Raw genomic sequence first — 72,089 nt, forward strand, 5'->3', positions numbered from 1 at the left:
CATAATATCTGTGATATCCAGAGATCCGCAGTGACAATGTGCGCGCGTTATCTGCAGTCACACGAGGTCATTACGTCCGTCAATTACTGAAATCATGATTACAGTACGGGACAGTTGTCCTGCAGAGAGGCAGGGACTCCTAGCGTCGTACATAACTATGATGCCCGGCCCCCTGCAGTGTGTTCGGTCCGGGACTTGCGGCCGAAATACGTTCCGTGCTTTACGGACCGAACACGCTCGTGTGAATCCAGCCTTAGGCAAAAACACAGAGTTTCGAAATTAACGATCGCTGGTTGAAGTCCCCTAGGGGGACTAATAAAAAATGTAAAAATGAGTTCAATAAAGTTTTTTTTGTGTAAAAAAAAAATTAAAAATTAAAAGTTCAAAAAACCCCCCTTTTCCCCCTAGAGCATAGTAAAAAATGAAATAAATAAACATAATTGGTATCGCCGCGTCCGTAAAAGTCTGAACTATCACAATATATCATTATTTAACCCGCATGGTGAACGCCGTAAAAAAATAAATATTGTAAACGCCAGAATCTCTATTTTTTGTTCACCTCATCTCCCACAAAAAATAAGCCCTTATACCACTTAATCGACGGAAAAATAAAGAAGTCACGGCTCTCGGAATTTGGCGAAACAAAATACATTTTATTTTTTACACTTAGGTTTTTACTTGTAAAATATAGAAAAACCTACACATATTTGGTATCGCCGTAATCGTATTGACCCACAGAATAAAATGAATATGTTGTTTTAATTGTACAGTGAATTCCGTACAAATGGCGCGCAAAAAACCATGGCGGAATCGCTGTTTTTTTTCATTTTCTACCCCACAAATAAATTTTTTCCCGTTTCCTAGTACATTATACGGCAAAATAAATGGTGCTACGAAAAACGACAACTCGTTCCGCAAAAATCAAGCCCTCATAGGACTATATCGACGGAAAAATAAAGACGTTATGGCCTTTGGAAGGTGGGAGGGAAAAACGAAAATGAAAATCTGAAAAAGGGCTGCGGCGTGAAAGGGTTAAAGGTTGGGAGGTTTGGCATTTAGGTTTCATTTCCTGAAATAAATTTGAAATGATGTCCGTTGCTCTTTAAGGGGCGGGGCTGCTTACTGACGTCATCGCTGGCTCCGTAGTCTCGGTTTCTGGCAGTGTGTAGTTGCGGCTGCCGAGTGTTTGGTGAGTTTTTTGGGCTTTCTGTGTGTTATTGTGTGGAGGCCGCGGCTCCTCGGGCTGGTAGTGCGGGGCTCCCCGGGAAGCTGAGGAGACGGGCGGGTGCGCTGCTGGCTCCTTCCCAAGCCGTAGTGTACAGCTGTCATATTTATATACCAACTACAACTCACTGACCAGCTAGGCGCTCACTTTGTCATCCTACACACTGTTTTGGGACTACAATTCCCATCATTGCCCCAAAAACGTAAGTGCTTTTTCACTGTAAATCAATAATCCTCTTTTTCTGGGACTACAACTCCCAGCACGGACAGCCAGACGGTTTCATTGTAAAGCATCATTTCTGTTTCCCCCACAAACTGTTTTGGGACTACTATTCCCAACATCTTTTATTCTTTCTGTTTAGCGCTTCAGCTGTTTGGACTACAACTCCCACCATGACTTGACAACTGGGAAGTGAGGGGGGACGACACCACTTTATATAGCAAAATGCAGCATATGTTGTAAAAATGGTTGTCAGGGCATGCTGGGAGTTGTAGTTCCACAGCAGGTTATGAGGGAGTTTGCAATTATTAACGATGTGATAAATAGAAGATTATATGCTGATATTGGTGTCTAGATTATGGTAGGAGCAGCGTTGCCTTGTCACCGCTTATCTCGGACTCTTTGGACCTTGTCATGACCTGTGATAAATGCTGGTGTAACAAGAGACCGAGGACTGTGCTTTTTGCTTGAACTTTTTGGGGTGTTACTGGTGTTAGATTGTTCTTTTCTGTCTGATACGTTGTCTCCGGCCGGGTCGGCGTCTGATACATTGTATCTTGTGTGTGTTTTCTATAGAGACACGTCAGTCCGGTAATTCACGTGTCACTTCATAGACGTTCACGCTAATCTGCTTGCAGGGGACCGGTAATACAACGCGAGTCCCATGACTGTCTGATAATCCAGCACTGACAGAATATATAACGTGGACGTCCGAAGACCGAGCGCAGAAGTGAAACCCAATGAGGAAACGCCACCTGGTAGCACATCCCGTCAGCGGTCTATTTCGGGCTCGTCCTCTTTGATGCGCTCTTACAAGTCAGGTCTATAGACTTTTCTATGATCCAGATTATCTAATAATCCGGCACCTATCCGGTCCTATTGATGCCGGATGATCGGAATTGCTCAGTGTATGTCAAGGATCTGTTTATAGATCTGCTCTCTTAGGCCTCATGCACACGACCGTGGTGTTTTTCTGGTCCGCAAATTCCAGGACCGTGTTCCGTGGAATGTCATCCGCAGTTCATCCGTATGTAATCCGCAAAATGCGGATGAAAAAAAAAAGCCTAGGTAAAACAGGATGACGACAGAACTCATTCACGGTCGTCGCCTAGCAACATTTCCGCAAATCCGCAAACTGCGGATGACACACGGAGTTTCTGCGGCACGGATGTGCGGACATGCGGAGAGCCGTGAAAACACGGATAGTGGGTATGGCCACATAGAAATGAATGGGTCCGCAATTAACCCGTGGATTTGCGGTGGAATTGCGGACGCAAAAACACGGTCGTGTGCATGAGGCCTAATCCTAGTCAGTAACCGTAGCGTCTCATGTGCCCCGGCACCCAACGTCCGCACGCCCGTCCACCCGTCCACCCGATAGATGACGTCCCTGGCACTTTAAACATTAGTCAGGCCCGCTACTTAAAGGGGATCCTGTCATTTGCGAGTCTTCTGGGAGACACGTGGCGGTTCCCACCTGCGCTGCACTCATCAGCCTTCCGGTTATAATGTCTCTTGTTACCGTTGAGAATATCCCCCCCTCCCCCTCTATTCCTGTGGGTGTTATAGAGCAGGTGTCACGTTGTGTCCTCTACTCTGTTATAGAGCAGGTGTCACGTTGTGTCCTCTACTCTGTTATAGAGCAGGTGTCACGTTGTGTCCGCCTGTAGGCAAATGAGGCGTTTGTTTGGTGCTTTCCTCCATATCTGTAGCAAAAGTCCCTCCGTCTAAGTGCACGAACCCAAGAGCGCGCGCAACGAAGGCACGAATTTCATGATGTGGTGCGCTTATTTTTCTGTGGGGTGATAGTAAGACCCTATTCTGAGATCTGGCCTGTTGGTCCCCCCCCCCCCCCCTTTACGTCTGACCTGGGCAGGATCAGGGTAGCTCCATAGCTGTGCCACGAATGCAGAGTTGTTGGGAATACTGCCAGAGTGGTTTTCTGCCAAGCAAGAACACCGCCGAGCTAGGAAAGGGCAGCCGCAAAGTACCCTCAGATTCTGACGCGCGTGCACCCCTCCGGTAACGTTGGCCGACCGCTTTACGTTTCCGTATATGTCGTCTTCAAGGGCTTGTCCAGTCTCGTGTAAAGGAAACGTCATCATTGTACAGTATGATGGAAAGTTCTGTATACTTTGAGTTTCAGTTTCTCACCAATTTTAAGATCACTGCTTGCAGTCGGTGAATAGGGAACATTGATAGAGCTGCTGACTGACTTGGAGATATCATGTGACACGCCATGTGACCCCACAGAACTAGGAAATACCCCCCCACACCCCGTTTCTGACTGTTTTACATTCTGGCTGCAGTTGTACTCCCCACTTCTGACTTTATTTGGGTCCTAGTCGCACCTTTAGTTTAATAGGTCTTTTATAGTGACCGACTCTTTTTAAATTCATAGCTACAAGAAAATCCAAACTTGACAAGGCGCTGTGTGGTCCTCCGTTGGCGTGATTATGGGTCACTCCTCACAATAACTTGTATAAGACCTTGCCCTTATAGTGAACCCTTACCCTTGGTCCGCTTCTGTCCGTATTTAATTACCTATATTGTCAGGATGCCTAGGGTGGCAGCGGAAAACACCCGCTGACCCAGGTGGAAAGCCCAAAACACTGGGTGGAAACCATCAGCAAGTGCCTCTCTCTGAGTATATCACACGTAGCTCAGAGTCTATGCCAATCAGCAGTATTGGTGACATGGATCGCCCAAATGTTCTCAAGCCCTAGAATGTTTTGGGGGTGGTCCCGCCTCTCTAATACTCAAAATTTCCACGCTCTGATTGGCCGATGGTATATTTTGCATTGAAACTCCCTGTGTAGGAGTAAGTGACCGATTAGCTGTCCATGAATTATTTTAAGAAGGATTAACCTCAATCAGTAGTTTATAATAGTCCCGGAGTGTGATAAGAGGAGCGGCTGTTATCAGAGATATATATATATATATATATATATATGTGTGTGTTCCATAAGGAGCAGCTCCGCTTATCTTTATAATATTTGCAGCAGTTTGGTCCGTTGCAGGAAAGAGGAACTTGAGGGGAAGCGGTCCTGATTTACTGCTGATCTGTCATTCTAGTGCAATAACCCATGATACAGACTGAAGATTAATACTATTGTGGGCATAAAATCTGCAGTGGATGAGATGTAAAAAATCTTATCTACATTTTGCTGAACACTTTCCGTCCAGAGATCGGAGCGTGCTGTGGATTTTCGTGTTCTGTTCTGGATTCTCACTGCGGATTTCCTTTCATCCTTTTCAGGCTCCAGCGGTGCAGGAAATCTGCATCAAAACTGTAATCAACGCATGTGAAATCCGCACTTAAAGGGGTTTTCCCACAAGGGACATTTCACAGGATATGTCAGATAGATGCGGGTCCCACCTCTGGGACCAGCACTTATCTCTAGAACGGGGCCCCCTAAACCCCATTCTAGCTCTGTGTTCCGGCTGACTTCCGACCATGAATTCGGAAGCAACGTATCTCGCTGAGCTACGCTGTTTCCGTAAGCCCCCATAGAACTGAACGGTAGGTGTGGAAATAGCGTAGCTCGCGTGCTACGCTGCTTCTGGAACGGCCATTCACTACTATGGGAGTTTCTGAAAACTGCGTAGTTCAGCGAGTTATGCTGTTTCCGTAACTCCCGACCATGTAATCACGAAGTGGCCGCGAGTCAGCGGGAGCACAAAAAGCTAGAACTGGGTTTAGGGGCCCCGTTCTAGAGATAGGTGGGACACGCATCTATCTGACATTTATGACATGTCCTGTGGATATGTCTAAAATGTGCCTCGTGGAAAACCCTTTTAAGGCCCTGTTCACACAGTTTTTTTTTTAGAGGTAGAAAAGATTTTGATCAGCCTGCGCGCCATTTGCCGCGTTTTTCACTCGCGTCCATTAAGCGCCAGGGACAAAAACATAGCGAATTACACTTTCTCTGCCTCCCAATGGGAGGCATTTTCATTAGTTTTTTGGCGCGTTTTCCGATGCGGTTTCCATGTCAAAAAATGTGTAAAAAAAACAAACTGTGTGAACAGGGCCTTATATTGCTTTTGTTCTTTATGCAGATTATACATTTTGTAGACACAGGTTCCGGATTTTATGCTGTGGATTTTGGTTCCCCTTTTTTTTTTTTTATGAACCTGCCAGATAAATTGACTTGCAGTGGATTTTCATAATTATTATGCATTGTGTGCATTGTGTCTAGAAGGAATGAAATCCATAGCAAAAGCTAAAATCTGCTACATGTTCAGGGGCCCTAAAGGCACCTCACCTGGTTAGTCAAGTCTTCTCTTCTGACAGCGCCGCCGCTTACGTCCATAAAGTGACCGCAGCTGGATGGTCATTTGACGCGACTCATCCGCCAGTGATCCCATAGAATCACTATAGCATGCGCAAGTTTCCATGATGCTTATGAACGTCCAGAAACTAGCACATGCGCGTTGTGTGAGATTACCGACGGTCGGGCCGCATCTCGTGACCCCGCAGCTGCGGCCGTCTTAGACGTAAGCAGTCGCAGTCAGAAGACTTGACTAACCAGGGACGTGGCTTTACAATGTGAAGAAATGCTTATGACCGTATATTAGTAAATTGGGCGTATCCCTCTTGTCCCACACATTAGTCCGGATTATATATACAGTCCTTGTATCTAAGCAAACAATGTTTCCATTCTACAGTGTACGAAGTTTCATTATACATTATTTCATGTTGTTGCAACTGGACAATGCTTTGCAATCAGTCCGGGGAGGAAGTGGCGGGCGGACGGACCGACCTCATTTCCTTTGTACACATGTATGATTACACATATCCAGTCCAGCAGAAGAAGAGCTGCTTTTTCAGGACCTCTTTGATCTGCTGTGTGGGGGTCCTGGGGCCGCACCTCTGTGATGCAGAAGTCTGGTCGACCCCCATGTGCAGGATTACATTGTTTTTTTTTTTGTCATCATGACAATGCAGCGTCTATGATGCTCTGGGCTGGTGGGTGCACTGAGGGAATAAGGGGAATGATAAAGGTTCGCCAGACCCCATTGAAAAGGCTCGGCCTGCATCTGCAAGAGATGATGTGCGGGCTCCGTATAGAGCGGTAACTGCTCGGGCGGCCGGATTTACCCACGGTGACTTCTATGCTTGGACACTAGGTGTGCCCCAGGTAAGGGGACACTAGGGCATGGGTAAGGCTTCTAGACCCACATCCCGTTTCAATTCCTCACAAGAATAAGGCTCTGTTCACATCTTGTCAGAACATTCAGTCAGATATATGTTGGCAGTACTGGCTGACATATAACTCCGAGGTATGCCCCGGTATACCAATACAAGGGCTTACGTTGGCAATTGCCCCCTATGTTTAAATAAAATCTGTAGACTGCGCATTATACTTTTTTGCAGTGGTCCACCGTATAGGACAGCTGTGCCTCAGTTGGGGGATACCTTCAGCATGTGCCGACAGCTTTACCGCAGAATGTAATCACGTAACCAAATGTCAACCGGGCCTGAGGCGGAGTTCACACGAAGCAGTCCAATGGGTTTGTTTTTTTTTCCCCACAAATTTCACAAGATTACGAAAGATAACTTGACTACGACTCGTGAACAAATCCTAACACTGAATGACGCCTTCAGGCGGGTGGAGCAGCTTTTTTTTTTTATCTCCCACAAACTGTCTGTATGGAGCGGACTGAGCCCATACGCTGCGGGTACGCTATATCAGCGACAAAATAAAAATAAGTTATGGCTTTTGGAAGGTGTGGAGGGAAAAGCGAATATGAAAACCGTCGTAAACGAATTGACCCACATATAAAAGTTGAGGTTTTATTTTTACTCCAGGGGTAACGCAGTTAGGCCTCCTGCTAACGGCTGTAGCTGTGTACGGTCTGTGACTACGGCACGGACGGGCCACGGAGTGTCATCCGGGGACGTCTGCAATCACTGACTGTACACACAGAACATGTACACTCAGTCCAATGAGCCCTGACCGCAAATTCTAACCGTATAATGACCTGTCCTATTTTTTTTTTTATTTTTTTTTCATAATGTTTTTATTGAAAATGTAAAACTTTTTCGGTCTGGGGTATGACCTATTTTTTTTTTTTTTTTGCAGTCCGGGCTTCGGACAATGCACAGACTGAGGAAACCATGGTTGTTTCCACGGCCAATAGGGAAATGTGTTCTATACCATCCGCAATTGCAGATAGTATACGGCCGCAAAACTAGTGTGCATGACGCCTAAAAACAAAATAAAATAAACTATGGAGAAATAGTTTTTTTTATTTTTCATTCCACCTTAGAAGTTTCCCAGGACATAATATGGTACATTAAATGGTGCCAATAAAACAGTACAACTCGTCGTCCCCCCAAAAAAAGCCCTTGTACAGCTGTGTCAATGGAAAATTCTGGCCTGAAGAAAAGAAAAAACCACGGTGCCACATGATGCAGATCACAGGATGGTATTGAAAGGTAAAAGGGGGTAGTAATTTGTGCTCACCTATTGAGGTTGTGCAAAGGTAGGCACCGCTCTACTGTAGACAGAATAATAAGTTATGATAAAGCTGCAGCTCGGTCCAAACCAGTAACACACTCCGCGCCGCTCGATTAGGCATGTATAAAAATTGAAAAACTGAACCATATACAGCGCAACTAACATCCAGGGCAAATCCATGAGAAAGATGTAAATAATAACTGGTTTATTAGAAAGGCATAAGGCTACGCGTTTCGACACTGTACCAGAGTTTTCCTCAGGCCATTAGACATACAGAACTAAAAACACACATTATATACTCACAGATCATATACAAGTAGGTTCAAAAACAGAAAAAAAGCTGCCAGAAAAGACTAAGGCCCTGTTCACATGGAGTTTATGTGCCATAGTCATAGCGGGGCAAGTGCAGAGGGAAAACTACGGCAAGCAGAGCAGGTCAAAAATAAGCTAAATGAATGGGGCTGGTTGTGCTGAGAGCAACCGCACAAGGAAGACACAGCAGGGATCTGAACAGAACAGCCGTAATGGGTTTGTAATATTACAATAAAGTAATTATCCATTGGTAGACTTATTAAAATAAGTGGGAGACAGAATATATGTACAATATAATGACTACCTGTTTGTTCGGTATAAGGGAATTAGAATATAAAAATGATTCAGTGGCTAATATACCCCATGCATACGACAGTATTTTTTCCCTCCCGTAAATACGGGTCCTTTGTCACCCGTATTCCACACGTATTTACAAACCCATTTTCTCTGCTTCTCTTTACACGTAGAGAGCGATATTGCACTGCACTAATCGGCAGCCCATTCTCTCTATCCAGCTCTGATCGGCAGCCCATTCTCCCTATCCAGCTCTGATCGGCAGCCTCTTCTCCCTATCCAGCTCTGATCGGCAGCCTCTTCTCCCTATCCAGCTCTGATCGGCAGCTGCTTCTCTCGATCAGCGCTGGATAGAGAGAAGGGGCAGCCCTTTTGGGCAGAGTTTCCGCAGCGGAATGCAGTAATAGAAAGAAAAAGTTCATACGTACCCCGGCCGTTGTCTTGGTGACGCGTCCCTCTTTTGACATCCTGTCCGACCTCCCTGTATTATGCGGCAGTCCATGTGACCGCTGCAGCCAGTGATTGGCTGCAGCAGTCACATGGGATGAAACTTTATCCCAGGAGGCCGGACTGGAGGAAGAAGCAGGGAGTTCTGGGTAAGTATGAACTTTTTTTTTTTGTTGAGGGTTTTTGAAGGAAACATTAGAAATGTATATTGTGAGCGCCGCGCATGGTACTCACTGTCCAGCGGTAGTCACTGTCCAGGGTGCTGAAAGAGTTACTGCCAATCAGTGCAGCCCCTATGCTCTATCCAGCACTGATCGTTTAACTCTTTCAGCACCCTGGACAGTGAGCACCATGCGTAGCAACGCTCCCGTAATTACGGGAGCCCCATAGACTTCTATGGGCTGCCCGTGCCGTAATTACAGCCTGAAATAGGACATGTTCTATATTTTTCAACGGCCCGGGCACCTTCCCGTAAGCAAACAGGAAGGTACCCGTGGCCAATAGAAGTCTATGGGCCCGTAATTACGGGCGTTTTTACGTTCGTGTGCATGTAGCCAACATCTGCAGTTCAACTCAATGGAGAAAAATTATTGTAGTTAAAATTACGCAAATCCCTTATCAGCTGTGTTGTGTCTTTGAGATATGATGGTAACGACAAAACAAAGGGTTGCAAGTGGAGGTCAATGTGCGGAGATAGATTACTAGTCAAGGATCCAATATCTGATATAATTGGGCGGCCGGGAAAGAAGAGATTTTTTTTTTATTATTGATTAGGCCTTCAAAAAAGGCTGTTCCAATCAGTGTTTTATATTCTGTAGTGTGTGCGGTTAAAGGGTTACAGTCAAGTTTGTTAGAAAAGGCTTTTATCCGATAATACTTTTTATGTTTTATTCCTCTTATATTGTCCGTATGTCCCTATTTTCGGCCGTTGTCCCGGCTGCACGGCTCCCGTAGAAGTCTATGGGGCCGTGTAAAGCATGGCTGTCACTTGGATGTGATCCGAGTGACGGTCAAGCTTTCTGCCGCTCGCTCCCTTCCCCTCCTCACAGTGCGAAGTGCATGTTAGGAGGAGGGTATTTTTTTTGCTCCCTGTCGGAATCCCCAAACATCCCTGTTGCCGAAGCTGTGGCCCGGGATTCCGCTCCAGGAGAAGTCCCTAACTTCATTGAAGTCAGACTTCTGGAACAGTCTATCTACAGAAAGGTAGGGGTGTGCCATCTATGGGGGGGATGCTATGTAAAAGGGGGCTGTGTGGCACCACCTACAAGGGGGGCTGCGGCAGTATCTCCAGAGGGAACTGTGTAACAAAAAATGTACAAATGAAATTCATCCATTTTTAAAACGGATAGGGAAAAAAACGGATGTAAAACGGGTCAAAATTGGCCGTTAAAAACTAAAACATGGAACGGATTCAAAACGGCCGTTTTTATCGGCTTACACTCTATTCACAAGACCGGGTCCGAGTGTCGGCCGATAAAAGTGGCCGTTTTGAATAGGGCCTTAGTCTTTTCTGGCGTTTTTTTTTCAGTTTTTGAACCTACTTGTATATGATCTGTGAGTATATAAGGTGTGTTTTTAGTTCTGTATGTCCAATGAGGAAGACGCTGGTACAGTGTCGAAACGCGTAGCCTTATGCATTTCTAATAAACAAGTTATGGCCTGGTCATTAAAGGGTAAATATTTGTTTTTGTTTTTTTCCTCCCTCCCATGACCCTGAGTTTCTATGTTGTGTACTCCGCGCATGATGTCTGTGTGACTTATCATGCTGATGACTTTACACAGAGTGAACTGATATCATAGGGACTGAGAGAGCCGCATTTTATTCATCAAAACAACCACCTCTCCATAAGCGCTCTTAGGACGTCACAGATGGGGATTCTCCACTCAGGACCCCCCTCTCTATGAACCCAGCCACTTTAATAGGACCATTGGTGGGATGGATCTCTGCTTGTTTTCAATGAATGAGAACATTCTTGTTAAAAACTTGTACACACTAAATACTTATCACAGCTGAGTGTTTGTTGCAGTTGTTTCCACTCCTCTGTGAGCTAAATAATTCTGATGTGATACTTTGTTACATTTTCCCTGCGCTGATACATTGTTTTAGTTTAGTGTCCAGGCTGTTTAGCTCACAAAGGATTTTCTAGATTGGATATAATTTTGGCAAACGCTCAGCTGTGAGACCTATTAGGGTCAGTTCACACTGAGTTTTTTTTACGCGGAAACCACACCGGAAAACGTCCGAAAATGCATCCTACAAAAAAAACTCAGTGTGAACAAGGCCTTAGATCTGTACTAGAGTGTATTCCCTAATACGAATTCCTGTATTAGGCTCTGTTCACATGTGTGCTCATCATTTCCGGTGCTCTGTTCTGTCATTGGCGCAGCACAATGAAAATGATGGCAGTGACGGTCGCATGATGGACACCAACAGTGCCCGATAGACCCCCATGGACTATAATGGGGTCTGTTGGTTTTCTATCATGGTGTCTGTCATTTTACCGGACAAAATAGCGCTGCATTCTCTGTTATTTTGTTTAGGATTTTTTGCAGAATTTGCAACGAAGCCTCCAACACAAATGTGAACACAGCCTTAGGGTCTATTTTGACCGTGTGGCACATTACCTGTCCATGTGGCTATACCCTTAAAGGGATTATCCCACCACAGAATAGGTCATAAGTGTTTAATCGCTGGGGTACCACTACTGGGACCCCCACCGATTAAGTGAACGGTGGTTCCGAGTTCCCTGAAAGAACGGAGCGGCGGTCGCACATGTGCACTGCTGCTCTTTATCCATCGGACTGCCGGAGATAGCCCATCACTGTGCTTGGCTATATCCGGCAGTCCCAAAGAGAATGTAAATTGTACAAACTTTATTGATGTTTGGTGCTAGTGTTTGTTGCGACTTATTTGACGCCACGACCCAAATTCTCGTAACCATCCCGGTTGGCCTAATAAGCAGCAGAGGGGTGATTAGTGATCTTCCCACTTTTTGTTTCTAGAAAATAGACCCGTCCCGTATGTGGCTGAGAGCAAGTATGCTTGATGAACTAAAGGGGGGGGGGGTGGAGATATCATGAAGAAAAGGTTATGTTACCCCTCCGCCTAGGGTCATCTAGAGCCATACAGGGACAAGAGGATAATCAGATACCCCTTCTCTCCCTGCAGGCTGCCAGTACGTCCTGGATCCCCCTCTCCTTCACACAGGCTGAAGTGAGCGCTGTAAATATATGCAACTCTCACTTTGACCTGCTCGAGCTCTGGCTAGATCGCAGCCACGATCTTGGTCTGGTTTTAAAGCGATCTAGCCGAAGCGCCTTTTTAGTAGCAAGTATTTCGCAAATAAGTGCTTGGCTGCGAAAGGGTTAAGCCTGTGATATGTCACAGGAGCCATTTGTAGAATTATGGGTGTTATCATTTAGTCACACAGTCACCCAGGCTTCATAAAAATGCATAGCCCCTGCTCTTTTCCCCTCTTGTTAGAGGTTTTACATGGAGTAGGACATTGAGGAATCGGATACAACGTTCATATAGTTTACGCTAACACCATCGCCTTTTTTATACCGTATCCTTAGGCACATCTCTACATAACTGGAGATCTACTTTTATTGTATTTATTCTTCTGTTTTATTTTATAATTATTATTTTTTTTCTATTTCAGCTTCACTGTTTATGCAAAGGGATGCAACGCGCTCCACGGAAACGTGGAAGCATTCTCAAAGCACATGGAGCGTATTATATACATGGAAAATAAAAGTTGGATATCACAACTCCAGTCTCTAGACTCTTATCCGTACGTAGAAGGTCCGTACTCTAAGAAGAAGGAACGTACGTTCACTAATCATACCTTCGGCTGAAGACAAGTTGGGCCTTTTGCTGGACCAGAACCTTACAGGTAATTCTGGGCGACGTGAAGTATTATAGGCAAAATTATTCATAGTGTTAAGAGTTTCCCCACCACAGGCGTTGGTGACATTTTGCTAAAATACGCTCCCAATGTCTAATCCGAGGCGGCCCGTCATCGCTGTGCCACTTAGGCCCCATGCACACGAACGTGCTTTTGCGGCCGCAATTCCCCCGAAAATCCACGGGAGAATTGTGGCCCCATTCATTTCTATGGGCACATGCACACGACCGTGGTTTCCACGTTTGCCGCGTTTTTCGCCCGCGGGTAAAAACGCAGAGGAAAACTCTTTCTCTTCCTCCCATTTGATGTCAGTGGGAGGTCAGAGACGTAAACGCCTGAAGATAGGGCATGTCGCTTCTTTTTCCCGCGAGACGGTTTTTCCAGGGGGGGGGGGCACTTCTGTCACTCCATCGGACCACCCATGACGCGATTACAGGTTCACAAAACCTTCTAATACATAAGTATTGCAATGTATGGTACCAGCGATCAACTCTAAAAAAAAAATCAAAAAAAAAAAATCACTGTGTCTGTAAAAGGCCAAACGATTACAATGGAAAGAATAAAATAAAAAAAAAATGCTGCAATTGCTGTTTGGTTACCGTAGCGCCCCAAAAAATGTAATCAAAAATATATATTTTTACAAGTACTTTAGAAAGAAAATTTATATAATTTCTGTTCTCGCCAGATTAGAATCGAACCACAGAATAACATTAACGTGTTTTCGTTTTTACCGCATTGTCAACGCCGTGACAAAAACTGTGAAGGAATCTTTTTAATTCAACTCGACAAATAATTTTTTCCCCGTTTCCCAATACATTTTATGTGAGACGCTAAACGGTGGCGTTAAAACTACAACTCGTCCCGCAAAAAAAAGCCTCATACGGCTATATCGACGGAAAAATTAAAAAGATGGGTTTTTAAAGACTGGGAAAAAGAAAATAAGAAAAAAAAAAACGTAACATCGCTAAAGCGGCAAGATGTTATTTTATGGAAATATATTTTCAAAGGAAAGTGATAAGGCTTTATTAAGTCTCTCACTGCGGAGCGCGCCGTCTCATCAAACACAACGTCCGTTATCGGGCTGCAGGTACTAGGACCGGGCCCTAAGCCAGTTCATTTAGGCGGATTGGGCAGAAAGGCGTTGAAGGGACATGAGGGGTGCACAGAGGGGTTACACGGATACTTGACATTCCTGATGTTATACTTCACTAGTTGACACTCTTGGTTCTACACCCACCTCCCCTCCCTTGTGAAATATGTAGCTGGCTTGGTTTGGTTTCAGGTTTTTTCTTTGGAAATGATACAATTGTAGTTTCAGAGACTCTTTGTTCAGTAACAATGTATCCATTGCATGACCGACACAATCATCGCCCGAGGAAAGCTATTGACGTTAATGGGGTGTCTGGTTTTACCATAAGAAATAGCTCCGCGTGCTGCGGTATTGTTCCCAGTATTTTCGCACGGATCTGCGACGCAGGTGTGAACAGACCTCAACGTGTCATTGCATCATGTCTGTTTATAATATTTACTTTTGAAAAGACCATGAAATACTCTCTCCTGTCAGCCCATATATCGACATTTCTCTGAGCCAACGCAGTCTAAAGGGCCTTTTACACCCGCCGAGACATCGTTGATCGGCGCTCGTTTGCTCCGGTCACACGGAGCTATGGATTGGGACGAGTGGTCGTTACTCCGATCGCTCGTCCCCATACATTATTATCATGTCGGCAGCGCATCTCCCTGTTTACTCTCCCGACAACGATAATATCTTCGCCTGCTTAAACTATACAATCAGCCAATGAATGAGCGTTTGCTCGTTCATAGGCTGATCGTCGCCCGTTCCGTGGACGCTCGTTTGCCCGATAATTGGCCCATGTGAAAGGGCCTTTAATTGATATTGCGCTCTCGGAGGTCAGAAGACTTGTAGTGAAGCCGGACTTCCCAAGGGTCTCTGGGGAGAAAAGTGTGAAGGAACAGACGGGCTAGGCAATAAACCTGAGACCAAAATCGCAGTACGCTGGGACGAGTCCACCGCGCATGCAGCATATCACCAATGGAGGCGCAGCAGCTAAAGAAGATGACAGGATAGCCATGAAATATGTGGACTATCCGGGCAGGGACCAAGTACCAGCGCATGAGATCCTTCTATTAATAGAGCAGGAGGAGACCGCGTCTCATGTTACCCAATGGGAGTCCGATTTAGATGGAACAAGTGTGAGAACTATCCTGGTAACCACATTATGTGAATGAACGTGGGCTCCCAGGCGCAGGAGGCAGGGGGTCTCACAGAACAGTAGCAGATTTTGCATGTTCCCTCTCGTTAGTATCTACGTAGTCCGTCCTCCTTCCCATCAATAAGCTAACAAATGTTTCATCATCGACTAAGAATGTTGGAAATGTCAAAATGTAGTCATTTGCTCTTGGGAAAGCATGAAACTAATGCAATCAGTCCAAAATTACCAAATCCTCCTTCTCAATAGCTTTTTGCCCTTGAAAACAAAGTTTTACGTTGTAGTCAAACCTCGGAGATTATAATGTGTATACTCCCGAGTCCCGAACATTCCATCTCCAGCTGTGGGCTAAGAATGTTGCTGCAATGAAGGTCGGGTAGAGTAGGGTTGGGTGGTCTGGGCTGACCGGAGGCAACTCCATGCCTTTCTGTCCTGAGCATTAAAGAGGATCTGTCACTAGTTTATTGATTCCCCATCTCCTGACTAATCTAATAGGCGCTCTGATGTCATTTATTTTTGTTCAAAAACGTTTATTTGCAGAGTTATGAGGATTTTTCTGAATGGTATCATTGGGCTATACTTGCCAAATGGGAGGTGACTCTTTTCACTCTGGGCGGTGTAATGTTTTCTGTATGACGCTGTCCAATCAGTATACAGCTTCTCACCCTTCCCTGCCCAGGAACACAGAGTGTTTCCATTTCCGACTGTTTTCAACTGGCGATATCTCCGGTTGTTTCACAGCTGCGATCGTCATGTCATGAAATTCCTCTTTCATATGCCACCAGAGCCGCTGTTCTAGGTGGTCCACAGCCGGAGATATGGCTATTTGAAGTGATCCCCCTTCCCTCCAGCCTCAGTCTCTCACACTGTGTGAAGCAGCTTCATGCTGATAGGACAGCGGCAGCGGCTGGGAGATAGCGCCACCTCAGGAGAATCGCTGCTGTTACCTCCCACTTGTCTTGTATAGCCTCATTTACATATTTAGAAATAAGCTCATAACTTTTAAAATCTCTTTGACCCAATTTTCACTAGTATCAGTGTGACGGCGCCTATTGGATTAACTAGGGGATCGGGCATTACTAAACTAGTGACAGATCCGCTTTAAGGCCTTCTAATATTTTGTTGGAAACGCGGATCCAGCAATAATCGGCTTCATGTGATTTCACCGTATAATTTGATGTATTAATGATTGCTGGTAAACCATAAGATGCTCCCGCCCATAGCTTGTGCATTCCGCAGACATTTTTTTTTCTAGAAGAGGAGTTTCCTGGACCAGTGTTCGGTCCCACATTTTTAAGTGTCTAAGGATTTTCATACGCTTATGTGGAAACCTTAGTCCTAGTAGAAAGCAGCAGAATTTTTAATCACTTTTTAGATCTGACGAGAGTAAGACAACACGCAAAATAAGTGTTTGAAAAGCTAGTCCAACTTTTCTACACTTGTGTCTCCATAGTAACAGACTACGGACAAACCCTGTGTAGTCAGTCATGTCTTGCGCCACTCGCTCTACCGAGAGTAAAAGAAGAGGCAGGTGGAGCAGAATAACTTTGGACTTGCTTGTAGTCTGTTACACATAAGTCCGCATTGGAGCTGCAGACTCGAAACGGTAGCAGATTTTTAGCCAAGACTATCCTGCAGTTTTTATTTTAAATGCAGTTAAGCAATAGAATTTTTTTCGGGGGAAATGAACAGTGACTGCATCAATTCCAGTGAAATACGTTTATTAAGAAACTATTCTTAAGAAATGTCTAGATCGGGGAGATTAGCGCTCTGCTGATTTTATCATACTAGTTCCCGGAAAATCTATAAATGTCTAGATAGGGGACATAGGGCGCTCTCTCACCTTCTCTCCGTCTCCTGTGAGGGGTATGAAAATCCCCTCTACTAAAAATTTATACTATTTATAGCTCAACACTAGGTATATACACTAGGCCTCTGTGATATTGGGCTGCTGAGGGACTCGGGGCATGTCGCAGGCAGGGGCATCTAAAGGGGTTGTATGAGATTAGAATTAAGGGTCTGCTTTATTTGCTGAAAACTGCTCCCCCCCCCCCCCCAGTCTGTATCTGGTATTGCAGCTCAGCCCCATTCAAGTGACTGTGGCCATAGTTACGTTAACTTGTTTGCCCAACGTTGTGTGGTGTTAGTGGGCAATGACCTTGACGCTCTACTAATTAGCTGCCATTCGTTAAGTGAACAATAAACAATGGCTGCGGCAGGCAGAGACAAGTCCTCCTGGTGACACAATACATCTTCTGATATGTTTTATATTTGGTATCCTCCGCAGAGTGTATGGGTGCGTTCACACGGCCGATTTTGTGTGACTGGTAGATTCCTCCTTCTATTGACATCATTGGGAGGTTAGGGAGGAATCTGCCGGAAGATTGGGCAGGAAGCTTCTTATTCCGCCTAGTGGGAAAAAGGAGCGTCCGACTCCCAATAAAATGAATGAGAGGCAGACTTTTGCGGCGGAACCTGCGGCGGCATCTGCTGCATAAATTCCGCCGTGTGGACAGTGCCTAACGCTCAGATCAGGGGGTGTAGCTGCAAGAGGTTAAGGAAAGTTCAGTTGGTCACTTTGTTGCCCATTCACATTCATCTTCTATGGCAGACTGGTTTTACCGATGTGCCGAAGAAGATTCAGGCTTAAATATTCCGGGTATATAATATTGGTGGTCTATACTTAGGATAACCCATCAATATCCGATCGTAGGGGGTCAGTCTCCTGGCACCCCCACCAATCACCTGATTGAAGTGTTTGGGAAGCTCCAGCGCTTCTTCCCCTTCATTGTTTACTTTCCACAGCGCCGCACGTTTGGTAGTGGCTATTCTTGGTACTGCAGGTCAGTTGCATGCAAGTGAACGCGCTACAATACCAGACACCGTAACCACTAAATATACGGCGTTGCGCCTGGTAAACCTTGAAGGCGAAGCAGCGCTCGCTGGAGCGTCGCAACCACTTCAGTCAGCTAATCGTTAGGGGTAGGAAATCGAACCCCCCCCCACCGATCTTAAATTGATTGTGGATAGGCCATCAATATTAGTGCCCCAGAAAACCCCTTAATCTTACAGCCATGGGACCTGGTGATGGATTCTGAGGTTCTGGATTATTAAGTGGTCATAGAAAAGTTTTTATATACTGGACTCTCCACAATGCACTGCAGTTCTGGGCTGGAAACAAGTACCAGGTTGTTTGACTGTAGATTATTGGATGACGGATTTAAGGAATTTCACCGACCTGTTTGCCAATATTTTTCTATGTCTTCTATTTTCTGCTGGAGCCCAAACATCTGCGCAGTTTTGGTCCCCCCCCCCCCCCCACCCCCATCTCACGTGTTCCTTGTCCTCTGAGGGGCCATATCTAAGTCTGCAACGTACTACCCTCCATGTCTGCCGGTCATAAATGCTCCGCTGGTACAGACTCTTTACATCTCTATGGCATAGTAACATATGAGGTTCAAACAAAAATACAAATATCCACCTCTAATACTGCAGCGCTGATCCAGAAGAAGGCAAAATAACCCCGATGAGTAGTTGCCAGTTTTGATTCTCTGGGGGGGGTTTGAATCCAAATAAGGCAATCGGGATAAATCCCTGGATCCAATATCCATCTGCAGCATCTACAAGAGATGCCCTGTAATAATATTCCTTACAGTAAAGTCATCCAGAATCTCACGGGGTAACAGTTCCATTGTGTGACTGCTCTTACAGTAAAAAACCCCTTCAATGCTGATGGTGGAACCTTCTTTCCTCTATATGTTGTGACTGCCTCTATATAGTCCTTTAATATATTTATACATGGTACATAGGCCTAGGGCACCATTAAATTTATATTTATACCCTGAGCCTGCTGAATACTACTGTATATAATATACCCCCTGACACTGCCCCCACACAGTATATTGCCCTATAGCCGCCCTCGACACTGTGTAATGTCCCAATAGTGCCTAATAAAAATAATAAAATACCTACCTAACCCCGTTCCAATGCTGAGTGGGGGAGATCCCTCTGTTTCTTCGGTCTGTGTGGCTTCGTGAACTTCTGCCATATATCGGCGTTTCAGGCATCCTATTGGTCCACGGTGTCCTCAATGCCCGTCTCATTTACTTCTAGCTTAGCCTCCAATGCCCACGTGTCACGGCGAGCAGACAGTGCCTGCCCCGATAGTATATACACGGATAATGGGGGTTATATACAGGGATGATGGCAGTCTGGTATATACAGGGATGTATCATCCCTGTATATAACCCCCATCATCCCTGTGTATATAACCCCCATCATCCCTGTGTATATAACCCCCATCATCCCTGTGTATATAACCCCCATCATCCCTGTATATTACCTTCATCATCCCTTTATATATAACCCCCATCATCCGTGCATATACAATTGCGGCAGGCACTGAGGCTAGACACCGTGGACCAATAAGATGACTGAAGTGACTCTGTGTGGGAGAAGAATGGTGGACTCTTTAACTATACGGCTCAGCGCAGACCGGCAGTCAGTCAGTGACGTCATCGCGCCTCCCTGCACTGAGCCATGAGCGGCCAGCTTTATACAGTGACTAGTAGAGCAGGGAACTGATGGCCCATGCTCTACTATGGGATTCAACTGTATCTGCGTCCTGAGGATGCAGATACAGTTGAAACCAGAACGAAAAGAGAACCAAATATCTCAAAAAGTAGCCTGTTATCCGCGCTGAATTTTTAGGTTTTTTTTCTGATTAATTGCCCAGCCCTATGTAGTCTCGTTTTCCATACTAAATAACCCAAGCAGCAGTATTATAAGAGGAGCTGCTATGTCTGGCTCTTCCCAGATAAAAATGGCTGATAACAGAGAGCAATATTCACCTTGTCAGCTTCTCCCCACCTTTTAAATGGCTGATAATAGGGAGCAATAGATCAATCAGCTGCTCAGCGAGCTGCCAAGCATGATACCCAAACCCTATTTGCATTGTGATACAGTGGATCGGTCTGGACTTTCCCGGCAATGTGCGCTGTATCTTTTTAGATTTGTATATCTTCTTGTACATCTTTTGCATGTCTTATTTGCTCAAACGGTGTTCCCCATTATTTTAAGAATTTGCATTTGGGATGAATTAGCTGCTTATCTGAGAAGGATTTTGCATGATTGGATGGTGGGGGAAGTAGTCTGAGGCAACTTGACATTCTGGTCCTCTGTCCATTTTCATCCCAAAACGGAGGTGTAGGTGGCGGCAGCTACTTCTATTGTGTCACAGGAGACAACTCTTATATACAGTGCGTAGTGTCTACCATTTATATATAATCCCTTTCTATTCGGTTTTTCAGAAGGAAATGACAAAGGTTTGGCCAATCTTTTAGGATCCAAAAACAATATCTTGGTGCTGTTATTGTGTGATATAAAGGCATAAAATTCTCATAAACACAGCCTGACCGTTTCTTAATGGGATTGTCCAGGATTTAAATAATATGGCTGCTGACTTCCACAAACAGCACCACACCTGTCCACTGGTTATGTCTGGTATTGCAGCTTAACCCGATTAAAAGGAATAAGGCTGAGCTGCAATACCACACACAACCTGCGGATAGGTGTGGCACTGTTTTTGGGAGAAAGCAGTCATTCAGTTTCCGAAACCTATTCACAGAGAGAGAGAGAGTTCTCCAATGTCTGGGTGTTACCAACCTATCTGCTATTTTATCTCCACCCACCATTTCTGGGTCCTATTGTGAAACCGGTCCATTAGACGAAACGAAATCATAGCCTCGCGATATAGTCTGAAATCGGGTGAGCCTGCACCACCCAGCGGTCTTGGTTTGGTCAGCACCACCCTACCCAATCTTGGTCTGCTCATATTCCAAACTAATCTAGTAAGCACATCTTTCTAATATACTTTTATTACAATTTCACCTGTTTTAAGATCTCTGCTTGCTGTCAGTGAGTGGAAACCTTCATTGTTTCTTTTCAGAGGCTGCAAACCTGGCTTTAAAATGTCCTGCTCCTGCAGTTTCACGGCTCATTCTCCATTATGTATCTCGTGACGTAGCTGTGCACCGTGCAAGTGAACGGGGTACTATACGACTCCCCTCCCCCCAAGCCGATAGTGCATGAGCCGATGATTAAGATATAGTGAGTCTCGTATGTATCTATACGTACGTACGTTTTGGTGTAAAGTGTTACGAATTCCTTTGAAAGCAGCGATCTGATTAATATGGGCAGCTCTAGTCTTAATGCGTGAGGTCCTGAGCGTGACGATGAAGGGCTATAAGGAAGGTGTGGGTGCAGCTAGCAGACATGATGAGGGTCCCTATGAAGAGATGAGGGCACTGATGTGAACCATAGAAGTTTGATTGTCAGAGGTGGAGGTTTCCAGAGCTCAGGTGCAGCACGAGAGAAGTCTTAGAGATGGAAATGAGAAGTTGGGGCAAATAAATCAAAGGGAAGCAACAGCGTTTCTTTTAGTATTTATTAATTGATTGATCTTCCATTATAATTGTGATTCTCCTCATTTCAGGGTGTAGTAGGGAGTTTGGGGGGGGGGGGGATTTTTTTTCTCTTTTTACTTTCATACATAAGTGTCTAATTTCATGTATAGGCAGTGAATTTGGGAAAGAATTCAATAACCCGTTTCTTGATGACATCACGACATTAAAGAGTCTCTGTCACCACATTATAAGTGCCCTGTCTCCTACATAATGTGATCGGCGCTATAATGTGGGTGACAGTGATGCTTTTTATTTAGAAAAACGATCAATTTTTACCACGTTAGGAGCGATTTTAGCTTTATGCTAATTCGTTTCTTAATTCCCAAGTGGGCGTGTTTTTTTTACTTTAGACCAACTGGGCGTTGTACAGAGAAGTGTATGACGCTGACCAATCAGTGACCAATCCGCGTCATACACTCCTCTCCATTCATTTACTCAGCATTGCGTTGTTCACTATGTGCGGTCTTATACTGACACATTAACGTTACTGAAGTGTCCTGACAGTGAATAGATATTCCTTCCAGCCAGGACGCGATGTCTATTCACAATCCCGACACTTCGGTAACGTTTGTGTGGGACTTATACAGAGCAAGCGTAATCTCGCTGTAACCTGTCCTTTACAGCGTGATCTCGCGAGATTACGCTTTGCTCTGCTGTAAGTACCACAGAAACGTTACGGAAGTGTCGGGATTGTGAATAGACATCGCGTCCTGGCTGGAGGTGATGTGTATTCACTGTCTAAACACTTCAGTAACGTTAATGTGAAAGTATAAGACAGCACATAGTGATCTAGCAGGATCCCTATGCGCTGACTAAATGAATGGAGAGAAGTGCATGACGCTGATTGGTCACTGATTGGTCAGTGTCCTACAGTAATTAGCATAAAGCTAAAATCGCTAATAACATGGTAAAAATTGTTTTTCTAAATAAAAAGCATTACTGTCACCTACGTTACAGCGCGGATCACATTATGTAGGAGACAGGGCACTTATAATGTGGTGACAGAGACTCTTTATTACTAGGACCACTGTTCTCTACATTACAGCGCCGATCACATTATGTAGGAGATAGGGCACTTCTAATGTGGTGACAGAGACTCTTTATTACTAGGACCACTGTTCTCTACATTACAGCGCCGATCACATTATGTAGGAGATAGGGCACTTCTAATGTGGTGACAGAGCCTCTTTATTACTAGGACCACTGTTTTCTACATTACAGCGCCGATCACATTATGTAGGAGACAGGGCACTTATAATGTGGTGACAGAGACTCTTTATTACTAGGACCACTGTTCTCTACATTACAGCGCCGATCACATTATGTAGGAGATAGGGCACTTCTAATGTGGTGACAGAGACTCTTTATTACTAGGACCACTGTTCTCTACATTACAGCGCGGATCACATTATGTAGGAGACCGGGCACTTATAATGTGGTGACAGCCTCTTTAAATTCAATCCTTGAAAGTTTTCCTTTCTATATTACATCTCATCCTGTCTGTGATTTTTATTCTTTCTCTTTCGTTTTTCTACAAGGGACAAAGGATCTCCTCTCCTGTATGTGAGTAAGTCATCTTTAAGTTGCATGATTCTTGTATGATTGTATGACTGGATCTCATCCGGACATAGCTGTGTGAATAAGAGGATCAGAACAGACGCTTTAGCCTTGGGTGAGTGGAGGTGACAATGCAGCTGCGGTGGAGTCGCTGATCATATGAAGCAGAGCTGTAAGAGCAGCCGACCGCAGGGAAGCATCACCCAGACATGGCAATTTATATAGAGACTAACCCAAACTACAAAGCTTTCCTAAAGAGCATAAAACAGGTTCGTTGGGGTGTGTTTATGGTTGGGGGGAGGTATTTTTGTGTAATAAATATTTTTAACCCCTTGGCACTGCAGGCATTTTTCGTGTTTTCCTTCTTGCATTTATTTTATTTTTTTTGTGTTTATGTTTTTTTGCAGGACTCGTTTGTTTTTAATGGTACCCTATAATGTACTCGTAAAATGAAAATAAAAAAATCTTTGGTGTGAAATGGAAAAAAACTGAGACTCCTCTGTGTCTTTCGGGTTTCGTTTTTACTGCGTACATTATTCTGCAGGTCAAGCGACTACCGAGATACCATATTTATATAGTTATTTTGTATTTTTTGTATGATGTACTATTTGTACAAAGAAAAACTTTTTTGAAATTTGCTTAGTATCGCCGTATTCTCAGACCCATGACTTATTTTTTTTTTTCTGTCAATGGAGCGAAGTGAGGGATTGTTTTTTCCGGGGCGAGCTGTAGGTTTTATGGGTACCTCGTTGTGGTACGTTTTGCTTTTTATTCCATCTTATTTGGAAGGTGCAATTCTGCATTTTGTTTTGTTTTTTTTTTGGTTTGTTTTACTTTTATGACCTTCACCGAGGGGATTAGGATTAAACGTTTATATTAGAATAGTTCAAGCGTTTATGGGTTTACAGATCGCTGATACTAAATGTTTCATTTGTTTCAGAAGAAAAAAAGCGCTTTTCATTTCGTTTTGTTTTTTAACTTCTTTTTTTTTTTGTTATATTTTGTATTAAAAAAAACGTAACTGCTTTTTATTTATTTTTTAGTCCCTCCCCCCCCCCCCCCCCAGGGGTCTTGAACTAAGCGATTGATCGCTGGTACAATACACTGCGATACTTATGTATTGTGTTTTTACCTGCTCAAAACTGGCAGAGCTGGGGGTCTTCATTAGGCTCCCAGGCTGCCATGTCAACCCTCGCGGTCGCGTCACAGGGGGCTTAGATGCAGCAGAGTTATCACCGACACCGGCCGTTGCAGTGAAGTGGAACCTGCTCCGCGCTACCTCCTTCGCGAGCGTACTTGACCACTTGGTCCCTGAGGTCGGTGGACATTGCCCCCATTTCTGGGCATCTCTAGGGTTAGATTTTTAAGGCATATCTAGTCAATGCGCCATTCATTTTTGGCAGGATGAATACGTGGCAGTAAAGCAGATTGGCGTTTGTGTCTACAGCCTCATACACAGAAGGTCATTGGCCTTTATGACTAGTCCTAATGCTTAGGGGTTCCCCGCCGAAAGGGAGTAACAGACACATGACTCTTGTTATTCGGTGATGAGAATTTCAACAATTCCAGGCATCTGGTGGGGAGGGAGAATCGCTGTGCAGGTTTTGTAACATCATATTCATTGTTATATATCAGTCGGCTGTCCCGCAACGCCTCAGATCACTGTAATAAGGGTCACTTCTATCTAACGTGGAACTGATGTCTGGTTTTCTGTTCTATCCTATAATCTAATCTTAAGGGTATATTCACACAGGGCGGATACGCTGCGTATCTGCCCTCCAGCCCGCAGGGAACTCAAGACTAAATACCGCACCGAACTGTGGTGCAGTTTTTTAACCGGAATGTTCGCTGCGAAAACCTCTATACTTACCCGTGGCCATGGCGGACGCGTTCCTCTGACGTTCTGCAGCCCGGCCGCCTGGGATGACGTTTCATCCCATGTGATTGGCTGCAGTAGTCACATGGGATGAAACGTCATTCCTGGACGGTGGCTGGACGCAGGAGGGAGCGCAGTGTTTTGGGTATAGGCTTTTTTTTTTTTTTGTGTTTTTTTTAATTTTGCGGAATCCATTTTTTTTCTGTACAAAAATCGCAACATCTGCTATATGTTTATCTCCCCATTGGATTCAATAGGGAAAACCAGCGATTACGCAGCATAAATACTGCGGATTATAAAACCGCAGCGCAGGTCAATTTATGAGTGTTTTTTCGGCGGGTTCTTTACGCAGCGTGTGGATGACGTTTGTTCAAATCTCATCCTCTGCTGCTACTGTATTATGCTGCCGATTTTCGTCACTAAAATCCGTTGCGACAAAATCTACGCTACGGGTGAACACGGCCTGATACTGATTTGGTAACTGTCATGGTTTGATGGATAAACCAAGTTGAAGTTTATTGAGTTAAACTTTAACTCACGCAAAGATATTTTCTAGAACTTGGTCATATTTAAATGTGCCAAACTCCTATGAGACGGCATATCAATCCAGTGCCCGTGATGGATTATCAGGCATTTCATGCCATCAGGTTGTGGATTATTGGAGTATTCCCTTACCCAAGCATGGACCTATAGTGCTATCCCCCACCGCTTACTAGTGTAGAATAACTGGACCCTTAAGGTAAATCTACATGATGATAATTATTCCATTCAGCCCAAAGCTGCAGGGGGCGCCACATTTTTTTTCAGGGTCCATCCGTCTGTAGTATAGCAGGGCTCTATTGTGCCGGCAGCGTTGCTATTGCGGCTGTTTGGGGCACCAGACTAATATACCAATGCTTTGTCCTGGGGCTGTGTCTGGGTACAGTCTTGCCATGTGATTTTTTTATATTGCATCCCATCGCGTGATAAATGTTGACATGCTATCCTAGCCTAAGGCTATGTTCACACGGGGTATTTTGCAGAGTTTTTTGACGCGGAAACCGCGTCGCAAAACTCGGCAGAAACGGCCCGAGAACGCCTCCCATTGATTTCAATGGGAGGCGTCGGCGTCTTTTTACCCCGAGCAGTAAAACTGCCTCGCGGGAAAAAGAAGCGACATGCCCTATCTTCGGGCGCTTCCGCCTCCGACCTCCCATTGACTTCAATGGGAGGCAGGAGAAAGCGTATATCTCGCTGTTTTATGCCCGCGGCGCTCAATGGCCGCGGGCGAAAAACGGCGCGATAATTGCCGCGAAAATCGGCGTGCAGGGAGAGGAATATCTGCCTCAAAGTTCCAAACGGAATTTTGAGGCAGATATTCCTCCCCCAATATACTCCGTGTGAACATAGCCTAAAATATCTCCCGGAGAATCTGTTCAGTTTTATTGACTTCTCGTAGCTGAGCGTTTGCTACAATTGTATTCAATCTAGGTAAACCACTGTTCAACTGTCTTGATAGTTCTGCAACAATGTATCAGTTCAGGTCAAATGTATCAGGCTGGACTTCTAGCTACTAAACTCAGAGAATTGTAAGGGGGGTTTTCAGCCCCTGGATGTAAACAAGAATGTTTCTATTCACTGACCATAAGCAGAGATCTTGAAAATGGTGTAGATTGTAACACACAGCATGTGAGAAAGTCGCAGAGCTTTTCATTACGCAATGATTAGGGTTTGTTTACCCACGCAGTAACATAGGACATGTCCTATTTTTCAACGGACCCTTCACACGCTCCGTTGAACAGTCGCGTGGACGGCGCCATTGAAATACATGGGTCCGTGTGATCGTCGTTGTTTTAACGACCGTCACACGAGCGAGATTTACGCTCATGTGAATGAACCCTAAATGATGCCGAATGCAGAAGTACTGGTTCCAGCTAGTAAAAATGACAGCCCGGCCCAAGTCTTGTCTTGTCTTGTTGGCGTCTTAATCTTGTTATGGCATAAATATTATTGCTTTGAGTTAATATTCCTCCTTTCTCACCGTCTCCCAAGTGCAATTTTCACATGGCCTCTGCAGCCGTCTTAATCTCTTCACTTCCCGGCTCGTTGGACACAAACCAGGCTGGATTCAAGAAAGAAATCCTCGGGGCAAAGTTGGAAGTGAAATATCTCTGCTCCGACTGCAAGAATATCCTTCGGAGGCCGTTTCAGGCCCAGTGCGGCCATCGGTACTGCTCGTTCTGCCTAAAAAAGATTATAAGGTAAATAGGGAAAAGTGCATCTGGGGTCAAGTAGGAACCTGCCATACGTAAAGTGTTCCAGACCAGTGGCCTCCCAGCATGCCCTATCGCTGGTGGTTTTGCAATAGCTGGGGGGCTGCTGGTTGGAGGCCACTGGTCCAGACAAAGGGAAGGTTTTATTGAGGAGGACCAGAAATGTTTGTCTCTCTATTTCATATGGGGTCTGTACAGCATCAGAATGGGTCCACCTGCTATTGTTTCAATCAAGGGGCAGAGAATTGGGAGTTGGTGCCCATAAACCACTCAGCACTGATTAGACCGTGCCAGTCTGTGTAGAGACCCCCCTAACTGGTAACACCGGGCTGTCTATTTATAAACTTCTAAGACCCCATGCACACTGTAGGACCGCGGACCATAATACGGACCGTGGGTTTTACGGACCCATTCAGTTCTATTGGCCACAGACCCCTTTCTCTATCGCTACGGATGGGTGTCCGTGCCTGGAATTATGGAGCAGATTTGTTTTTTCGTGTTTTTTTTATTTTTTTTTACGAGACGCGCTCCCATACTTTCTATAGGAGCATGGCCCAAAAATGCGGCCGGCCGTCAGGAGACTGCCGTACCCACAATCGCGGGCTATGATTGCAGGCACGGTGGTGTGCATGGAGCCTAAGAGGATTAACAGAGGAACGGCACAGCGTAGAGTTCTACGAAAAGATGCTCCAAAACAGCTGCCTGAAAATGGATAAACCAATTGATGTAACTTTTAATGTAAAGAACTCTTTGGACCCTTTGGCCTCTGTATGGTTAAACGTTCCCTTTTTGACTGTCTCTCAGCTCAGGACCTCAGAAGTGTTCAGCCTGTATCCAAGAAGGTATATTCGAAGACGGCATCTCCGTTTTGGAAAGCACCACAGTAAGTTGCAGCTTCAACTGAATTATCCTGAAATGCAAACAAGTAATAATCTGAAGGTTACGGTTAAAATATGTCTACAATGTGACGTGTGTGTATATCTCCATTAATAACGTCTCTCATACATAGGGGGCAGTATTATAGTAGTTATATTCTTGTATATAGGACAGTATTATAGTAGTTATATTGTATATAGAGGGCTGTATTATAGTAGTTATATTCTTGTATATAGGGGGCAGTATTATAGTAGTTATATTCTTGTATATAGGGGCAGTATTATAGTAGTTATATTCTTGTATATAGGGGGCAGTATTATAGTAGTTATATTCTTGTATATAGGGGGCAGTATTATAGTAGTTATATTCTTGTATATAGGAGGCAGTATTATAGTAGTTATATTCTTGTATATAGGGGCAGTATTATAGTAGTTCTATTCTTGTATATAGGGGCAGTATTATAGTAGTTATATTCTTGTATATAGGGGCAGTATTATAGTAGTTATATTCTTGTATATAGGGGCAGTATTATAGTAGTTATATTCTTGTATATAGAGGCAGTATTATAGTAGTTATATTCTTGTATATAGGGGGCAGTATTATAGTAGTTATATTCTTGTATATAGGAGCAGCATTATAGTAGTTATATTCTTGTATATAGGGGGCAGTATTATGGTAGTTATATTCTTGTATATAGGAGCAGTATTATAGTAGTTATATTCTTGTATATAGGGGCAGTATTATAGTAGTTATATCCTTGTATATAGGAGCAGTATTATAGTAGTTATATTCTTGTATATAGGGGGCAGTATTATGGTAGTTATATTCTTGTATATAGGAGCAGTATTATAGTAGTTATATTCTTGTATATAGGGGCAGTATTATAGTAGTTATATTCTTGTAAATAGGGGGCAGTATTATAGTAGTTATATTCTTGTATATAGGAGCAGTATTATAGTAGTTATATTCTTGTATATAGGAGGCAGTATTATAGTTGTATTCTTGTATATACGGGGCAGTATTATAGTAGTTATATTCTTGTATATAGGGGGCAGTATTATAGTAGTTATATTCTTGTATATAGTAGCAGTATTATAGTAGTTATATTCTTGTATATAGGAGGCAGAATTATAGTAGTTATATTCTTGTATATAGGGGCAGTATTATAGTAGTTATATTCTTGTATATAGGAGCAGTATTATAGTAGTTATATTCTTGTATATAGGTGGCTGTATTATAGTAGTTATATTCTTGTATATAGGGGCAGTATTATAGTAGTTATATTCTTGTATATAGGTGCAGTATTATAGTAGTTATATTCTTGTATATAGGAGCAGTATTAGGGTATGTTCACACGGCCAAATTTCAGACGTATACGAGGCGTATTATGCCTCGTTTTACGTCTGAAAATAGGGCTACAATACGTCGGCAAACATCTGCCCATTCATTTGAATGGGTTTGCCGACGTACTGTGCAGACGACCTGTTATTTACGCGTCGTCGTTTGACAGCTGTCAAACGACGACGCGTAAAAATACAGCCTCGTCAAAAGAAGTGCAGGACACTTCTTTTGACGTTTTTGGAGCTGTTTTCTCATAGACTCCAATGAAAACAGCTCCAAAAACGGACGTAAAAAACGCCGCGAAAACGCAGCGAAAAATGCGAGTTGGTAAAAAAACGTCTGAAAAGCAGGGTCTGTTTTCCATTGAAAACAGCTCTGGATTTTCAGACGTTTTTGTTGACTACGTGTGAACATACCCTTATAGTAGTTATATTCTTGTATATAGGAGGCAGTATTATAGTAGTTATATTCTTGTATATAGGAGGCGGTATTATAGTAGTTATATTCTTGTATATAGGGGCAGTATTATAGTAGTTATATTCTTGTATATAGGAGCAGTATTATAGTAGTTATATTCTTACATATAGGAGCAGTATTATAGTAGTTATATTCTTGTATATAGGAGTAGTATTATAGTAGTTATATTCTTGTATATAGGGGGCAGTATTATAGTAGTTATATTCTTGTATATAGGAGCAGTATTATAGTAGTTATATTCTTGTATATAGGAGCAGTATTATAGTAGTTATATTCTTGTATATAGGAGTAGTATTATAGTAGTTATATTCTTGTATATAGGGGGCAGTATTATAGTAGTTATATTCTTGTATATAGGAGCAGTATTAGGCTATGTTCACACGGAGTCTTTTGCCGAGTTTTTTGACGCGGAAACCGCGTCGCAAAACTCGGCAGAAACGGCCCGAGAACGCCTCCCATTGATTTCAATGGGAGGCGTCGGCGTCTTTTTCCCGCGAGCAGTAAAACTGCCTCGCGGGGAAAAGAAGCGACATGCCCTATCTTCGGGCGCTTCCGCCTCCGACCTCCCATTGACTTCAATGGGAGGCAGGAGAAAGCGTGTTTTCTGCCCGCGGCGCTCAATGGCCGCGGGCGAAAAACGGCGCGATCATTGCTATTCACACGGAGTATTTTGGGGGAGGAATATCTGCCTCAAAATTCCGTTTGGAGCTTTGAGGCAGATATTCCTCCCCCAAAATACTCCGTGTGAACATAGCCTTATAGTAGTTATTTTCTTACATATAGGAGCAGTATTATAGTAGTTATATTCTTGTATATAGGAGTAGTATTATAGTAGTTATATTCTTGTATATAGGGGGCAGTATTATAGTAGTTATATTCTTGTATATAGGGGCAGTATTATAGTAGTTATATTCTTGTATATAGGAGGCAGTATTATAGTAGTTATATTCTTGTATATAGGAGCAGTATTATAGTAGTTATATTCTTGTATATAGGAGGCAGTATTATAGTAGTTATATTCTTGTATATAGGGGCAGTATTATAGTAGTTATATTCTTGTATATAGGGGGCAGTATTATAGTAGTTATATTCTTGTATATAGGGGGCAGTATTATAGTAGTTATATTCTTGTATATAGGGGCAGTATTATAGTAGCTATATTCTTGTATATAGGGGGCAGTATTATAGTAGTTATATTCTTGTATATAGGGAGCAGTATTCTAGTAGTTTTCTTGTATATAGGGGCAGTATTATAGTAGTTATATTCTTGTATATGGGGGGCAGTATTATAGTAGTTATATTCTTGTATATGGGGGGCAGTATTATAGTAGTTATATTCTTGTATATAGGGGGCAGTATTATAGTAGTTATATTCTTGTATATGGGGGGCAGTATTATAGTAGTTATATTCTTGTATATGGGGGGCAGTATTATAGTAGTTATATTCTTGTATATGGGGCAGTATTATAGTAGTTATATTCTTGTATAATGGGGCAGTATTATAATAGTTATATTCTTGTATATAGGGAGCAGTATTATAGTAGTTATATTCTTGTATATAGGGGTAATATTATAGTAGTTATATTCTTGTATATTCGGGCAGTATTATAGTAGTTATATTCTTGTATATGGAGGACAGTATTATAGTAGTTATATTCTTGTATATAGGGGGCAGTATTATAGTAGTTATATTCTTGTATATAGGGGGCAGTATTATAGTAGTTATATTCTTGTATATAGGGGGCAGTATTATAGTAGTTATATTCTTGTATATAGGGGGCAGTATTATAGTAGTTATATTCTTGTATATAGAGGGAAGTATTATAGTTTGTATATTCTTGTAAATAGGAGCAGTATTATAGTAGTTATATTCTTGTATATAGAGGCAGTATTATAGTAGTTATATTCTTGTACATAGGGGGCAGCATTATATTCTTGTACGTAGGAAGGGTAGTGAAATCATTGGGTGAAGTGAAAGTCAAATAAAAGAGATTAGCTGCAGCACTCCAGTAGTAAAAAAATAAGTACTTGTTTTATTCACCAAGCATGAACTTGCAACGTTTCAACCCTAATAGGGTCTTTATCATGTTTTTTGGTTTTCTTTTTCTACTGGAGTGCTGGAACAACTTTTTTTTTTTTTTACACATTGGACAAGTGAGTTACCCTGAATCTGGGGTAATTTTGCTGCGTTCACCACCCAACATTGGAGATTTTTTTTTTTTTTGTATGTTGAAAGGGAAAGTGAAAGGATGTTGAAATTATGGCTAAATGGAAAGTGAAAGCATGGCCAAGGGGGAAAGTGAAAGCCTGGCCAAGGGGGAAAGTGAAAGCCTGGCCAAGGGGGAAAGTGAAAGCCTGGCCAAGGGGGAAAGTGAAAGCCTGGCCAAGGGGAAAGTGAAAGCCTGGCCAAGGGGAAAGTGACAGCCTGGCCAAGGGGAAAGTGACAGCCTGGCCAAGGGGAAAGTGACAGCCTGGCCAAGGGGAAAGTGACAGCCTGGCCAAGGGGAAAGTGAAAGCCTGGCCAAGGGGAAAGTGAAAGCCTGGCCAAAGGGAAAGTGAAAGCCTGGCCAAAGGGAAAGTGAAAGCCTGGCCAAAGGGAAAGTGAAAGCCTGGCCAAAGGGAAAGTGAAAGCCTGGCCAAAGGGAAAGTGAAAGCCTGGCCAAAGGGAAAGTGAAAGCCTGGCCAAGGGGAAAGTGAAAGCCTGGCCAAGGGGAAAGTGAAAGCCTGGCCAAGGGGAAAGTGAAAGCCTGGCCAAGGGGAAAGTGAAAGCCTGGCCAAGGGGAAAGTGAAAGCCTGGCCAAGGGGAAAGTGAAAGCCTGGCCAAGGGGAAAGTGAAAGCCTGGCCAAGGGGAAAGTGAAAGCCTGGCCAAGGGGAAAGTGAAAGCCTGGCCAAGGGGAAAGTGAAAGCCTGGCCAAGGGGAAAGTGAAAGCCTGGCCAAGGGGAAAGTGAAAGCCTGGCCAAGGGGAAAGTGAAAGCCTGGCCAAGGGGAAAGTGACAGCCTGGCCAAGGGGAAAGTGACAGCCTGGCCAAGGGGAAAGTGACAGCCTGGCCAAAGGGAAAGGGAATGCCTGGCCAAAGGGAAAGGGAAAGCCTGGCCAAAGGGAAAGGGAAAGCCTGGCCAAAGGGAAAGGGAAAGCCTGGCCAAAGGGAAAGGGAAAGCCTGGCCAAAGGGAAAGGGAAAGCCTGGCCAAAGGGAAAGCATGGGGGAGGAGTAAATATGAAAACTGCTATCTGTGTGTGAATTGTAAGAAATCGTAGCTTTTACCCCATGAGTATTAGATGCATGAAATTGCGTTTTATCTGTGGGATATGTCAGAAATCAGTGTAAGGCCAAGTTTTGGTTTCCCGTTGAAAGCTGTTTATTTTTTATTTTTCCCAAGATTAGAAAAAGCCCCACGCGCTCACGCACCAGTATCTTTCCATGGGACTCAAAAATACCTCCTGTTAATGTTGTGGTGTCTTTGGCTGTTCATCGAGGTATAACATTGACCTCTCCCTGTACAGCTCCTCATGTTTGCTCTTCTTTCAATCACCAGGCGTTTTCAGATAACGCAGCGCGGCGGGAGGTGGAGAGTCTGCCCGCTTTCTGCACGAATAACGAATGCACCTGGAGAGGGACCATCAAGGAGTATGAGGTGAGGTCCACGTGGTCATCACTTAAAAAAAAACTAATTAAAAGATTTCGGTCTGTGCTAGACTGAGGTTTCTCAGAGGTATTTATCTTCTATCCTCCACCTGTGTTTACATGATGAAAACTTCTTCATCTCGGAGGCAGTAGAGCCCCCCCCCCCCTTCCTTCTACTCCGTGACGTGAACAGAGAGATAGAGAGATATATATATATATATATATATATATATATTTTAACATCTGCAAAGAAAAAAGTCACAATGCTTATCGTCAAGGCCCAAAGTTGCTCCGTCCTTAAGGGGGCTAAAGTTTAAGGCCCCCTGCACACGGCCGTAGCTGTGTGTACCGTCCATAATTACGGCATGGACAGCCCGCAGAGTGTCATCCGCGGGCCGTCCGCAATCACGGACCGTTCACACAGAAGATGTGCATTGATTCCTAGGAGTCAGGACCACGAATGCGGACCGTATAATGACTTGTCCTATTTTTCTTGTGCTCCGGGCAATGCACGGACTATGGAAGCCACGGTCATGTGCATTGATCCATAGGAACAATCATTTTATTCTATTAGCAATTGCGAAAACTGCTGTCGTGTGCATGACGCCTAAGTATCATCACAAACCCCTCGCCATCCCTCCTCCGGCAGCTGTGGATGTGTATTCGCTGAGGAGCAGCAGAAATGTTGTGTAACCTGCAGATTTCGGTTCTTTTTCTTCACACTTCGTCATTCCTGTTGATGTTTAATTTTCTCTCTTCACGCTCAAAATTTAGCATCTGCAGCGACGGTGACATCGGTATCTTCGTTTTGCGCAGTTGTTAGGCTGGGTTCACACAAGCATGTTACATCCGTAAAGGACGGAACGTATTTCGGTCGCAAGTCCCGGACCGAACACACTGCAGGGAGCCGGGCTCCTAGCATCATAGTTATGTACGACGCTATGAGTCCCTGCCTCGCTGCGGGACAACTGTCCCGTACTGTAATCATGTTTTCAGTACAGGACAGAAGTTCCAGGGAGAGGCAGGGACTCCTAGCGTCGTACATAACTATGATGCTAGGAGCCCGGCTCCCTGCAATGTGTTCGGTCCGGGACTTGCGGCCGAAATACGTTCCGTCCTTTACTGACCGAACATGCTTGTGTGAACCCAGCCTTAGTTTCAAAATTTTTTCGAGTTGTTGCGAAATCCACATGATCCCCTCCGTCTATTGGTCTTTGTTACCGCATTCCTCGTGATGTTTCCTCGTGCTCGCAGAATTTTAACCCTTTATGTGACTGAAGACATACATGTGGAAATTTACCTATACACTGTACTGCACTTTTGGACACTGAAAACCAAGTGCCTTATATATGTATTTACCCTACAAATGATGCGGGGGCCCATTAAATTCTGGAAATGTTGTACATGCTGGGGGGGGGGATGGTCATCTTTTAATGGGCGTTTAGTTCGGTCGTGTTTGGTTTTCGTGCGCAGTCCTAGATTTAAGATGACATTTTCTGTTTCAATTGTTTGCTTGCTGTCAGTGAATGTAAATATTATTGCTAACCTCAAGAGGCCTTAAAGGGGTTGTCCCACAAAACACGTGTCCACAGGATAGGAGATACATGTGTGATCGCTGGGGGTCCGAATGCTGGGACCCCCCCCCCCCCCAGCGATAAGGAGAACAGGGGACAAGTGTCCGGCTTGTGTGTCCGGCTTCTCCATAGAAATGAATAGAGCAGCACAAATCCCTCTCCTGTCGTGAGAACTTGTGTCCTTTTATGTGTTTACTTTTAGTTCTATATATTTTGACAATCAGAAGTGCCCCATTTTTTTTCCATTATTTTATTTATATTTTTACCCTGTCTGTTAACCCTTAAACTCCAGTTTAAAGTTTTACCTCTAGACAGCGCAACCCTTTGGACTATTCCAGGGCGTCCATTGCGTTGCTACTTCTGGGCGTCCCGGATCGTGCTGGGGTTGTCTCTAGTATAATATATTCTTCTGTTTATCGTGGCTGCTGGAGGCAACTATCATACCCGAGGTACATTGTTAGCATTGACCTGCATTTTGTGAGCATTTGGCCTATAGGCTTTATTTAAGGTAAGAATCGTCTATACAGACAAACAAACGAGTGAAGATCAACATAGCCGTCTCTTCTCTATACTTTGTACTTCTTCTCGTGTCATTACAGTCGAGCAAGTTATTACCTGGCAGCTGCCCAAGACCAAGGATAAACTGGAAAGTACCTAAACGTCATAACCGCCCAACTGGGGGAGGGGACGGCGAAGGACGAGGGGTGGAAAAGCAGTAAATTGGTGTTAGAGGGAGAATATATAGAGCGAGCGTATAGGGTGCACAGGCTGTGGCTCGGTGGCCGCCTGCGACCTGCGATGCTATTCCGTGCGCTGCCGTTCTTTAAGACACATTGGTGCTTGTCTGGGTCTTGATAGTTTAGAAAATCACAGATGTGTTTTGACAGCCGCATCCTGCTGATGACACCGTTATGGGGGAACTGTGACTGTACAGTATGCGTTTTATTTTAAGCAACGTAAAGGAGCAATAGTGAAAACGTTTTCTGTGTTCTTCCTTGTGCAGACCGTGACCATCCGTTTTACCAAGGTTGCTTCTTTAAAGGGGTATTCCCGTCTGATATACCATCAATGTCTGATCGGTCCGACACTCCGGACAGGTGGCTGTGCGAGTGTGCGACTCTCTCCTTTGTAGTTTATAGGACTTCTGACATGCTCCGCTTTTTCTGTTACTCTATAAACTACAATGGAGATAGCCGCATGTATGTGCCACGTCTTATCTGGAGTGCAGGGGACCCCCCATTTTCCCGATACGTGGCGTTCCCGGAACTGGGACTGTCCATTATCCTATGAATGCCTCATATGGGAATACCCCTTTTATGTTTTATTGCAGAGGAGTGATATAATCTGACAGCGTAGCCCTCGGATCAGCTTAGGTTGTGTGCCCCTGGTTGAGATGAGAGGTTGCGTCATAGGCAAAGGTTTAGGCAGTGAATTGAGCAAGGCACACCAGTAGCACAAAGTATTTCAGGAGAGGAGAGCTTGTGAGCTGCAGTACTGATGCGGAGAGCCCGTGGGAGGTCACAGACTCCTAATGGATGGAGTAGGGTTGCCAGCAGCACAGAGTATTTCAGTAGAAGTGTGCTGATCTTGTGGGGTGCAGTGACCTTGCCCATTCATGTGATATTGGGGAGAATGGGCCTGCAGTGTCATGATATGAGGACACCAGTGGGAAGGTAGAAGAAGGAGCCGGTTCCCCAGCAGCACTGAGTATTTCAGAAAAGGTGTGCTGATCTTGTAGATGGAAGTGGTAGCTGCAGTCCTATGCTTGGAGTGGAGAATGGAGGTGGGCACAGATGGTGGTAGGAGCAGCAGCACAGAGTATTTCAGGAGGCAAGTCTGCTGATTGGGAGGGGGTGACGTGTACCCTTGTGATGTTACTAAGTAAAAGGGGCCGCATGTAACCTGATGATGATGATGATGATGATGAGGCACTGTACTTGGGAACAATCCTATCACATGATATCATGAAATCTTCTTTTCGTCTGGACGCAGAAAGCAGAACTTTGTGTTTGAGTCATGTGGTCAGGAAGTGACTCGGGATGCTGACCCGTACAGCAGAGTCATGTGGTCAGGAAGTGACTCGGGATGCTGACCCGTACAGCAGAGTCATGTGGTCAGGAAGTGACTCGGGACGCTGACCCGTACAGCAGAGTCATGTGGTCAGGAAGTGACTCGGGATGCTGACCCGTACAGCAGAGTCATGTGGTCAGGAAGTGACTCGGGATGCTGACCCGTACAGCAGGCTCTCTATAGTGACCGTCATCATTATATGCGGGATATTTCCGTCTTCCGTCCATTGTCTGCATTTTTGTAACGTTTTATGACTGCACGTGTTCTGTTCATTACGTGCAGAGTTCACATTTTTTGGTCTTGCTTCGTGGTGCTGTATAACCTGCCGGCTCTGTAGAGTAATGGAAATCTCCCGCTGCACTGACCTTCTCTGCTCTATTTCTGTCTTTATAACCTTTAAATGTAAAAAGGAAACGACACGACTCCCACACAGGACGATACCCGACCGACGCACCCGCCAAGTAAAAATAGCAGCCGATCCCTAATATGAGTACATGACTCCAACCCTCCACTCTCATACTGTTAAGACTACTGCTCTCAGCATCCCCTTCCATAATACTGCATGAATTCTAGTTCCAAAGTGCAGATACACTGGGAAGTTCTAGAAGGGGTTAAAGGCCGGGCTTATTTTTTTTCCCACAAGGGCGTTTCCATATATTTTACCACCAGCCGCTCCCTGTACTATGGCCGTTGCCTGACAAGCACGGGCCTGGCCCTCAGATTACCTTCTTTGTAGATCCTACGGTTATTACTTGGCGCTCCTTGGTCCTATACCAGCGGTTATCCGAGGGTGAATTCTGCACCTTATACTTTGAAGTTTTATGCCAAGTTATCCAATAAGCAGTAGATAAATACCACATATCTGCCCTATAAATAACATTGTATTATGGGACTTCCTCAAACCAATCAAATACGTGACCATATAATAATTAAAACTTAACGGCTGTAGCTTAATAAAAAGGCTTTATTGTTCTCGATATCTAAAAGAAAACAAACTTGGATCTGCCTGTGGTGGGTGAGGCTGCTGCAGCGCTCCTTTCCGATCCGTCACAAATGCTTTAAAATATTTGTTCCTTCTTTGTATTCTTGTGATACCTTGTTTAGCTTCCTGTAACTTGAGTGGGATGGACCTGAAACAAGTCTGTGCAGCATAGAGAGGCAGTCTGCTGTGCAGCAGATAGAAGTTCCTGTGACCACTTCATTACGTGTCTGGCTGGGTTCACACTGCGTATTTTGAGGCAGATTTTGCTCTGCCTGCACTCCGTCTTTCGTTGCGTTTTTTTGCTCGCGGCCATCGAGCGCCGATGGGCAAAAACGCTGCGAAATACGCTTTCTTTGCCTCCCATTGATGTCAATGGGAGGTCAGAGATGTAAACGCCCGATGATAGGGCATGTCGCTTCTTTTTCCAGCGAGCCGCTTTTTCCGCTTGTGGGAAAAAAACGCCTCCGCTTCCCATTGAAATCAATGGGTGGCATTTTTGGCGCGGTTTCCGCGTCAGTGTCAAAAAAAAAAAAAAAAATCTGTGTGGACTGACCCTATTTGGACAGCGGCTACTGAAAGAGTGGTCACCCAGGCAGGAAGATAAGTGGTTGCTAGGCAACATGAACGCTCATTCCGTGCAGAATCCATTAAGATTAGGGTGACGAAGATACATAAACATTGATTATCAATGGAACTTTAACCCCTTAGTGACCAGCCTATCTTAGGCCCTTATGACCAATCTATTAATTTTATTTTTCATTTTTCATTAGTCGCATTCAAAGAGCTATAACTTTTTTTTTTTTTTTCCGTCGACACAGCTGTATGAGGACTTAGTTTTACATTTTAATGGCACCATTATGGGGTACATATCATTTTTTGATTAACTTTTATTGACTTTTTTTGGGGGGGAAATAGAAAAAAAAAACCTGAAATTCCGCCATCGTTCTTTGTGTTTTAAATTCACGCCGTTCACTGCGCGGCGTAAATAACACATTACCTTTTATTGTATGGGTCGGTACGATTAAGACGATACCACATATGTCGAGGTTTTTCTTTTATGTTTTACGACTTTTGCACAATTAAAACTATTGAACTAAACCTATTTTGTTTTTGCATCGTCGCTTTCCAAGAGCCGGAATTTTTTTATTTTTCCGCCAATGTAGTATTTTATTTTTATTTATTTATTTTTTTACACTTTTACTAAATCCACTTTTTATGGGAAAAAAAATAGTTTTATTTATTTTTTTACTATAATTTTTATTTCACATTTATTCTTTTTTTTTTAGTCCCACTAGGGGTCTTTACTGTGTGATCTTTAGATCGCTGCTATAATGCTTTGGTATACCAGAGCATTATTGCCTGTCCGTGTAAATCTGACAGGCAAAGATGAAGGCTGACTGGGCGATGGCGTCTTTGGACGCCGCAAAAGCTTTTGACTCCATCGAATGGGTATATTTATTGAGAGGTTTGGGTTTGGACCACAGTTCCTTAGATGGATTTCGCTCCTATATAAAGCACCGAGGGCACAAATTCTGGTGAATGGTATACTGTCCCCATATTTCCGTCTACGGAGGGGTACTCGGCAGGGTTGCCCCCTCTCCCCATTGCTGTTCGCTCTTGCTATAGAACCCTTAGCTTTACATATACGCCAACATACTGGATATAAGGGGATCAGTTTGGGGGGTAGGGAGGATAGGATTGGCCTGTATGCAGATGACCTGGTTCTTTTTATGTCCCAACCGATGGTAACGCTGCCCCTGGCAATCACTACTTTGGGAGGTTTTCTGGCCTTTACGTCAACTGGACCAAGTCTTTTTTTATGCCATTGCAAGGGGCGGGATGGCCGGACGGACGAGTTACACGGCTTAAGGGTGGTCTCCTCATTTAAATACCTAGGAATTGTTATAAATTGAGAGCATGGGAATGATCATGCCAGTAATGTCTTGCCATTGTTAGAAAATATAAAGGCAAAATTCCTGATATGGAGCACTCTTCCCCTAGCAGTGACGGGTAGAATAAATCTAATAAAAATGGTCATTCTTCCTAAATGTCTCTATATTCTCGAACATGCAGCGACGCCAGTGTTCAAAACGTTTTTCAAACAGATACAGGCCTTATTTCCAGGGTTTATATGGGGTTCCAACAGATCGAAGCTCAGTCTAGCTACTCTGCAGTGCCCCAAAACATTGGGAGGGGCAGCCTTGCCAGATCTTTACCTCTACTATCTAGCGGGGCAACTAAGATATCTGAAAATCTGGGTCGCCAATATGGCCTTGCCAGATAGGGAACACCACCTGGCGTTCCATATGCATATGTCCACTCTGTGGCCGGTATTGGAAGGGTCCCTAACCGAAATAAAAAAATGTATTGCCCATTCATAAAGTGGCTTCTCAGGTGTGGAGGGCTGCGAAGAGCATATACAGTCACTCTGGAGTACAAATTGACATGCCATTATGGTCTAACCCCCTACTCACCCAGATATCAGAGGAACTGGCTCCACAATTTTGGATTCAACACGGGATATGTACTATAGGGGACATGTATACGGATAATATCCTTAAATCGTTTTCACAGGTGCAGTCGGAGTTCGCAATTCCCAGGACTGCTTTTTACCGATATCTACAACTGCGCCATGCTCTTAATGCCCAATTCCCCCCCACTGACACGGCATTCACTCGGCTTCCTCTGATAGGAGTTTTTAGGTCCCAAGGCCCCAGAGGTCTGATATCCGCTATATATACATCTCTCATTACAGCCAAAGTAGCCAGTACACCCCTGATGATCAAGGATAAGTGGACTGCAAGGATACCTGACCTTGCGGAAGAGGACTGGGATGAGATCCTAACCTCTGCATTATACGTGTCGCCGGCTGCCAACAATAGGATGATACAGCTGTTCATAGTCTATCAAAGCTACTTGACACCTGTTAGAATGCATAAAATGGGTAGATACCCGAGCACAGAATGTCACAGATGCCGGCACCCATCCCATTTCTTTGCCATCAGTCGCCTCCAAACCTGTGTCGTAATAGACATTATCTGTTCTCTTCCAGGCCAACCATGAAGGGAAATGTCCGTTCATGCTGGCACCGTGCCCGGCATGCAAGACGCTAATCAGGGTAACCGATCGAGATTGGCATAATGAGCGAGAATGCCCGGAGCGGAAACTGAACTGCAGATACTGCAAACTCTCCTTCTACTTTCCAGATATTAAGGTACAGAAGGTTCTTCTGCTGTTTATACTTGTACCAAGGTTTGACGGGGGTATCTGGGATTAAAAGTGCTCTGCTTTTTTTTTTTTTTTTTTTTTCAGTAACCGCGCCATTTGTAGCTGTGTCTGTTATTGCAGTTCCTTCAAGTGAATGGAGCTGCAATACCAAACGTGGCCCATGAACGTGAGTGGCGCTGTTTCAGGGGACCCTTTTAATCGTACACAACCCCTTTTAAAGGAACAGTCACATTTTTATGGCTGCAGCCATGAGGAAACTCGACATCTTGGTTCTCTTTCAGGCTCATGATGAGATCTGTCCCAAATTTCCAATGACTTGTGAAGGCTGCGGAAAAAAGAAGATCCCCAGAGAAAAGGTATTTATTTCACTGGAATTGATTCTATAATGGACACTGCAAAGATGTAGAATTAACTTCACTTTATAGTTGACCTGTATGGATTGATACAATATGAGCAGCTCTGAAAGCACTTTGATTTATTTGCATTGATCTTGATCGTATCTTATACTCCATTCACAACCAGAGCTGCAATCCGAATTCTGCTAGTTTCTGCTTAGAATCAATCGGCTCGGCTGATACAAGCCCCTTACAGTCTAGCAGAGCTCATATAGTTCAATAGTGGATCCCATCCCTCCTCCCACAATGCATTTCACCTGCCATTTTCTCTACATATGCATGACAATAAAGCATGCTCAGAACATAAACATATCAGCCGATTTTTTTATTTTATTTTTTTTCTCCAAAAAGTAAAGCAGCTGCTGTAATTGGAGAATCTGCTCCAGTCGATGCAGTTGCTTTACTCTGTATAACGTCTCTACTGCCTTCTGTTTTAGTTACAGGACCATGTAAAGTCATGCGGTCGGTGCAGAGTACCGTGTCGGTATCTTGTAGCTGGCTGCACAGAGATGGTAAGTGTTCATTGCCTGTCTGAGACTACACGGCAGACTATGCTGGATACAGCCCAAACAGAAATGACTCCTTGCCATCATGACCCCCATCGTTTATTCTGGGGCGTCCCAATTGGTCAGTTATGGGGCTCATTGCAGCAGATTCTCCCTTGTAGCGCATCTCCTGGTCAAACATGGCACGCGCAACCCTGACCTACGAGTAATCCTAGCTCCGTTTTTACACTTCAGATGGGGATGCCCGTCCATACAGAGCCGGGGGCTGCTACGTGGAGGGGGGATTTATTTGCAGTAATTTAGCTGAGTTCACATTTCAGCTATACAGTCACCCCCCCATGAAACGCCAGGTCAGTGGATTGTGTCAATATATGGTAATGACCAGCGGAGGAACAGGGTTTATGGACTGAACCAAAAATTTTTCAAAGAGGGGGGACTTAATGCAACCTTGACAGCTGAGAAAATGTATTTATGGGGAGCTATAATTAAGCTCTACTTACGGCTACTACTTTTTTTCCCAGCTTGTTGCTTCCCAGTTGTTGGAAAAACCACAACTCCCAGCATTCCAATGCTTGGAGTTCTAGTTTTGCAACAGTTGGGAGCCACAGGTCTGAGAGTGATCCACCTTAGCAGATTGCACTGCTGGTAGACACAGCCCAATTGAATAATGGCAAATAATTCTCCAACTTAAAGGGTCATGTACATGTTGCTGGTCTAGGGCGACTGTGCCCTCCTGTTATTACCTGTAGATGCGCTCACAAGCGGCAGCACTGTAAATCCATTTATATTTAGCCCCATGGAGGGGGCGTTAGAAGATGAGCTGCGCCGCCTGCATCTGCAAACAGGAGGAGACGGTCCCCATCTGCAGAGCTGTGAGGTTCCTGCGCCTCGTTAACTCTGCATTGTCTTGAACGTCAATAAGACCAGGACAATCGCTACCTCCAGTGGTTGTAGATGGCGCCGTAATCACCGGTCAATCATTCTTCGTTACCAGGTAGAAAACGACAAGTTCTTAGAACACGAGAACAAGTACTTGGTCGAGCATTTGGCAAAAGTTTGGGATTCCATCCAGACCATCCATAGAAAGGAGCAAAGCGACGTTACTCAGCGAATGGGAATGATGTCCGTGCAGGCCGTAACCTCCTCGCTCAGCAGCTTGTCCTCCACAGCAGCAATGGCGGCCGACGTCTCAAAGACTCCTGATCTACTGCGCCAATTGGAAGCGTTAGAAAAAAAAAGCACCATCCTAGAGAATATCGTTTGCGTCTTGAACAGAGAGGTGGAGAGAGAAAGTGGATCCGTGGATGAGGCGATGAAGCAGCGCAGGTCAGATCAGGGGAAAATCGACTCCCTAAATGCAAAGGTCAGTGCGAAATTACCTGCAAAAGCAAATATGGCTGTGAAGGCGAGCGAGAGTGCCCCCTACACGGCAACGAGCCCTGATCAGGACGGGTTCTCAGCCTCTGAATGTAGACCGGAATATTCCCATTCACTAACAGCTAGCAGAGATCTTGAAAATGGTGAGGAATTGAAACCTGGTGTGCGTTCAGAGGTCCAACAAGAATCCATAGGGCCTCAAAACAAAGACCGCGATGGGCCCCTACCAACTAGTTCATAGTAAACTGTACCCACATAGTTCTTGCACTTGACTGAGGCCCCCTGAACCTAGGGGTCCCTACACTTACCCATCATTCATTGCTAGACGTGTGTTTTGCAGCACTCCGCTCCTTCTTGTAGTGACCGGCCTGTGGTGTTTTGTGTTTTTAGGTGCGACAGCTGGAGCATACGTTGGGTCAGAAGGAGGTGCTGCTGGCAGAATTGGAGAACCGGGTACAGGAAGCAGAACTGTCCACATTTGACGGGATATATATCTGGAAAATTACGGATTTCTCGAAAAAACGCCAGGATGCCATTGTTGGACGATGTCCGGCCATGTTTTCTCCACGTGAGTCCCTGAGAGGAGTTTAGCGCAATAAGTAAAACTTAGGATAGGAGAACTGTGTGAAGTGTTACCTCAGGCACGGTCTGCACGGCTCTGTCCCATCCGCAACAGCAGGAGGAGGAGATGCGCTCCTTCTCTTCCAGCAGGTAGATCTCGAGAAAGATGAGACCACAAAGAACAAAAGTGCATCTTTTCCATGATCTCGTATGTTGTGCCGTTCCTCTGTAACAGGCTGTTATTAAGGATTCTGTCCGAAACGAGTAAGTCAAGCTGCACGGGATTCTACATTATAATCTTTTTAATTTTTCTGCAATAAAACATTGGATTAAATTTTTTGCAATATCCTGGTGCTGGAATTTCTTTTCTACTACTTGCGTCTATTGGGAACTGGACTCTTACCCATCCGAGCACCGGTGTGCGAGTTTAATTGACGTGGAATGGTGAGCTGACTATATCCCTTTTTTTTTTTTTTTTTTTTTTTGTAATTTCTTCTGAAAATGTATGAGAAAATTGACTAGTTGTTACCATTCCCCCTTGTTCATAGGGTGTGTCCCTACACAGTCTGACATTGTCTTATTAGATTTACAGTTTTACTGTGTAGGGACACACCATATGGACAAGGAGAATGGTAACGACCAGTTGTCAATTTATTCATACATTTCTAGGAGGAATAGCAGAGGAATGGCACAACACCGATTTCAAAGTAAAGATTCTCCAAAATTGTTGTTTTGCAAGAAATACAAGTATTTACTCTAACATACATGTCCGGAGAGCTGACAGATCCTCTATACTACACCACACAGCAGAGCTGACAGCTCCTCTATACTACACCACACAGGAGAGCTGACAGATCCTCTATACTACACCGCACAGCAGAGCTGACAGATCATCTATACTACACCACACAGGAGAGCTGACAGCTCCTCTATACTACACCACACAGGAGAGCTGACAGATCCTCTATACTACACCGCACAGCAGAGCTGACCGATCCTCTATACTACACCACACAGGAGAGCTGACAGATCATCTATACTACACCGCACAGCAGAGCTGACAGATCATCTATACTACACCACACAGGAGAGCTGACAGATCCTCTACACTACACCACACAGGAGAGCTGACAGATCCTCTATACTACACCACACAGGAGAACTGACAGCTCCTCTATACTACACCACACAGGAGAACTGACAGATCCTCTACACTACACCACACAAGAGAGCTGACAGATCCTCTATACTACACCACACAGAAGACCTGACAGATCCTCTATACTACACCACACAGGAGAGCTGACAGCTCCTCTATACTACACCTCACGGGAGAGCCGACAGCTCCTCTATACTACACCACACGGGAGAGCTGACAGATCCTCTATACTACACCACACAGGAGAGCTGACAGATCCTCTATACTACACCACACAGGAGAGCCGACAGATCCTCTATACTACACCACACAGGAGAGCCGACAGATCCTCTATACTACACCACACAGGAGAACTGACAGATCCTCTATACTACACCACACAGGACAGCTGACTGCTCATCTATACTACACCACACAGGAGAGCGGACAGCTCCTCTATACTACACCACACAGGAGAGCTGACAGCTCCTCTATACTACACCACACAGGAGAGCTGACAGCTCCTCTATACTACACCACACAGGAGAGCTGACAGATCCTCTATACTACACCACACAGGAGAGCTGACAGCTCCTCTATACTACACCACACAGGAGAACTGACAGCTCTATACTACACCACACAGGAGAGCTGACAGCTCCTCTATACTACACCACACAGCAGAGCTGACAGATCCTCTATACTACACCACACAGGAGAGCTGACAGCTCCTCTATACTACACCACACAGGAGAGCTGACCGCTCCTCTATACTACACCACACAGGAGAGCAGACAGCTCCTCTATACTACACCACACAGGAGAGCTGACATCTCCTCTATACTACACCACACAGGAGAGCGGACAGATCCTCTATACTACACCACACAGGAGAACTGACAGCTCCTCTATACTACACCACACAGGAGAGCCGACAGATCCTCTATACTACACCACACAGGAGAGCTGACAGATCCTCTATACTACACCACACAGCAGTGCTGACATCTCTATACTACACCACACAGGAGAGCTGACAGCTCCTCTATACTACACCACACAGGAGAGCTGACAGCTCCTCTATACTACACCACACAGGAGAGCTGACAGATCCTCTATACTACACCACACAGGAGAGCTGACAGATCCTCTATACTACACCACACAGGAGAGCTGACAGATCCTATTTTTATAGGTGGTGTTCCATCAGGTCAACCTCTTTCCATATTCGCCTAGTAGGTCATATGGACATCCTAGGGAGGTCTTCCCTGCTCGGAGCCCCATTTCTTGAGCCAGAGCGGATAATATGAAGAGGCTCTTGCTCTGGTGGACTTGGGCCACAATGGCTGCCATGTAATAAATTTCCTCTGGAACGGCTGTGGCTTCCCCTGACTATATCAGGGGGTGTTGAAAGCTCTACCCGTAGTTATCAGCTCCCAAATTAAAGGTTTCAGTTTAGTTGTCCCCTGTTGATATCTCCTTTACTCCGACCCAGTTTATGATACATATATATCTATTTTTTTTTATATTCAGCTTTTTATACCAACAAGTATGGCTACAAGATGTGCTTACGGATCTACCTGAATGGAGACGGCACAGGCCGGGGAACGCACCTTTCCCTATTCTTCGTGGTGATGAAGGGGCCAAGTGATGCTTTACTGCGATGGCCATTTAATCAAAAGGTAATATCAGAAATATGATGGTATTGATGGTGATGATGAGATTATTCATGATTCAGATATTATTGATGGTGACCGTTTTGGGGTCTAATGGTAGATGCTAATTTATACCCCTATAGCTACACCACTGCTTCTATATGTAGGCTAGATACATTATAACTATATACAGCACACCCCTCCTACATTACTTATCAAACCTAAGAGGGCTACATTGTCACAGACTCCAACAATTAGTGTAAATGGTGAAGTAATCATCCCTGCTGGGCTGGAGTTTACACACCGCCTGTGACCCGCTGCTGCACAGAGCAAAGTCTGCAGCCTCTCCCGGCCGCGAAACGAGCTCCGATCCACACAGCCTGTCAATCAGCGGTTCTAAGATCCATTTACGCAGAGCAATGATTATAAGTATGGGGACAAACTATTGTTCGGCCCCATACACGTGATGCTAACTAGCGACCATTTTTTTTGGCCTCCTAAAAGATGCAATCAAGCTGTTGATTAAGCGGCTGCTTGTTCGTCGACTGATCGCTGTCTTGTTTACACAGGGCAATGATCGAGAAGGAGCGTTTATCTGATCATTGTCCGTGTAAAAGGGCTTCTAGACCTGCATCCGGGGCTCTCCAGATCTATATAACTAAAGCTTCTTTTTTTTTTTTTTGCAGGTCACCATGATGTTGTTGGATCAAAACCACCGAGAACACATCATAGACGCCTTCAGGCCGGACATCACTTCGTCATCTTTTCAGAGGCCAATAAGCGAAATGAACATCGCGAGCGGATGTCCCCTCTTCTGCCCACTCTCCAAGCTGGAAGGCAAGAATACCTATGTCTGGGAAGATACCATTTTCGTCAAGGCCATTGTGGACCTTGCTGGTCTTTAATCCACAAAGAAATCCGCCACGGGTGGAATTTCTCATTCTGATGCCCCGGTAGTTCCTGGGCTGCTCCGTAGTTGAGCGGAATGTTGGGGTTACCTGCTAGTAATTCCGTGCAGCTACAATATATCTTTTTTGCTATAACGAGTCTCTGATAGAAATAGCCGAGAAGTTTTTGTACAGCAGAGAAAGTGTCGTCCTCCTCCTAGACGCTCACGTCCTCTGCATCCGTGGGATCAATATTACGGCCCTCGTGTTGATGGTTTTTTAAGTTCTATGATCGACTACGATCTATAGATTCCCCTCCTTCGTCAGTCATCCAGTGTTTCTTAACATTTCTAAGCCGAGTACGTCCCTAGTCATAGACATTTAACACCAAAGCTACGGTCCATTGCAATCTTAAAGTGGAGCTAAACGTTTGACAAACTTCTGACATGTCAGAAGTTTTGATTAACTGAGACCCCCACTGATCGCTGGAAGGAAGCAGCTGAAGTTCTCGTGTGAGCGCTCAGCCGCTTCGTGTCTGTTCGGGTGGATTTTAGAGCAGTATTCATTTTCTCACGCTGCAGGAGTAAGAGGCTCGCTGGTCTAGTTGTGTCTCCCTATTACAATATTTACGCAGGTTTTTAGCGGTTTTCAGAAAAAATTTGTTTTCCAGGAAAATCGTGGCTCGCTGCCATTTTCTAAAAATCGGGAAAAACCTGCGATCAGGTGATAGGTGGACACCTCCTGGATGCCGGCCGCGTCCTCCCTGGACCTTTTTGCCATGTATTTTTTTAGGGCACAAGTACCAAGGGTTAAGAAACACTGGTGGAGGTCTTACCTGATTGCTGTCGGTGACCCCCATTAGACATTGCCATGGACTATTCGTGAAGAATAGATTACCGATCCATCGCCTCACGTTCTTGTTGCTCCTCGGAACGCTCTACCATTTTTGCGGATCGCTGATTCTGCACATTGTTATTTTGAGGAGATGCTCCTCCAGCTTCATGAGTTCCATTATGTTTACTATTAACCCCATAACCTCAGCAATTCCACATGTGAAACCGAAAACCATCCCATAGATGCAGAGGACGAGTGATCATATCTCCTGCCTGGGCCCAGCACCTTCCGTTACGTCCGGTTTCCCACGTTCCCATACAGCCCGTCATTGACAGCTCTATTGTTCCATGTGGTCTGTTAGTGGATAGCAGTGCCTTACGTCCCCCTGAATGAAATAGGGGAATGTGTGGAATGTGAACCCTATAGCCGACCAGTCTGTGATGTGTGTAATGTCGGGCAGTTCACTAGGGTTAAAGCTAGACGGCACGTGACGCCACAAACCATAAAAATTTCTTGCACAATGGATGTGAGGATTCGCCTGCAATTTTTTTTTTCCTGTGACCCGGTCACAATGTCAACTGTGTACCACCTATATTATATATAAGTCGGGGGTGAGAAAAAAGTTGCACAATTTGTAGTGGTTTGTGGCATCACGTCTCGTGTCTAGCTACAGCCTTAAAGGGATATTCCAATCCCAGACAATTATGACGTATTCAAGGATATGGCAAAATGTCCGATAGATGCGGGTCCTCCTGATAGGTGTGACCCGTATCCACTGGACATTTATGGCATATACATATATTCTGTATGATACCCCCGACATGGGCTCCGAGCAGTGAACACTGCAGAACTTACTGCCCGGCACAGATCACATGGAAGCAGGATTGCAAAAAAGTTTTCTTTTAAAGCTTTGGTTGTGTGTTTTTTTTTTTTTTTGTTTTTGTTTTTTTTTTTATTTTTATTTTTAGCCGCTGATCTCTGCTTGTAGACAGCGGGAAGGAGAAAGAAGTAGAGAATCGATTGTAATTCCCTGTTCCCATTCTGTGGTCTCGTACCGCCGTGGTTGGTTACGTAATTTTTGAGTAGATTCAGAGATATCTGACCCTCTAAATAGACCTGTATGACTTCTCCATCACACGCCCTAGGGCTCTATTCGCACGCAGCAGATTGATAATCCGTTTTTGCAGCAGGTGCATGGATTACTGCACCAAATCTGTCGCGTGTGAATGGGACCTTGCTGGGAATGACTCCTTGTTAAGGGCAGGGGGGGTGCAGTTTGACTGGCAACACCTCTCTGAGGCTATTCACACGTGGCAGATTTGTTGCAGAAATTTTCACACCCGTGAATTGGTTGTTTTTTACAGCAGGTTCATGAATTTCTGCAAGCTAAATGAGAGAATCGTTGAAATTTCTGCCGCGTGTCACTAGATCCCTGTTTTTAGGGTATGTGATGGACTGTTTATTTTGGGGTCTCACCTGTTTAGTGCATTAACATTATTATGGGAGCTGTTTGGATACTGAAGGTCCGCGTAGCCAGGTTCTGGGCACAGGCACTGATGTATAATATACGAGGAGCGAGACTGAGGACGTTGTACAGAATTATAGCGATGGAAACTTATATTGGGGAAATTTAAATCTTTTTCTAAATCTACAGGCCATCTCCACTATGTTACTGATTGTATCATTAGTATAACCCCCCCCCCCCCGCCCCCCACATACACACCTTGTACCAGTACATACCTGAACAGTCTGTTCCCTCGTGATGGGTTCAGACGCTTGTCTATACCCCGTTAAAGTGGTTGTTCCACGATTAAATGTTATCCCCTAACCACAGGATAGGTGATCACATGCTGATCGTTGGGGTCTCACCGCCTGGACCCCCACCGATCACTAGAACGGTCCATTCACAGTCTATGGGACTTTCAGAGCTAGCAGAGTACAACGCTCGGCTATCTCCTGGAGTACCATAGTGAATGAATGGAGCAGCAGGGCGTATGCGCGACCAGCCGATCCATTCATTCAAGGGAATGGGACCCCCATTCTCGTGATTGGTGGGGGTCCCAGCGGTCTGACCCCCACTGATCAGCATGTGATCACCTATCCTGTGGTTAGGAGATAACATTTAATCTTGGGACATCCCCCTTTAAAGGGAATGTGTCGCTAGAATTATTTTTATTTTTTTTAAGTTAAACAGTTAGTATATAAATGATTACACATTGTTATAATGTGGTAAAGCAACCTCATTGCTTTATGCTGCAAAATTGGAGAAGACACACACGCTCTAGTGTCCTCACACAATCCCCCCTCCTATATCCTGGCTAATGCCGGGAGAAAGGAGGGGGTTGAATGTTCAAACCTCCTACACTGTGTGCCGCAATTTTTTGAGCGAATGCACAGTATAGTAGGATTAGATACAGTGGTTATAACACGAACATACACAAACATGACTTACCTGCTCCTGCCGCCGCCGCTGTCTCTGCTCCCTGTCCTTGCTTCTGAACATATGGACGGAAGCCGTGACCGGAAGTAGTCCTCTTACTGTCCGGCCGCGGCTTCCGATCCACATGAAAATGGCGCCGGATGTCGCCCTGCCGAAGACCTTCCATTTGGACTGTGTGGGAGCGGCGCATGCGCTGTTTCCACACAGACGGCGTACTCTATAGTGAATGGAACGGCTCCCGTTCGCATTCTCTATGGGGATGTATGAGGCGTATTCCATCTCTGTATGTGTCGTTAATCGACACATACAGAGATGAAAAAAAAAAATGGCAGCCCCCATAGAGAAGTAAAAGTCTGAAAAAAGAAAAAAGTAAAACCCAAAAACACAAATAAGTAAAATGTATTTTAATAACATACGAAAATCCAAAACATATTAAAAAATTTTTTTCCCAGTGACACCTTCCCTTTAAGGCCCTGTTCACACAGAGTTTTTTTGCAGGCATAAAAAATTGCATCAGAACTTTCAGCCGGGTTTTAGACTGCCAGCGATGTTTTCAAAGGAAATTTCTAACTCCTATTGAATTCAATGGTAGGTCAGAGACGGAAACCGCTCGAAGAAAGAGCATGCAGCTTATTTTTTCCGCGAGCCGGCAAAAGCCATCCAGGAAGAAAACTCCTTTACCTCCATGGGGGGGGGGGGGGGCGATTTGGCTATTTTTTTGTCACGGATGCAGTTTCAGCGTCAAAATCAACGCAAAAAATCTCTGTGTAAACTGACCCTAAGCCAGACAAACTTTCCGCGTCCATCTTCACGTAATGTCAGACTGTTCGTTCAGTGAGATTCTGCGCGGATTCCTTGATTGTCGTGGATGACGGAAGAGGGAGGTTGTAGCATGAACTTCTCCAGCAGGAGGCGTAAATCATACAGATGAGCAGATACTGACTTGGGCCTCTGCACATGACTGTGCCTGTACTCGGACAGCCCTCCGTTTGCGGGCTGTGCTCCTATTTTAAGTATGGGAGCACGGTCCGCCGTAAAAAGCAAAAAAATAGGACGTCCTATCTTTTGCGGAGCACGGGAAGGTGTCCGACGGCCATAGAAATGAATGGGTCCGTAATTACGGACAAAATCTACGGTCGTGTGCTTGGGGCCTAAGTGGAGACTTAAGTATCAGAATATAGTGGAGTTGGCCCTGTTGAGGATCAGACCACTGGGACCCCCACCGAATAATGTTGGTCTCTGTGGTCGCCCCCTTTCCATAGCTACATTGTATATAGATCACTTTGAATCATTGATATAGTAAATGCATGGAGCGTACACTATGAACATTATGGCGTCTTACGTGCTGATGTAGATCATCCTCCTGCGTGTGGATGCCCCTGCGATGGTGACTCTGCCGCCTCAAGTACTGCGGTGAACCCTTCCGATTTTGAGCCTGAAGCGATGTGCCGCAATGTACCCGATGCCGCAGCGTATGGGGGGGCTCCAAGACCAGGAATGATTATGGGGTCATTGCCGGGCAAAGCTGATATAACCACCTTATCACGGGGACATTAATCGATGCCTGGTTAAAGCTGCAGGGTCTTGCCATCTTTGGATTGCCAGTTTTATCGATCTGGACATGGAGGCAGCCATTTTGTTGTAGCCTGAACCAGTGACATAACAGAAGATTGGTTTATTGCTCATATTCGTATATACATATGATTTATTATTAAGGGGATTGGGGGTGCTGCAGTATTCTGGTAGCTTTGGGGGGGGGGGTTAATGCTGCGGCGATTAACTGTATTGATCATCACCGAACTTCCTTATAGAGATTGGATATCCTTACACAGAAGAATATGGAAATTTTTGGATTCATTGCTAATTGGACATGGATATGGGCACCGGCCCCTCGCTGCAGGCAATGAAGATGCTTGGGGCGTATTTTGGGATTTTAATAGACCTGATTATTATTCTTATAAGGAACTCCGAAGGCAAAGACTTTACATGATGGACTTGAAAGGAAACGTGATTGCTTCCTATGTGGAATATAGTAGAATCTATAACTCACCTGGGGTACAGGGGGCACCGGTCATATTGATTTGTAGAGGGGGGGCAGAAGATTTAAAAGCAAGCAGAGTTCTTAAAAAAGGTGAGTTGTAGAACTTTTCTTTACATGATGATAAAGCTTTATTATTAGAAGACTGGATGAGCCCATTAAGGATTGATTTTATTAATGGGAAGTGTGCTGGGAACTGGGGGAACGCGGAGATTGCCTTTGGCGCAGCCTGTAATGGATTGTAATATATTCCAGTGCAAGTTAATGAAAAAAAAAAAACCCATGTAAAAGTCACGTGATGGGACACAGAAAATCAAATGTTTTTTAAAAAAAAAAGAGTGAAAATTTTGCTAAAAAATGTTATATAATTGTGAGGCGGAGCCGTATACACCACAAAATAACACCATGAAAAATCACAATGCAAAAAAAAAAATTACAATGGAAATAAGACTTCTGATTCTATGTGGGGGAGGTAAAAAACTAAAATATCCACTGCATCCTAAGGCCCTGTTCACACAGAATTTTTTGACACTGAAACCACGTCGGAATCGGCGGCAAAAAAACGTCCGAGGCGGTAAAAAAAAAAAAAAGTGGCGTGCTCTTTCTTGCCGTGGTTCTACCTCTGACCTCCCATTGAAGTCACTGGGAGGCACAGAAGGCATTTTCCACTGAGGTTTTTTGCCCGTGGGTGAAAAACGCAGTGGAAATCACGGCAAGACATTGCAGGTAGGTCAAAATCTGGCTCAAAATTCCTGAAGGAATTTTGAGCCCCATTTTTTTGGCCTGAAAAAAAGTGTGAACCGGGCCTAAAGGCAAAAATGATCTTTATCCCCTTCTCACCCCATGATATAATAGCACGTCACCGGCAGCGGGTAGTTCCTGCGAGCCATCCTACTATTACATCATGGTGAAGGTGCAGGCACAGGAGCTGTGCCCGCACAATCACCAGTGGGTGCCATGTGTTACAGCCGACATGGCACTGGAACCGTCCGTTTAACCCCGTAGATGACCTGGTCAACAGCGACCGCGACACCTAAGGAGTTTAACAGAGGGAGGGGGCGCTCTATCACCCCATCGACGCTCCTGCGATAACAAAGGCCCGCGCCTCCGCCGTGTGTATGTGCCTGTACAGTAAAGCACTATTGCATAATACAAATGTCGTGTATAATTAAAGCGATCAGCGGATCACACGTTCAAATCCATAGTGGGACTGAAAAAAAAAAAACTTCAACTATTTATACCTCTAAGGCCCCATGCACACGACCGGGAAAAATCTCCGTAATTGCAGACCGCAATGACGGACCCGCCCAGGCCGGGGACACCTTTGCGTATCTCTACGGAAGGGTGTCCGTGCCGTAGAACCGTGCCGGGAACATAGGTTGTCGATGTCAGATCAGAGGGGGTCCGACTCCCGGAACCCCCGTTGATCAGCGACTGAAGGGTTCGCGGCATTGTTTGTCGCCGCAGCCTCTTCAGTGTTTACCAGTGACGGCGTCGTACACATCGGTAGCGGCTGTGCCTGTGGGATTGCAGCTCGTTCCCGTTCACTTGAATGTGACCAGAACTACAATCCCAACCGCAGCCGCTACCGATGTGTCAGAGGCCGTGCCTGTAACCTGAAAAGGCCGTGGCAACGAGCGCCACAACCCCTTCAGCCAACCAATCGCCGGGGGTGCTGGCGATTCGGACCCCCACCGATCTGATATTGATGACATTGGAATAAAAAAAGGACGTAAGTGCACGTAAAGTATTCACAACTGTTTTTTCAAGCACATTAGCCGTACAACAAAAACGTGATGTGAACGGAGCCGAATGCGTACAGCTACTCACTCTACCATGTATAATAACCTATAATCATCCAGACACATCTGCGAGTATCTTAAATAGCATTAATTGCGCACACTTTATCGCGCGGTGGTTATTATTAGTAGCCATTTCTTGTGATTATATTTGATGCTATGCATTGTATGTATTTATGTCAATTTATAGCCGGGCGTATATCTCATAACTCCATAGTACATATAAGATGTTCTGTATATGTATTCAAAATAACACGTATGCCGCATTATATCTATATGAACGCTCCTTCCCGATCAGTGCTCTGTGTAATCAGAGCAGCGATCAGCCGATGTACGAACAAACGCTCCTTCATTGGCTGACCTGCTTGTTTATCCGGCCAAAACAAATGAGCGCTAGTCGGCTGCAAATCTCTTACGGGAACCGCTCTGCAATCAGCCCTGGGGGCCACTTCTAGGGCCACAGAGCTGGCTGTTCTGTAAACTTGCTGTTCGGATCCATTAAAGGCCCTTGTATATTTATACATGCATGCCCGATACTTAATTTTACGGTATAAGGAATAACGTGAGACCTTTTTGACATCCACAGGACATGTCATAAATGTCAGATGTGGGTCCCACTTCTGGGACCCGCACCGATCTCCAGAACAGGGCTCCCTAACCCCGTTCTGCCGCTGTGTTGCGGCTGAATTCCAACCATAAAAAAGGTTACATGGTCGGGGAGTTACTAAAACAGCGTAGCAAGCGGAGCTACGATGTATCCATAAGTCCCGTAGAACTGTATGGTAGTTATGGAAACCGCATAGCCCGCATGGTACGCTGCTTCCGACACAACACGCTGAGCTACGCCGTTTCCTTGTTTCCGTAACTCCCGACCATGTAATCCAGAAGTGGCCGGGTGGCAGCGAGATCAGACAAAGGCAGAACGGGGTTTAGGGGAGATAGATATCTAGAGAGAGGTTCGGGTCCCAGAGGTGGGACCCGCATCTATCTGACATTTATGACAAAAATGTCTCTGATGGGAATACCCCATTAAGGCTTCATGCACACGACCGTGCCCGTAATTATGGGCACGGACAGCCGGACGTTTTTACCGCCGTGCTCCCATTATAAAGTGTAGGAGCACAGTCCGTAAAATAAAAAAGTAGGACGTCCTATTTTTCTCGGCAAGTTTCTACGGCACGGACACCTTCCCCTAGACATACGGGAAGGGTGTCAGTCAGCCATAGAAATGAATGGGCCCGAAATTACGGGCAATTTTACGGTCGTGTGCATGGGGCCTAAGAGTATGTTTAAACAGGGCGGATATGCTGCGTAAAAGTACGCAGTGTAACCGTCCTAGGTCCCGCAGGAAATTCAGGCCTAAAAAAACGCACCAAAATGTGGTAACGTTTATTGGGCGGAATCTCTTCTCCAGAAAATGCTGCTTGAAGAAGAAAAAAAAAAAGCCTTAAACCGCCCGGGCCTGTAAAATTCATCCCAGGAAGGCCGACTGGATGAAAAACTGAGGAACGTGTCGCTATGACAACGCCCGCGGGTGAGTAATAACCTTTTTTTATAAATTTAAAGTTTGTTATTTTTTTATTTGTTTCTCTGATTTGCATCGTTTGAGCAAGAATTGCAGCTTTTCCGCCGCAAAAATAGCAACATTTGTTGCGGGTCTTAATTTAGGCTGCGGATAAAAAAAACATCACTGCAGGCCGATTTATGAGCGGTTTCTCTGCAGATTATTGTCATCATGTGGATGAGATTTGCTGAAATCTCCTCCACTCTGCGGCTACTGTAGAGGTCCCATTACACGGGCCAATGACCTGTGTAACCAGGGCAGCGATCAGCCGATCCGATGATCGAGCAAACGCTGGTTCATCGGGTGATCTGCTCTTTTGTGCAGAATTAAAAATCATCATCGTCGGCAGCGCATATCGCTGTGTGATCAGGGAGATGTAATGTCGACATGATGGGAATGTATAGAGACGAGCGATCGTAGTAAGGAGCGTTCTACATATCCAGTCATTGCTCCGTGTGATTGGAGAAAACGAGCGCCCGTCTACCCTAATTAGCTGCAGATATTGTGCAATAAAAATACGTTGCGGAAAATGTGTCGCCCTAACAGCAGCCGGTGTAATAGTGACCGTGAATAATGTATTAGCATGCAGGGGTACGCTAGTTTTAAATAAAAATGAGCGCAAAACATGAATATGCGTTATTATTATATTCATTAATAAAGATATTTAATGTATGTAAAAAAATATTTTGTTGTGGAACAAAAATATAAATGTCACGTTTTACTTCATTGCTGGATCTATCATTCACCTGCCTCTGAGGAAAAAATCCGTTCGGGGTTGGAGACAGTGATATAATGATCGAGGTAAGAAGGACGCTTTACACGCTAGTGTAGATCAGTGTTTTGTTAATAGTATATTCAATGTGTCATGTGATGGAGTGAAAAGTAAAGCCATATATAAAGTTCTGCATTCTTGTATATAGGGGCAATATTATAGTAGTTATATTCTTGTATATAGGATTAGTATTATAGTAGTTATATTCTTGTATATAGGAGCAGTATTATAGTAGTTATATTCTTGTATATAGGCGCAGTATTATAGTAGTTATATTCTTGTATATAGGGGCAGTATTATAGTAGTTATATTCTTGTATATAGGAGCAGTGTTATAGTAGTTATATTCTTGTATATAGGAGCAGTATTATAGTAGTTATTTTCTTGTATATAGGAGCAGTTTTATAGTAGTTATATTCTTGTATATAGGAGCAGTGTTATAGTAGTTATATTCTTGTATATAGGAGCAGTATTATAGTAGTTATATTCTTGTATATAGGGGCAGTATTATAGTAGTTATATTCTTGTATATAGGGGCAGTATTATAGTAGTTATATTCTTGTATATAGGAGCAGTATTATAGTAGTTATATTCTTGTATATAGGAGCAGTATTATAGTAGTTGTATTCTTGTATATAGGGGCAATATTATAGTAGTTATATTCTTGTATATAGGAGCAGTATTATAGTAGTTATATTCTTGTATATAGGAGCAGTATTATAGTAGTTATATTCTTGTATATAGGAGCAGTATTATAGTAGTTATATTCTTGTATATAGGGGGCAGTATTATAGTAGTTATATTCTTGTATATAGGGGGCAGTATTATAGTAGTTATATTCTTGTATATAGGGGCAATATTATAGTAGTTATATTCTTGTATATAGGAGGCACTATTATAGTAGTTATATTCTTGTGTATAGGGGCAGTATTATAGTAGTTATATACTTGTATATAGGAGGCAGTATTATAGTGGTTATATTCTGTATATAGGAGCAGTATTATAGTAGTTATATTCTTGTATATAGGGGCAATATTATAGTAGTTATATTCTTGTACATAGGAGCAGTAATATAATAGTTATATTCTTGTATATAGGGGGCAGTATTATAGTAGTTATATTCTTGTATATAGGGGGCAGTATTATAGTAGTTATATTCTTGTATATAGGAGCAGTATTATAGTAGTTATATTCTTGTATATAGGGGCAATATTATAGTAGTTATATTCTTGTATATAGGAGGCAGCATTATAGTAGTTATATTCTTGTGTATAGGGGCAGTATTATAGTAGTTATATACTTGTATATAGGAGGCAGTATTATAGTGGTTATATTCTGTATATAGGAGCAGTATTATAGTAGTTATATTCTTGTACATAGGGGCAGTATTATAGTAGTTATATTCTTGTATATAGGGGCAGTATTATAGTATATAGGGGCAATATTATAGTAGTTATATTCTTGTATACAGGGACAGTATTATAGTAGTTATATTCTTGTATATAGGAGCAGTATTATAGTAGTTATATTCTTGTATATAGGAGCAGTATTATAGTAGTTATATTCTTGTATATAGGGGGCAGTATTATAGTAGCTATATTCTTGTATATAGGAGCAGTATTATAGTAGTTATATTCTTGTATATAGGAGCAGTATTATAGTAGTTATATTCTTGTATATAGGAGCAGTATTATAGTAGTTATATTCTTGTATATAGGGGGCAGTATTATATTAGTTATATTCTTGTATAGAAGGGGCAGTATTATAGTAATTATATTCTTGTATAGAATGGGCAGTATTATAGTAGTTATATTCTTGTATATAGGAGCAGTATTATAGTAATTATATTCTTGCATATAGGGGCAGTATTATATTAGTTATATTCTTGTATATAAGGGGCAGTATTATAGTAGTTATATTCTTGTATATAGAGGCAGTATTATAGTAATTATATTCTTGCATATAGGGGCAGTATTATATTAGTTATATTCTTGTATATAAGGGGCAGTATTATAGTAGTTATATTCTTGTATATAGAGGCAGTATTATAGTAATTATATTCTTGCATATAGGGGCAGTATTATAGTAGTTATATTCTTGTATATAGGGGGCAGTATTATAGTAGTTATATTCTTGTATATAGGGGCAGTATTATAGTAGTTATATTCTTGTATATAGGGGCAATATTATAGTAGTTATATTCTTGTATATAGGAGCAGTATTATAGTAGTTATATTCTTGTATATAGGAGCAGTATTATAGTAGTTATATTCTTGTATATAGGAGCAGTATTATAGTAGTTATATTCTTGTATATAGGGGCAGTATTATAGTAGTTATATTCTTGTATATAGGGGGCAGTATTATAGTAGTTATATTCTTGTATATAGGGGCAATATTATAGTAGTTATATTCTTGTATATAGGAGCAGTATTATAGTAGATATATTCCTGTACATAGGGGGCAGTATTATATTAGTTATATTCTTATATATAGGGGGCAGTATTATAGTAGTTATATTCTTGTATATAGGAGCAGTATTATAGTAGTTATATTCTTGTATATAGGGGCAGTATTATAGTAGTTATATTCTTGTATATAGGGGGCAGTATTATAGTAGTTATATTCTTGTATATAGGGAGCAGTATTATAGTAGATATATTCCTGTACATAGGGGGCAGTATTATATTAGTTATATTCTTATATATAGGGGGCAGTATTATAGTAGTTATATTCTTGTATATAGGGGCAATATTATAGTAGTTATATTCTTGTATATAGGGGCAGTATTATAGTAGTTATATTCTTGTATATAGGGGGCAGTATTATAGTAGTTATATTCTTGTATATAGGGGGCAGTATTATAGTAGTTATATTCTTGTATATAGGGGCAGTATTATAGTAGTTATATTCTTGTATATAGGAGCAGTATTATAGTAGTTATATTCTTGTATATAGGGGGCAGTATTATAGTAGTTATATTCTTGTATATAGGAGCAGTATTATAGTAGATATATTCCTGTACATAGGGGGCAGTATTATATTAGTTATATTCTTATATATAGGGGGCAGTATTATAGTAGTTATATTCTTGTATATAGGAGCAGTATTATAGTAGTTATATTCTTGTATATAGGGGCAGTATTATAGTAGTTATATTCTTGTACATAGGGGGCAGTATTATAGTAGTTATATTCCTGTATATAGGAGCAGTATTATAGTAGTTATATTCTTGTATATAGGGGGCAGTATTATAGTAGTTATATTCTTGTATATAGGGGCAGTATTATAATAGTTATATTCTTGTATATAGGGGCAATATTATAGTAGTTATATTCTTGTATATAGGGGCAGTATTATAGTAGTTATATTCTTGTATATAGGGGGCAGTATTATAGTAGTTATATTCTTGTATATAGGGGCAATATTATAGTAGTTATATTCTTGTATATAGGAGCAGTATTATAGTAGATATATTCCTGTACATAGGGGGCAGTATTATATTAGTTATATTCTTATATATAGGGGGCAGTATTATAGTAGTTATATTCTTGTATATAGGAGCAGTATTATAGTAGTTATATTCTTGTATATAGGGAGCAGTATTATTGTAGATATATTCCTGTACATAGGGGGCAGTATTATATTAGTTATATTCTTATATATAGGGGGCAGTATTATAGTAGTTATATTCTTGTATATAGGAGCAGTATTATAGTAGTTATATTCTTGTATATAGGGGCAATATTATAGTAGTTATATTCTTGTATATAGGAGCAGTATTCTAGTAGATATATTCCTGTACATAGGGGGCAGTATTATATTAGTTATATTCTTGTACATAGGGGGTAGTATTATAGTAGTTATATTCCTGTATATAGGAGCAGTATTATAGTAGTTATATTCTTGTATATAGGGGGCAGTATTATAGTAGTTATATTCTTGTATATAGGGGGCAGTATTATAGTAGTTATATTCTTGTATATAGGGGCAGTATTATAGTAGTTATATTCTTGTACATAGGGGGCAGTATTATAGTAGTTATATTCCTGTATATAGGAGCAGTATTATAGTAGTTATATTCTTGTATATAGGGGGCAGTATTATAGTAGTTATATTCCTGTATATAGAGGCAGTATTATAGTAGTTATATTCTTGTATATAGGGGCAATATTATAGTAGTTATGTTCTTGTATATAGGAGCAGTATTATAGTAGTTATATTCTTGTATATAGGAGCAGTATTATAGTAGTTATATTCTTGTATATAGGGGCAGTATTATAGTAGTTATATTCTTGTACATAGGGGGCAGTATTATAGTAGTTATATTCCTGTATATAGGAGCAGTATTATAGTAGTTATATTCTTGTATATAGGGGGCAGTATTTTAGTAGTTATATTCTTGTATATAGGGGGCAGTATTATAGTAGTTATATTCTTGTATATAGGGGCAGTATTATAGTAGTTATATTCCTGTATATAGGAGCAGTATTATAGTAGTTATATTCTTGTATATAGGGGGCAGTATTATAGTAGTTATATTCCTGTATATAGAGGCAGTATTATACTAGTTATATTCTTGTATATAGGGGCAATATTATAGTAGTTATGTTCTTGTATATAGGAGCAGTATTATAGTAGTTATATTCTTGTATATAGGGGCAGTATTATAGTAGTTATATTCTTGTAGATAGATGGCAGTATTATAGTAGTTATATTCTTGTATATAGGGGCAGTATTATAGTAGTTCTATTCTTGTATATAGGGGCAGTATTATAGTAGTTATATTCTTGTATATAGGGGGCAGTATTATAGTAGTTATATTCTTGTATATAGGGGCAGTATTATAGTAGTTATATTCTTGTATATAGGAGCAGTATTATAGTAGTTATATTCTTGTATATAGGGGGCAGTATTATAGTAGTTATATTCTTGTATATAGGGGCAGTATTATAGTAGTTCTATTCTTGTATATAGGGGCAGTATTATAGTAGTTATATTCTTGTATATAGGGGGCAGTATTATAGTAGTTATATTCTTGTATATAGGGGCAGTATTATAGTAGTTATATTCTTGTATATAGGAGCAGTATTATAGTAGTTATATTCTTGTATATAGGGGGCAGTATTATAGTAGTTATATTCTTGTATATAGGAGCAGTATTATAGTAGTTATATTCTTGTATATAGGGAGCAGTATATAGTAGTTATATTCTTGTATATAGGGGGCAGTATTATAGTAGTTATATTCTTGTATATAGGGGGCAGTATTATAGTAGTTATATTCTTGTATAAAGGGGTAGTATTATAGTAGTTATATTCTTGTATATAGGGGGCAGTATTATAGTAGTTATATTCTTGTATATAGGGGGCAGTATTATAGTAGTTCTATTCCTAGAAGCAGACGGCCGGTATCCGATATAGAAAAAGTTGCTACTTCCAGGTCTTGTAAGTAAACTTTCCGACACGTTGCAGCGTTTCCTCATTGATCAGATTAATTGCATGTAATGAATGTGAACCTACCGAGCAGCCTAAATAAATGATTCCATGGATGTTACTGCCCTGGAGACAGCTCAGAATTACAAGGAATAGAAACTCTGTGTCCGCCAGGGGGTAAATACTTATTGTGTTTTTTTTATTTAATTAAAGTCTGTTGCAGAACCGGGCAGGTTTATACTTTGTCACACTCCATCTGTTATAATAAACTTCCCCTGTTCTTTCTTGCAGTAGTTTGTGCTTCAGAGCTGCTCTTCTTGGTGTGATTGGGTATAGGATTTTGCAACCATGGTCAGCCAGTTGGAGACTATGGGAGGCTGTTTGGTCACTGGGTCACCAGGTTTACACACGTCTATCTTTCTTGTGTATATTACCCCCATAGTCTTCTAGAACTAGTACAGAGACATTCCCACACCTAGGCAGAAACCCCACATGACAGCCACATGCGACTACTACCTCTGTTTTCCTTATATCGACGCCGCTAGCAATGCAAACTCCTCTCAGGCTTTCCATTCAGTGGAGTACACAGCCTGAAAAAAAACATAATAAATATAATGAATCTTTTACATGGGGAAAGCTGGGAGAAAACCTACCATTTCCTTAGTGATCTATATATCCGCACTATTTCTATCTTGTATTCCGTATTTTACCACGCTGTCAGTCTTTACTGTAGTTGTGGAATTCTATTCTTTTATACCATTTGTGACTTTGTCTATTTTTGGAGTTTCAGGTTACAAAGTTGTTGTTTTTAAATGCAAAACAACTTTATTTACAATCATCTGTCAAACATCATACAATTTGCACTGCGCCGCAGCCTCGGCCAAGAATTCTTCATATTTCCACTCATAAACCGCGCAGGGATCTCTGCTGTATACATCACATCTGGCGCTGCGGTTACTTTCACCCATGGACAAAAGATGCAACGTAAATCACCACTGCGATCAATACGGCGAGAGGGAGGGAAGACCACGGGCCCCTAACATGAGGTGTATAGACCAAGCTCCCTCTCCTCCCAGGGTGATGGTCTAGGCAGAGCTGACTGTATAGAAAACCCCCCTCATTTCAATCCGATCCTGCTTCGGTCGTCGTTCATCGTCTTCCTCTTCCTCCTCTGCCTAAGTATATGTAATATAATGGAAGATGTCACCTCCGAACGACCATTAAAACCCTCGTGGCATCTCTGAACCGCGTCTCTTCTCTAGCGCAGATTACCATGATCACCAAACCCAATCAAGATGATCGAGACTTACACAACTACGAAAATCCTGGCGTCTCGGCCCAATCTATTCCTCAATTCTCTAATTCCTTATGGTCAAGCCACTGATAATCTCATTCATTGGTCACATTTATCCTCCTCTCTCTGGATATGAGGTGGTTGATTCTCTATCATGGGATTATATGATGTTTACACTACAAATGTTTAAATCCAATTATTTTATTTTTTTATTTAAATATCTGCCCTTTATACCAACCCCACCACCCAGATACTCTATGCCCAGTATACATCTTAACTATGCCCTATAGAGAGAAGAACAAGGAAAGGGATGCCTCCTATCCTTTAGCCATGAGTGCCTGTCGAGATATTAAAGGGTTAGAAAAACATGGCTGGTTCTTTCCAAAAACAGTGCTACCCCTGCCCACAGGTTGTGTTTGGTATTGCAGCTCAGGACTATTCACTTTAGTGAGCTGTACTGCAATGCCAGACACAACCGGGAGGGTATAGAGGTAGCAAGACTATCCCACAAATAATATATTATTGACACTCACAGCCCCTTACCATTCTTTCTAACCTCTTTGTCCCCACAACATTTGGTAAAATCTCTGCTCTCACTATGAATGATTCTTATAATCCTCTATCAGTCTTAAGACACCCAAATTATTTAGGGGTTTGCAATACCCCACTATATAAGGGCTAATTATCTGCCTGTGTAACGCTCTGTTACTAGTTTCATGTCTAGCTGGTCCTGGTTAGGTAAGATATTCGACACTAAAATTACCATATTACTCGAGCGAGACGGAGGTCTTGGGGTGCTGAACTTGTTGCGGCCATTATATCGCAACTCTGCCAGCTACTCTACCAGAGTGGCATCTCCTCGTACAGAGTCTCAATGTTTCCCTTTTACCTGTTATCTCTCTTCTATGGGTTCCCCCAGCCCTCCGGCCAACACCATCTAAGTCCACTAATGCGACAGTTCTTACAAGTATGGGAGGCTATCAAATTTTCTTGCACGCTTATCTCCCCTTGTCTCTCTCTTCAGTCCCTTTGGAATGATAGGGCCTTCATCCTAGATTAGGTTTACCAATACGGTGATATCTGCTTGCAAAGTTCTCATGTGCTGGTACGTGGTCCCCGCACGAATAGCTCATATGGTTCCTGCACTTATTCAAGGTTGTCTACTTTGTAACTTGGACAAATAAAAAGCTGAAACAATTGTTTCTTCTTATAACTTTTTTGTAAAAAATAAAATTTTTGATGTTGCGTTTCCCTTGCTTTATGTGGTAGTGAAAAGGGGCGGAGCCCCTGGAGAGAAGACCCGCCCACACTAGGAGGAGGTTTGAAATTGTGGCAAACACAGGATGGATAGACATGGTAATGATATGTTAATGACCTGTTAATGAGAAAAAAAAATGGAAACAAAATATTCCATACATCTTTATTCAGTATGGAGTATGAGCGCCACGCGCAGAAACCCACGCACTTCCACGCCTCGGCATGCTGTCATAGAGGTGATTAATGGTTGTCTGAGGAATGTTCTGCCACGCTGAATGCACTTTGGCACGAAAATCATTAAGATTGGCTGCTGGCACATCCCTTTTCAATTGCCGACCAATGACGTCCTAGATGTGCTCGATGGGAGACAAGTCCGGAGACGCTGCAGTAGGGCTGTGCGATTTATGGCCTGGCTCAAAATCACGATTAATTGAACATGTAACCTGGATTATGCTTCGTAAAATCATTTTAGGCCACACCCCTTTTGCATGCCACACCCCCTATTTGCACGCTGTGCCATTTAATTAATATAGATCCCCTGAGCCTGCCGTATACTCTATATAATATACCCCCTGACACGCTCCTCACACCGTATAATGTACCTATAGTGCCTAATACAAATAACAAAATACATACTCCCCTAACCTCGTTCCAACCATGAGTGGAGAAGATCTCTCTGCTCCTCCGGTCTGTGGTTCGGTGAACGTCTGGCATATATTGGCGGTTTAGGCATCCTATTGGTCCACGGTGTTCTCAATATCCACCCCATTTACTTCTTGTTTAGCCTCAATGCCCATGTGCCATGGAGAGCGTACAGTGCCCACCCCAATAGTATATACATGGATGATGAGGGTTATATAGAGGGATAATGGTGTCTATATAACCCCAATCATCCATGTATATTACCTTCATTATTCCTGTATATTAACCCATCATTGCTGTATATTACCTTCATCGTTCTTAGAGTATGTTCACATGCAGAGTCAAAAACAGCTGAAAATGACGGAGCTCTTTTCAGATAAAGCTGAAAACGTGTTTTAGTAGCTGATGTTCCAATGACACAATGAAAAATCGCTCAAGAAGTGACATGCTCCTTTTTTTACCCACCGTTTTTTTTAAACGGCGTAAGAAAAACCGCCCAGTCTGAATGAAACTCCATTTTTCCCATTAAATTCGATGGGCGGATGTTTGTATGCGTTTGCCTACTGTTTTTTCAGGAATATTTCGGGGCTTTTACGCACCGAAATACACCTGAAAACTGCATGTGAAAGTACCCTTATATATAACCCCCATCATCCCTGTATGCGGGGTTTATGAATGATGAGGTAATCTACAGGAATGATGGTTATATACAGGGATGATGGGGTAATATACCGGGACCCCATCATCCCTGCATATACCATTGGGGCAGGCATTGAGGCAAAACAAGAAATAATGGGGTGGGCATTTAAAGAGGCTCTGTCACCAGATTTTGCAGCCCCTATCTGCTATTGCCTGTGATCGGCGCTGCAATGTAGATTACAGTAACGTTTTTATTTAAAAAAAACGAGCATTTTTGGCCAAGTTATGACCATTTTTGTATTTATGCAAATGAGGCTTGCAAAAGTACAACTGGGCGTGTTTAAAGTAAAAGTCCAACTGGGCGTGTATTATGTGCGGACATCGGGGCGTGTTTACTACTTTTACTAGCTGGGCGTTGTGTATAGAAGTGTCATCCACTTCTCTTCAGAACGCCCAGCTTCTGGCAGTGCAGCACTGTGACGTCACTCACAGGTCCTGCATCGTGTCGGCACCAGAGGCTACAGTTGATTCTGCAGCAGCATCGGCGTTTGCAGGTAAGTCGATGTAGCTACTTACCTGCAAACGCCGATGCTGCTGCAGAATCATCTGTAGCCTCTGGTGCCGATGTGTCCTCGCTCGTCTGACAAGATGCAGGACCTGGGGAAGTGACGTCACAGCGTGATCTCTCGAGAACACGCTGTGTCTGCACTGCCAGAAGCTGGGCGTTGTGAAGAGAAGTGGATGATACTTCTCGTCAGAACGCCCAGCTAGTAAAAGTAGTAAAAACGCCCCGATGTACGCACATAATACACGCCCAGTTGTACTTTTACTTTTCAACACGCCCAGTTGTACTTTTGCAAGCCTCATTTGCATAAATACGAAAATGGTCATAACTTGGCCAAAAATGCTCGTTTTTTAAAAATAAAAACGTTACTGTAATCTACATTGCAGCGCCGATCTGCTGCACTAGCAGATAGGGGTTGTAAAATCTGGTGACAGAGCCTCTTTAAGACTCTGTGGACCAATAAGCTCGCTGAAACGCCGGTATATGGCAGAATTGCAGCGGACTCTGAATATATTAGTGCTGAGCCACTCATGGCTCGGCACAGACCGGCACGAGGCAGTGACGTCATCACGACTGCGCTGTGCCATGAGTGAATAGTAGAGCTGGCAACTAATGTTCCACTGCTCTACTATAGGATTAAAAAAAACGAAATGCGCAAGGTGACCTCTGATATTGGCGCTGAATTTTGGTTTCGTTTTTCCCAATTAATCGCCCAGCCCAACGCTTCGGGCTATGGTAGCACGTTTAGGCCATGCAAGACTGCTCAGATTAGAACTAGCAACATGCGACCTGGCGTCCTGTTGAAAAACAGCTTCTGGGATACTTTATATAAATGACTGTACCACTGGTTCCACGACCAGTAACACCGAGCTGCTGGTGAACCTGAAATGAAGACTAGAGGCTCATCTGGCTGCTGTGCATTATGCCACCCCACGCGATAAACCCCAGAGTAGGACTGGTGTGACATTCCCTTGCGGAGTCCTCTTCATGGCGTTGGCCACGTGGTTTCCAGACCAATCTCCGGCTATCATTGCGTACAAGACAAAAGCGGGACTCATCGCTGAAGAGGACAGACCTCCATTCCAGCCTCCATTGCCGTCTTGCTGTGCACCATGATGGCCTTTTGAGACAGGTGGCGTGTGGTCAATGGAGCACCAGTAGCCGGACGTTTGGCTTGTAGCCCAATGTTGTACACACGCTTTCTGAATGTTTGTGTCGACACTGGTTGCCGCCCTAGGCTTGGGATGTGACGTCCAATTTCACTCGCAGTACAGAATGGATCACTACGTGCAATTCTTCCAATCAGACGATCCGTCCGTGCAGAGGTTCACCTTTGCCCACCTCTTGCTGTTATTCCCGTTCGTCATTGTTCAACCCCCGGGACACGTTTAACAATGCTGACATCTCAGCCTAGGACCGTAACGATCTGCCGGAGTGATAAAACAAGGTCTCAGTTTGAGGATTCTGTCCCTCTCAGTTTGCGACAAGTGGCGATAACTGGCACATCGACGAACAGGAGGCATCGCACAATCATCCCACACCACATGGTCTGGTTTTTGAGGTTTCACGTGGCTAAAAAACTTACTTTCATCTGTCTTTTATGCCCCTCACACATGCCACAGATTGGAGCTCGGTGCTTGACAATGTGATCATTTGCAGATCTTGGCGACACCTGCAACTTCCTCCACTTGCATAACCTTTCGGTTTGTCCTTTTGGAAGTTGCAATTTCAATGTTGAGTGAAAATGGTTGTTCACAGGACTGGATCAAAGGCAAGATAATGGGGCAAATGCCCCCAGGGTCCCCCCCCCCCCCAATCTAGGAGCCTCCACCTGCACAACATTACCCCATGCTCAGACAATACAGCCGACCACTTTTCAACGGGCATCCAGATACAGCACTGAAATACAGTGGGATAGGACACCCCTGTCCTGGTCAAAGAACTTATACAGAAGAGGAAGAAATGAGGACTCCAGCATGGTGGGATCTCCAATGAGTAAGTTGACTGCTGATTTGGGCACGTTATGGGGGTCTTATACGTTAGGCACTATATGGCATTATTAGTAGGACATTTGGATACTGTATAAAAAAACACTAAAGACCAAGAAACACATTATGGACGAGAGCACACCCGTAATGACCTATAATATATATTTATTCATGCGATACAAAAAAGATCCAACAAAAGATAAAAACCTCCATAACCAGACAAGGAATTGATCCATGTGCTATATAACACAGGGCCAGCTGCATAAACCACCCATGATAAGGTAAAAATGGTATGTATATGCCAACAAGAGGAACAGGCGAAAAATAATAATTACATAATAAGCATATATTCTAGGCTGGGATGGTGTTAGGAGGGGACAAACTGGGCAATTACCCAGTGCCCCATCCTCTTAGGGCCCCCTGCCCACTGTTGCAGCTGCTACAGGGTCTGTGCCACCTGGCTCATAACATTTATGTGCCCCATCATGCCCGGTGGCGTTGCTAGCACCTGGGGGTCGGGGCAGTGCTAGCGACTGCCACATTCAAATGTATCTGCGTCCTCAGGACGCAGATCCAATTTAATACTATAGGCTACAGGCCATGTTAGGCTTACAGCCTATAAGACGCTGGGACAGAATCCCTACACAGGCCAGCGTGATGATGTCACTGGATCACGCTTTCCTACGAAAGGGTCCTCCACAGAGGCTGTGGAGCAGCTCCGTCTGTTGCAAGAACAGGGCTCGGTGCGTTAAAAAAAATCCTATCTAAAATGGGGGGGGGATCTACAAGAGGGGGGTTGTGTGTGGCACTATCTATAAGGGGGGGCTGTTTGTGGCACCATCTGCAAGAGGGCTGGGTGGCACTATCTACAGCAGGCACAAAGGGGCCATGGTTACTGAGGGGGCACTTTTATTGTGTCGAGCACTAAGGGATCATTATTACCACCTGGGGCACTGTGGATTATGAGGTTGTTTAGAGGATGGGTTTTAGGTGTGGGGGGGGGGGTGTCCTGGAAAAGTGAGAAACCAACGTCTGTGTGTCAAATTCTGGAGAGACGAGTCGTGGCTGGAATAAGTCGTCACAGTGGTCTGGGCCGGATGGAGAAAAAAAGGGAAAGTGAATGACTCTAATCAGAGAAAACATCACCTGTGAGTCAATGGATATAAATGTGCTGTAATCACTTATTTCGTCTGCAGAGCTCCTGTGTATAGCTGTCATCTACCACTATAAGGTCATGATATGGTGGTAATATTGGTCTTTGTATAGTGTTTTTTTATTCAGTAGCCATATGGGGGTATTTTTCAGTCACTGGTTATGGTGTGGAGGTATTATTCAGTAACAGTATGGTGGTATTATTCAGTCACTATGTAGTTATGGTGTGGAGGTATTATTCAGTAACAGTATGGGGGTATTATTCAGTCACTGTGGTTATGGTGTGAATATATTATTCAGTAACAGTATGGGGGTATTATTCAGTCACTATGTAGTTATGGTGTGGAGGTATTATTCAGTAACAGTATGGGGGTATTATTCAGTCACTATGTGGTTATGGTGTGAATATATTATTCAGTAACAGTATGGGGGTATTATTCAGTCACTGTGTTTATGGTCTGGTGGTATTATTCAGTAACAGTATGGGGGTATTATTCCGTCGCTATGTTTTTATGGTCTGGTGGTATTATTCAGTAAGGGTATGTTCACACGCCCTATTTATAGACGTAATTCAGGCGTTTTACGCCTGGAATTACGCCCGAAAATACGGCTTGAAAGCGTCGGCAAACATCTGCCCATTCATTTGAATGGGTTTTACGATGTTCTGTGCAGACGGTCATTTTTTTTACGCGCCGCTGTCAAAAGACGGCGCGTAAAAAAGACGCCCGCGTCAAAGAAGTGCCTGTCACTTCTTGGGACGTAATTGGAGCCGTTTTCCATGGACTCCATAGAAAAACAGCTCCAATTACGTCCGTAATGGACGCTACGAAGAACGCCGGCACATGCCATTACGTATGAAATTCAGGAGCTGTTTTCGCCTGAAAACAGCTCCGTAATTTTAGGCGTATCGGACGTGTACGTGTGAACATACCCTAACAGTATGGGGTATTATGTAGTCACTATGTGGTTATGGTGTGGAGGTATTATTCAGTAACAGTATGGGGGTATTATTCAGTAACAGTATGGGGGTATTATTCAGTCACTATGTGGTTATGGTGTGGTGGTATTATTCAGTAACAGTATGGGGGTATTATTCAGTCACTATGTGGTTATGGTGTGGCGGTATTATTCAGTAACAGTATGGGGGTATTATTCAGTCACTGTGGTTATGGTGTGGCGGTATTATTCAGTAACAGTATGGGGGTATTATTCAGTCACTATGTGGTTATGGTGTGGTGGTATTATTCAGTAACAGTATGGGGGTATTATTCAGTCACTATGTGGTTATGGGGTGGTGGTATTATTCAGTAACAGTATGGGGGTATTATTCAGTCACTATGTGGTTATGGTGTGGTGGTAATATTCAGTAACGGTATGGTGGTATTATTCAGTCACTATGGGGTTATGGTGTGGTGGTATTATTCAGTAATAGTATGGGGGTATTATTCAGTCACTATGGGGTTATGGTGTGGCAGTATTATTCAGTAACAGTATGGGGCTATTATTCAGTCACTATGTGGTTATGGTGTGAAGGTATTATTCAGTAACAGTATGGTGGTATTATTCAGTCACTATGTGGTTATGGTACGGAGGTATTATTCAGTAGCATTATGGGGGTATTATTCAGTAACAGTATGGGGTATTATTCAGTCACTATGTGGTTATGGTGTGGCAGTATTATTCAGTAACAGTATGGTGGTATTATTCCGTCACTATGTGGTTATGGTGTG

At 43.5% G+C, this 72,089-nt stretch overlaps 1 protein-coding gene across 3 annotated transcripts; it reads left to right on the forward strand.

Moving 5' to 3' along the window:
- The first annotated feature begins 1,111 nt into the window (after positions 1–1,111).
- On the forward strand, positions 1,112–48,098 carry TRAF2 (TNF receptor associated factor 2). Of its 3 annotated transcripts, XM_075834776.1 has the most exons (13): positions 1,112–1,189; positions 12,624–12,857; positions 23,103–23,131; positions 27,029–27,237; positions 28,054–28,132; positions 33,481–33,579; positions 41,248–41,409; positions 41,705–41,779; positions 42,256–42,330; positions 43,319–43,687; positions 44,092–44,269; positions 46,934–47,082; positions 47,742–48,098. In XM_075834776.1, the coding sequence occupies exons 4-13, from the start codon at positions 27,041–27,043 to the stop codon at positions 47,958–47,960; spliced, it is 1,602 nt and encodes a 533-aa protein (XP_075690891.1). In that variant the 5' UTR covers positions 1,112–1,189; positions 12,624–12,857; positions 23,103–23,131; positions 27,029–27,040; the 3' UTR covers positions 47,961–48,098. The 3 variants fall into 3 exon arrangements, with proteins under 3 accessions (XP_075690891.1, XP_075690890.1, XP_075690893.1); XM_075834775.1 differs by lacking the exon at positions 23,103–23,131; XM_075834778.1 differs by lacking the exons at positions 1,112–1,189; positions 23,103–23,131 and adding an exon at positions 1,334–1,427.
- The last annotated feature ends 23,991 nt before the right edge of the window (positions 48,099–72,089 follow it).

This window comes from Rhinoderma darwinii, chromosome 8 (genome assembly GCF_050947455.1).
Source record: "Rhinoderma darwinii isolate aRhiDar2 chromosome 8, aRhiDar2.hap1, whole genome shotgun sequence".
Taxonomy (NCBI): Eukaryota; Metazoa; Chordata; class Amphibia; order Anura; family Rhinodermatidae; genus Rhinoderma; species Rhinoderma darwinii.

What these genes read in the sequence shown, in the direction of transcription:
- TRAF2 (XM_075834776.1), top strand. Translation starts at nt 27,041, where the DNA reads ATGGCCTCTGCAGCCGTCTTAATCTCTTCACTTCCCGGCTCGTTGGAC. An exon ending in TGCCTAAAAAAGATTATAAG is followed by an intron (nt 27,238 to 28,053) that starts GTAAATAGGGAA and finishes ACTGTCTCTCAG; the next exon opens with CTCAGGACCTCAGAAGTGTT. An exon ending in GATGGCCATTTAATCAAAAG is followed by an intron (nt 47,083 to 47,741) that starts GTAATATCAGAA and finishes TTTTTTTTGCAG; the next exon opens with GTCACCATGATGTTGTTGGA.